The sequence below is a fragment of the Neophocaena asiaeorientalis genome, unplaced genomic scaffold (genome assembly GCF_003031525.2).
Source record: "Neophocaena asiaeorientalis asiaeorientalis breed wild unplaced genomic scaffold, Neophocaena_asiaeorientalis_V1.1 scaffold78, whole genome shotgun sequence".
NCBI lineage: Eukaryota > Metazoa > Chordata > Mammalia > Artiodactyla > Phocoenidae > Neophocaena > Neophocaena asiaeorientalis.
In genome coordinates this window covers 20023376-20078439 of record NW_020175018.1, presented here as the reverse complement: position 1 = coordinate 20078439, position 55064 = coordinate 20023376, and the positions used below count along the sequence as shown (strand labels likewise).

Sequence of the window (55064 nt, the reverse complement as noted above, 5' to 3'; positions counted from 1 at the left end):
GTGGGGCTTCTCCCAGCAGGACTGCTGAGGTCCGCCTGCGACTTGGAGCAGCCAGAGGGGTGAGAACTGCTTTCCTGTGCTCCTTCTGGGAGCCGCAGATCTCAGGGCTGGGCAGCGTCTGGTACACCTGGCCAAGACACCTGGGGGCCATAAGCTGGGTGGTGCGGCTGGGAACTTGCTGGTCTCCGGGGAGAGTGAAGGCTGACACCCGTCTTGGGTCATCCCTGGCCCCACGTTGGTCCTGCAGGCTCCTGCCACGCCCTCCTTTCTGCAGCGTTTCTGCAATCTCCCAGGACGCCCTGTGTGTGCTCTGCTTCCCTGGCTGGGGCTAGCCCCTTTGTGGCCTTTGGTCTGTGAACTGAGCTGAGCTTAAAAGTAGCTTCTTTTGCAGAACTTGGAGGCCTCCTGGGCAGTGCGTCCTGGAGAACAGGACTGGGGAAATGGGTGATAGCAATATGCGGGGAGCATGAGGGAAGGCTCAGTTCCAACCCCGAGGGAGGGGTTTTCTGCAGGTGAAGGGACTCCACGTGCCCACACGGGTTTTTGCTGAGAAGACCTTGCTACCGTGCAGGTCAGCTGTGGTGCCTCTTCCAGGTTGGGGTTTTTTGTTCTGGGTTCCCCCAGACCCCAGGTTGACCACCAGTCGGGGCTCAGAAAGCTGTCAGAGAAGAGGCTATGTGATCCTGAGAGACTGTCCTACCGACCACAGCTGGCCCGAGCCCTCGGGACGTTCCCAGGGCCAGGATAACTCCCAATTCAGAGGCCAGCTCTGGCCAGGCCCATGGGGGTGGGGAATCCGGTGTAGACCAGCGTGTTGAGGTTTGGGTAGTCTTCCAGGCATGGGGCCCTGAGTGTGCTCAGTCTGCTTTTAAAAACAGGCTCCTGGGATGAGGAGGCCCTGGGCTACAGGCTGTGTGTCTTGCCTGTGTCCTTTGGGGAGTGGCCAGGTCGGCCCTCCAGGCTTTTTACGTTTCCTGACCAGGACTGTCTTGTGATCAGCTATTCCTTGGAAAATTACATTGAAAGGGAAGTGCCAGAGTGTCGGCCGACCCACAGGATGCCACGCTGGGTCCTGATCCCAGGTGCTTGCCGCCGTGGCTCATGGCTCATCTGGAATAGCCTTGACCTGGGGATCGCTGTCCAACGTGGCTGCAGGAGCTGGTGCTGTAGTTGGTGGCTGTCCCCTCCTGATGGTGCTGTGTTTTGTGCTACTTGTTAGAGACTCTGGGCTGGAGCTAAGAGGGTGGTGGCCATGGGGGCCTAGGGTTTGCTCATATCAAGTCTCCTGGAGTGGATGCCCTCGTGAAGCTGCCCCAGGGTCCACACAGTGTTTTTATTCCCCTTTGCTTCCCTTGTTCTTTATTTGATACCCAGCCCCTGTTTTCTTTTCTCTTCTAAAGGCCCCGAACCTCTTAATTTTTGTAGCCACACGTCTGAGAGCGTCTGAAAGTTCAGCATTCATTCATGGTTAAAACGTGGGCCATGTTTCTTACCTGTTTGGAGCGAGGTGTAGGGGGCTGCCTGGCCTGACTGCCTTTTGTACCAGATCAAATCAAGATGTGTGGCTCATCCATTTCAGGCTGTCCTGTGGCTTCCTGACCAACCTTTTCTGCTTCTCTGCTTCAGCTGCCATCTGAGCTGCTAACTGGTATCTGTATTTCTAGCGATAGAAACCACTTTAAAAACCACAGGCTAACTACCCAGGTAGCCATGTGGATTTGTCTTGTCCCATTTCCTGGAGCTGCCATAACAAATTATCTCAAGCTGGTGGCTGAAAACAATGTATGGTCTAGGTCCTAGAAGCCAGAATTCTCAAATCAAGGTGTGGGCAGGGCCATGCTCCCTCTGAAGGCTCTAGGGAAGGTTTGTTCCAGGCTCTCCCAGCTTCCGGCAGCCTCAGGCGGTCCTTGCCTCATAGAGATCTACCAGTCTTTACATTGTCTTGTCTTCCGTTGGTGTTTAACAGACCACACCTCCCCTTCCTAAGGATGCCAGTCATATTGGATTAGGGCCATCCTAATGACCTCATTTTAACTGGATTACTTCTGTTACTAAAGACCCTGTTTCCAAAGGTCACATTCTGTGGTACTGGAGATAAGACTTCAACATATCTTTTTTGCGGACACAATTCAATCCATAACAATATCAGACACTTGCCTTCCCCAAACCTGTTCTGTAGAGTTCACTGACTTTATTGAATGCTGTCGGCACATACCTGGTTTACGAAATCAGATCGTGGCTGTGCTGGGTGTCCTCCCCTTCATCCTAAATCTAACTGGCGCACAGACCCCTGCCGCTGGGGCTTAGACGCTGGCTCTTCTCCATGCCTTCTGTCCACCTTCCCGTCCACCACCCGTGCTCGGGGCCCTGTGGCGGACCCTGTCTCCTTTCTCTGCTGTCCAGTCAGGCACATGTGCGCCCACCGGTGCGCCGCGCTTACTGCCCTATGGGCAGCTCCTTGGGGGTGGACATGACCAGGGAGATGGAGGGCAGCCCAGGCCCAGCCCTTTTGGGTCAGACCCTGGACTCTGCTCCCTGGACGCCCAGGCCCCTTGCACACCCCACCTCCATGCCGCGCTCTCCTCTGCTCCCCCTTCAGAGCCCAGCTCGCCCGTGACTCTGTGCTGGACGCTCGGCCGTCCCCTCCCAGGCCCGCGTCTCGCCGCCACAGCAGAGGGCGCGCCGTGGCACGTGGGGCCAGTCGAGGCTCGCCGGCCGGCAGGGGGCGTGAGATCTCTGCCTCCCGCTGGCGTCCACGGGGGCCGGAAGTCCCTCCCCGGAAGGAGTCATGGGGACGACGGCGGAAGTGGGAGAAGTACCGCCCCTTGGGCTGTGCATCTTCTTGTCGCCGCGGGCCCGGGGACCGTGCTGTCAGCCTGGCTTCCTCACTTCTCCGCCGCCCGCTGTCCGCCACCCCGGTCGCCGCCGCGTCCTTATCCGAATGCTGGGCGGCCGGCAGTCGCGTCCGGCTGTTGCAGGCGGTGGACACGGAGCACACCGTGGACTCGGTGGAGTGGTGCCCGCTGGAGGGCTGCAGGCACTTGCTGGCGTGCGGCACCTACCAGCTGCGGAAGCCGGAGGACCAGCCCGCCGACCCGGAGAGCAAGGTGCGCGGGGCCATCGTGGCCTAGGGAGGTCTTCACCGTGGGTTTGCAGGTCTGCGATCTCAGGTGGCATTTCCCGAGCACCTAAAGCCCCAGCCTCGAACTCCTCTCTCAAGAAGGGCGAGAAAAGGCTCTTGAGAGGCAGAGCCGACCACAGGCTTTGAGATCTCTGTGATCTGCTGCGGGGGAGGCTGAAAGGGAAAAGTCTTGTGTGGAGTCGTTCAGGAGGTGTGGATGCGACCTTGGCCTTGTGGCCAGAATGTAGGTTAGAGACAGGGCATCCTGAAAGCGGGATGTCGTCTCTCTGCAGGCGTCGTCAAGGTTATGGATGAAGTCTAGAGCAAAGAGAAAATGGGATTTCATAGGAGCTGTACGTAATCTGTTGAAGGCATCTAGCTATGCAGATCCAAAGCAGGATACTTTTAAGAGTGAACAGTGGCACCGGAGCAACAGGCCTAAGCCAGGACTCTCCCGGGCAAACTGTGTCCTGTGGGGACCCTAACTGTAGCTCCTGCCTATTGGCCCGTTTAGAAGGAGCATCCCATCCTGGGTCCAGCAGGGTTTATCCACCTACTCACTAATCACGTACAAGAGAAGAGACGTTTCTCCAGCTCAGAAAATCATCATCAATGCTGCTTCCAGGCAGAGGTCCGGAGTCTTGGCAAACCTCTTCTTTCCCTCAGTCCCTTTCCCATCCCTTGGGTTCCTCAGTATTTATTAAGGTAATCAGAGAACACATTTGCATTTTTTGTAGAGTGGACTGGATGTTGATGCGCCTCCAATTCGTTTGGGTCGTCTCTACCTGTATAGTTTCAATGAGGACAGCTCTCCTTGCCCCCTGGTTGAGGTCCAAAGAAGAGATACTTCGGCGATCCTGGACATGAAATGGTACAACTTTGATAACCGTTCCCCTTGTTTGGAATTTGTCATGAGTACCTAATTGTTTGGTCAGAGGAGCCTGATGCCTGACAGCATTCAACAGGACGGGGAAGTGTCTGAAGTTTGGGTTCATTTCTTTACTGCGCTGTCCTGCCTGCCTGTTGGCACTTGGAGGATGCTGTAGACTTGGGGCTCGTTTCCTTTTTCAGTTTCCAAGCCCTACAGGTACTGTCAGTCTGGGAAGTGAGGCTAGTTTTCTGCTTCCTAAGCTGAATGATCTTGTTGGAACAGAACTGTAGGCTCCAACCTGGTTTTGGAGCTGAAATAAATACACTTATTTATTTATGGCCGTGCTACGCGGCTTGTGGGATCTTAGTTCCCCGAACAGGGATCGAACCTGGGCCCTTGGCAGTGAAAGCGCAGAGTTCTAACCACTGGACCGCCAGGGAATTCCCTGGAGCTGCAATGTAAACAATGAGTTACCGGGGCGCATAGTGTTCCCCTGTACTCCGGCACATCCTGTGCTGTGACCGGCACGTGCGTTATCTCCTCAGGTGCCACATCGCGGTGGCCGGCCATGCGCTCTTGGGAGTGGCAGATGCTTCTGGGTCCATAGAGCTACTCCGCCTGGTGCGATCCGAGGTCAGTGACTGGGGCCAGGCTTAGTGGAGGGTGGAAGGAACCTGGATGGAGGGGGTTTGGGAGGGAGGCTGTGCTGATACAAACATTTTTCTAGGATAGTTTCTGTTCAACGGTGAACTTTACCATAAAACATTCCAAGGTATCACACGGTCTATTTTGAGTTATTGGGTTCTGTATCTAACTCCAAGGGGAGGACACCTTGTGTGTCATCAGCAGAGGGGCTGTCGGTGGACCTGAAAGTCCTGTAAGGAAAGCCTGGGCCAGCGTCCTGTGTTGATGATGCTGGGGCTAAGAAGAGCAGCGCATTTACTGGGTAAAAGTGGTGTTTCTCATTGATAATTAGGGGAGCACGTGTTTCCTACATGTATTTTCCCAAGCATCTGACAGTGATCCTGTACCGTGCATTTGTAAAATGACCACTTGTTGGGGGAGGGAGGGGACAGGGAAGGCATATAGTGGGTTGAAGGAAACAGCCCACAAGACCGTGCCCTTTCTGTGGGGGACCCACTCTAATGTAGGTGCTGCAAGTGGGACTGGAGCAGAGGTCCAGCTGGCCTTGCATTCACAGCACCTGAGGGCTTGTATAGCAAGGTCCTTGCTTCAGGCCAGCTGAGAGCAGCAGCCCTGTCTTAGGAAAGAGGGAAGAAATATCTGAGGAGGATATCTAGAACCAGAGCTGGAGGCAGGAACAGGTAAACCCAAGAGAGGATACAGCTGCTGGAACCCTGTTGATGGAGTTGAGCGCTGTCTAGGTTGCTTAGATAGTAAAACTTAGACCTCAGAAAAGAGAAACAGCATTTTAATGGCAAGCTGTGGCTTCTGAAAGAGAATCAGAGGAAAGTTCTCCTTATCTCTGTCCCTGGAGGCCTGGGCAGTGGGGAACCCGCACCAGCAGTGCTCCCTGGAGCCTGCAGTAGTCTCCAGGAGGGCTTGGACAGCGACGGGTCTGAGAAGCAGAGACCTGCTTCCCCTGGGGTCACATGTGTGGGAAAGTCCTCCTTCAGGTATGAGTGCTTCTGGAGGGCCTGGGCCGTCTGCAGTGTCCTCAGGCTCTTTTTCTTTTTTTTTTTTTTAATTTATTTTTTGGCTGCGTTGGGTCTTCGTTGCTGCGAGCACGCTTCTCGTTGCGGTGGCTTGTCTTTATTGCAGAGCGAGGGCTTTAGGTGCGCAGGCTCAGTAGTTGTGGCGCATGGGCTTAGTTGCTCCACGGCATGTGGGATCTTCCCGGACCAGGGCTCGAACCTGTGTCCCTTGCATTGGCAGGTGGATTCTTAACCACTCTGCCACCAGGGAAGTCCCTGTCCTCAGGTTCTGCTGTGAGTGAGTGACTGACACACTTTGTTCACCGAGTAGATGAGGGAAGCATGGCATACCCAAGCCAGGAGAATAGTCTCCTCAGGGTTCCGGGGCTGTTCCTCTCTGATGGCGTTCTTTTCTCTCCAGCAGAACTCTCACACACTACAGCCGTTCTCCCACTTTGCCCTGGAAAAGCAGTGTCTGGCCTTGTCCTTGGACTGGTCCACTGGGAAAGCCGGAAGGTGAGGGCCAGCGGTGACGGGCCTGAGTCTTTCCTCTGAGGGTCCCTTCGTATTTTCATGCAAGAGAGAAGGAAAGCCACCTTGTGCTAGCCTTGATTGCGGCTCCCCAAGCCTGGGAGAATTACTGCCGGTCCTCACCTAAAAAGAGTGTTTTCATCAGGGGAAGCTGACCCTGGTTTATTTTGACAAGCTACTGGCAGCTTCGGTCTCTGCCCAGGCAAGCCTCTTAAGAAGCGTGTCCCCGTACCAGGTCCTGGAGAACCTCTCTGTGACAGGTCTTTGGGCCCTAAAGCGTCACTGGTTGGGAGCCAGAAGAGGCGATGAGTTTGGGTCAGTGGATGTATTTCATCCAGATTTCCCCACTGCTTCCCTGTGTCCAGGGCCAGTGACCAGCCCTTGAAGATCATTGGCAGCGACTCCAGCGGGCAGCTCCATCTCCTGCAGGCGCACCAGGCAGGGCCAGGAATGCAGGCTGTGGGCACGTGGCAGGCCCATCACTTGGAGGCCTGGGTTGCTGCTTTCGATTACTGGCAGACGGAAGTCGTGTATTCAGGTCGGTACTCCTCCGCTGGGCGCCCCTCTCTGGAGATTGGCTGAGGAGGCACGGGCCAGGGGCGTGATTCTGGCCACGTTGGGATCTCAAAGAGCTTTTTGGAGAGTCTGTTTTCTGGGGCAAAAGCTGTAGTTGGTGCTCACTTAGCTGCTCCTCGGAGCGTGAAGTGCAGCTTGCTGCAGGCACTGCAGGGTCTCGGGTGGCAGTGCCCCCGCGTTGGAGCTGCCCCCGGGAGCCGCCGCCCCCGCCCTCGCTCTGAGTGTTGGATGCTTCTCACACTCGGAGATCCAGTCGGAACTCCTTGCTCTCCACCTGGTACTTTGGGTCCAGTAGTGACTCGTCATGCATTTCAGGCTTGTCTGTTCCCTTTTGGAGTAGTTGATCTTCCTAGGGAAGGGGAAGCGTGAGAGAGAGAGGGTTGACTTCCTGGTACTGAGAGCGGTGTGTATGCAGTGGGATGCTGACGTGGGAACGAGGTCGTTCAGGTCAGCTCCTTTCACGCTCACAGCAGGGGAGGGCATGGGTCTCTGAGAGAAGACAGAAGAGGAGCTGCTGAATTTGCAGAGGCAAGAAACCATCTGCACCCGTATCCCTTTCTGCGTCCAGTTGCTGGTATTGTTCTGAGCTCCAGGGCGAGATGGGGAGGCCAGGGCTGCAGGGCTGTGCTGCTGGCCTGTCAGGATGCTGCGCCCCCAGAAGCTCCTGCTGAGGCCCTGAGGGACAGCTGTGGTGCCCAGTCCAGGGAGCACATCAGCCTCGTCTTGGCCTCTCAGCGGTGTTCACATGCCCGACCCCTCGCTCCCCGCACATTCTTTTCCCTGGGTCATCAACGCCATGCCATCTGGACTCTCCCCTTCTTTCTCTGGCTTCTCTTCCTTCTGCTTTGTGGGCTCCTTTCCCTCCTCACCAAAGGGTTCACCGTCCTCTGACCTCTGTGTGGATCTTCCTCTCGCTCCGCATTGCTGCTCTCCTGACTTCAGTTACTGTGTCTCTTCCACAAACACTGTGTTTAACCAGACCTTGTTTCCTGAGCTTTTCTGCATTGTCTTGCCAGCACTGCAGCGCTCGTCACTCCGCGGGTCTCCAGCTGAGCCCCATACTCCCTGTGTTGCCCTGTCACATACCTGCGCCTGCCTGATGTCCCGGCCCCAGGACAAGGTCTGCTCACCCAAATCACACATCTCTGTCCGCTCACTGCTCCTCTGAGTCTGTGTCTTGTTGGTTTTCTCTTCTTCTTTTCAAAAATTAATCAATCAATTGATTAATTTTTTAGGCCACGCTGTGCAGCCTACGGGATCTTAATTCCCTGACCAGGGATCGAACCTGAGCCCGCTGCACTGGAAGCGTAGATTCTTAACCACTGGGCTGCCAGGGAAGTCCCGCTCATCCTGATTATGATTTTGTGTTTAATGCTTCTTTTCCCCTGAGAGAGGATCCTTTCTGGAGTTTTTGCTGTCACACCCTTGAACAGACTCAGGGAGAACGATAAAGATTTAATTTTTTGAGCTCTCATTTGTAGATTAGTTCTTCTATCTTGAGGCTTAGCTAATTCAGAGCAAGGGTGTAGTAGGACGGTGATTTAATAATTTAACACCAATTCATTCATCCAACAAGCATCTACTGAGCACCTACTACGTGCCAAGCACTGTCCTAGGGGTTCAGGAGGCATCCGTGAGCAAGAGACAACAGTCCCTGCTTTCATCGCACTTTCGTCGCTTGTGGGGAGATGGACAGTGAACGCTAGGCATACTATGCGCTGCAGGTGGCAAGGGCTTTGGGAAGAAGAAAGCTAGGACAGGCTGAGGGCATCAGGTGCTGCAAGCAGGTACAGATTGTCGCATTATAGAGACTGGTGTGTTCAGAGTAGCGAGTGGCCAGTACGGCCAGAATGACATGAGTGAGCAGTAGGATAGAGAAGGCAAGGTCAGGAGTCACAGAGACAGGGCACGGGGCCTTGCAGGCCGCAGGGGGGCCTTGGGCTTTTGCTCGGAGTAGAATGAAGCCATTGTAGGATATTGAACAGAGGAATGACATTTTCCGACTTACATTTTAAAATTTAAGAGGATCTGGGACTTCCCTGGTTAAGAACCTGCCTGCCGATGCAGGGGACACGGGTTCGAGCCCTGGTCCGGGAAGATCCCACATGCCGCAGAACAACTAAGCCCGTGTGCCATAACTACTGAGCCCGTGCACCTGGAGCCCCTGCTCCGCAACAAGAGAGGCTACCACAATGAGAAGCCCGCGCACCGCAATGAAGAGTAGCCCCCGCTCGCCGCAACTAGAGAAAGCCTGCACACAGCAACGAAGACCCAACGCAGCCAAAAAAATAATAATAATAATAAATAAATTTTAAAAATAAATTAAAAAAAACATTTAAGAGGCTCCCTTCAGCTAATATGTTGAGTATAGATTGCAAGGGGGTGAGGGTATAGGCTGGAGACCTGCCACGCAGGTGAGGCAGGAGTGACTCAGGCTAAGGTGGGAGCAGTGCAGAGGAGGACAAGTGGGAAGACTGCTTGGTGTGAAGGTCGATCAACAGGATTTCCTGGTGGAGCAAATGTGGAGTGTGAGAGAAAGAGGAGAGACCGCTGTGTAAAGAAGCCACACCGGTTCTCTTCACAGGTTTGCCACAGAATGGCAGCTTGTATTTGAGACTCACACACAGGCTCAGTGCCTGGATGGACTGACTCTGCTGACCCACCTTGTCATAGATCATGTTCATCCCACATCCGTTTTGTCTGATATAGGGATCTGTAGTGTTTTATGGTGGATGGGTGGCTGGGTGGGTGGATGGTGGATGGGTGGGTGGGTGGATGGTAGATGATGGACGGATGGAGTTTCAGGCAGACATGGTTGTTCTTTTGCTCCTTTTTGTCCTCTCTGTAGGTCTTCCTCTTCAGTGTTTCTTCCCTTTTCCCTCGAGATACCATGACATTCTATCTTGATGTTGCTTTTCTTCAAAGACTGGTTGTGGGTCAGGGCACCAGCTCCCGTGTTCTTTCTATCCTTTCAGTTTCCCCCAAACAAGCACAGGGCTCTTTTACTGTAAGGTTACAAAGGGCATTTCTCTTTAAAACACATGGCGGTGTGTCAAAGGTTCCAGAACCTTACAGAGCCTCCCTGTCTGATGCCTCCTGCACGCAGGTCTGTTCGGAGCACTTCGACGGGGCCACTCTGGTTCCTGGCATCAGGAGCCCGAAGGGCTGAGTCTTGTGTGACCTGGTCATTCTGCCCCCATAGGTCTGCCCTTTTCCTACGGGCGTAGCCTTTGTCTTTCCCTTCTTCCCTGCAGGTGTCTGAAGACACGGTTACAGCACAGGGGTGACTGTTTCTGGGGCTCCCCTGCCTGTGGCAGCCTGAAAACCGAGAAAAGCCACCTGTGGGAATTTCCTCACAGACATAAACCCAGTCCCTGAGAAACAGCCATCAGTGCCCTTCCTCATCAGTGGCTGTTTCTGTCTCCATGCAGGTGGGGACGATGGCCTTCTGAAAGGCTGGGACACCAGGACCCCTGGCACATCCGTGTTCACGAGCAGGAGGTACGTCACCGAGGGGCCAGTGCTCGGCTTGGGGGGCCAGCCCTCCCTGCCCGCGGGCGGAGCAGCGCTGCCGGGCTTCTGCTTAGGCTCACCCTTCGCTCTCAGACACTCCATGGGCGTGTGCAGCATCCAGAGCAGCCCCCATTGCGAGAACATCTTGGCCACGGGAAGGTGAGCCCCCTAGGGTCCGTGCACATGGGTTCCTCCTGCACCATCGCTTCCTTCCCTCCTGTTGGCCACTGTGATGCTCGACTGGGCCAACTCTCCACCCAGAGCGCGGGCGTCGGGGTTTGGGAAAGGAACCGGGTCCTGGAGGGGAAGTGGGCCGGGTCTTCCGGGAGGTGACCCCTGCTGCCCCGGGGCCTTGCTTTCCTGCACGCTCTCTGCGGTCGATGGGTTTTAGCTACGACGAGCACGTTCTTCTCTGGGACACTCGGAGCATGAAGGAGCCGTTGGCGGACATGCCCGTGCAGGGCGGGGTGTGGAGGCTCAAGTGGCACCCTTTCCACTCCCACCTGCTCCTGGCAGCGTGTATGCATGGTGGCTTTACGATCTTCAGCTGCCAAAAGGCCATAGGTGAGTGGGGGGCCTGGGGCGGGGCTCCCAGTTTCCTGCCTCCTTTTGCTCCACCAAGCTCTTCTGCAGCCTCCACGCGTCCCCAGGGTCTCCCCCTAGGCCTTGCCATGATTTGTAAGTCTGCCGACTTCAGAATCTCGGTTTCAAGCGTGCTGCTCTCTAACCGTGGTTCTTCCCTGACCATCTCAATTATTTTGGTACCTTCTGCATTCAGCAGTCTGCTGGCCCTATTGGGACCTCTCCACCAGAGGTGTTAACCACTGGTCGCTTTCATAACCATCCTTGTCCCACCTTCTGCCAAGTCTTCCTGCTTGCGGACAGCGTAGGCTCCATGGCCTTGTGTTCCAAACATCGTTAAACTCTTCCCCTTGCTCCTTCATCATACTCTCTGGGCAGAATCCAGCACTGGTAAACCCCAGTCTGCTTATGCCTGAGCCACAGAACGTGGCTGGAGGGAAACAGCCACGCAGCGTGATCTCACCTCAAGTTTATGCTACTGTGGGTCCCTTGTCAGGCAAACCTTGACCTTTCTGTAGCCAGTGATTCTTCACTGTCAGGACTGTTCCACGTTTTCTTTTCTTAAACCCCCACCCCCTGCGCTCCCCGCCTCACGCATCCCTCGTGATCTCCCATCCCCCTCCTCTGTACAAACAAGGGATTATAGGTGCCTCCCATCATGGTTCCAAGGTCAGTGTCCCCTGTACTGGCTGTTCTCAAGGGCTTCGTCTTCTGAATCTTCAGTCCTCCGTCTACTGCATCATTTCTGTTTATCACATGAATGTGCTCTGACAGTTCTCGCTGTTAAACAAGTTGCAAACTTTCTTCTTTCTAAGCATAGGATTTACAGTGATCAGTTGCCCTCTAGGCTCTGCTTTCACTGCATCCCATCAGTTGCTGTTTTTGCTTGCTTGTTTTTGTTTTTTTTTAATTTTTTTTTTTTTTTGGCTGCATTTGTTGCTGCGTGCGGCCTTTCTCTAGTTGCGGCGAGCGGGGGCTACCCTTCGTTGCAGTGCGCGGGCTTCTCATTGCGGTGGCTTCTCTTGTTGCGGAGCACAGGCTCTAGGCATGCAGGCTTCAGTAGCTGCAGCACGCGGGCTCAGTGTTTGTGGCACATGGGCCCTAGGGTGCATGGGCTCAGTAGTTGTGGTGCATGGGCTCAAGAGCGCAGGCTCAGTAGTTGTGGCACATGGGCTTAGCTGCTCCACGGCATGTGGGATCTTCCCGGACCAGGGCTCGAACCCGGGTCCCCTGCACTGGCAGACGGATTCCCAACCACTGCACCACCAGGGAAGCCCTATTCCTGACCTTGATAGGGTCCCTGCTGGTTCCCATTTGGTTTGATGATATATAAGGACTAATGTGTGTGCTTAGTATTCATCAATCCATGTTTTCATGAGTATTTTTTTAAATCAGGAATTGCTGATTTTTTTGTTAAATGCTTTTATAATATCTATTGAACTGTATTATTTTTCTCCTTAGATATCTTAATATGGTAAATTTTGTTTATGGATTTCCTTATATGGAATATATTCCTGGAGTAAATCCCACTTGCTTATGGTTTTGTTTTATTTTAGTTGTCAAAAACTTTTTTTGAGGTATAGTTGATTTACAGTATTTTGTTTTATGTATACAATATACTGGTTAACAGTTTTTAAAGGTTATATTCTGTTTATAGTTATTATAAAATATTGATTATATTCCCTGTGCTGTACAATATACCCTTTTCTTGTTTTTGTTTTGTTTTTTTGGCCACAGCATGTGGGATCTTAGTTCCTCAACCAGGGATCGAACCCATGCCCCCTGCAGTGGAAGCACAGAGTCCTTACCCACTGGACTGCCAGGGAAGTCCCTGTACAATATATCCTTGTAGTGTATTTATTTTATACATAATAGTTTGTACTTTTAAATCCCCTACCTCTATCTTGCCCCTCCCCCCTCCCTCCCCTTACTGGTAACCACTAGTTTGTTCTCTACATCTGTTTCTTTTTTGTTACATTCACTAGTTGTTTTATAGTTTAGATTCTACATATAAGTGATATCATATAGTATTTGTCTTTCTTTGACCTATTTCACTAAGCATAATACCCTTCAGGTCCATCCATGTTGCAGATGGCAAAATTTCATTCCTTTTTATGGCTGAGTAATATTCCGCTGTATATATACATCACATCTTATTTATCCATTCATTTGTTGATGGACTCTTAGGTTGCTTCCATATCTTGGCAGTTGTAAATAATGCTGCTATGAGCATTGGGGTGCATATATCTTTTTGAATTTTTTCATTTTCTTCAGATAGGTACCCAGCAGTGGCATTGCCAGATCATGCAGTAGTTAGTTTTATTTTGTTTCTTGAGGAACCTCCATACTGTTTTCCGCAGTGGCTACAGCAATTTACACTCCCACCAACGGTGTAGGAGGGTTCCCTTTTCTCCACATCCTCACTGACATTTGCTATTTGTGGTCTTTTGATGATGGCCATTCTGACAGGTGTGAGGTTATATGTCATTGGGGTTTTTATTGGCGTTCCTCTGGTGATTGGTTATGTTGAGCGTCCTTCCACGTGCCTTTCAGCCATCTGTGTGTCTTTGGAAGGTGTGTTGTTTTCCAGCGCGGTACGGGGCTCTGGCGGCACCTTATTGGGGACTTGCATTAACGTGCAAAGGAGACACAGACTTTCTTCTGTGCTATTTAGCAGCATTATGTGTGGTTCACGTGAGAATCAAAAGTGTGAAAATTTTTCTTCATTTTCTCTTGAACAATTTATATGCCATTTGGATTATCTTTTCATTCAAGATTTGGTAAAAAAAAAAATCTCCTGTGAGACTATCTGGGCCTGATGTATTTTTGAATGATGGTTCTGTGTTAACTTTCTCTATATTTTTCTATGGAAGTTGGTTGTTTATGCTATATGTCTCTACTGGGGTCAATTTTGTTTTCTTTTTTTTTTTTTTTTTTGGCCACGCCAGGCGGCATGCAGGATCTTCCACGCCCCCTGCAGTGGAAGTGTGAAGTCTTAACCACTGGACCACCAGGGAAGGCCTGGGGTCAATTTTGGTGAACCGTATTTTCCTAGGCAGCTATTCATTTCATCTACATTTTGAAATTTATTTGCCCAAAGATGTGTAAAGTTACTTTGATTTAAAAAAAAAAATTTCTTCTCTAATAGTTATTTCCCCTTTACCATGTTTTACTTTGTATACTTATGCAAGTATACAATATTTTTTATGTCTTTTTCCTTAATTAGGTTAGTTAGTAGCATGTATATTTTACTTCTTTTAAAGAAGCAGGGTTTTACTTTTTTATTATAGTCTGGTGGTTTCTGTTCTCCACCTCATCAACCTCTCCTTTTATCTTTGTTGTTTCTCTCCTTGTGCCTCCTGTGTTCTTTTTCTAGCATTTTGAGTTGGGACTACAATTCACTTATCTTTATTACTTTGTATTGAGTGTTTTTATGTCTGAATTTTTCTCTGATTTAAGCACATTGTTAGGTTCTGATATGTAGTAATTTCACTTTCATTTTTATGAAGAAATTCTATGGCTTGAGTTTGTACTTCCCCTTTTACCCAAGTGTGGTTTAGTAGAAGGTTCTAAAATTTGTAGGTGGAAGCAGTTTTTCGTATTACGACCACATTATTGTTTGTTTTATTGCGCTGTGATCAGAGTGTTGCTTGTACTGTTTCTACTTTATAGTACTTTTCGACTTCTTGTTGCCCAGTGTGGTTGTTCAGTTCATGCTACACACGCACCTGAGTAGTGGATGTGCTGTTGCTGTGTGGTATTACTGTGTGGTAGGAAGGCTGCTGTGTCCACCTGGGCCACGAGCGGGTGCTGCCACTGGTTGGATGTACGGCTACAGTGCGCCTTTATTGTCCCAGTGACCCTCGCCTCCCGGTACCCCAGCGTGCACACCATGGAGCGGGAGGTCTCCTGGAAGCTTCCTTCGGTGGTGATGCCAGGGCGCCTCTCTGCTCTCAGGGTAAGCTTGGTGTCCAGCTTCTCTGCTCTCAGGGTAAGCTTGGTGTCCAGCTCCTCTCTCGAGCCGCCTCTGCTCAGGCAAAGCCCTGGGTTATGGAGAAGGATCTCCAGGGCCCTGGTTGTATCATTGGTGTGTTTCCTGATGCCAGCTGCAGGCTTTCCGCATCACTGCTTATTCTAGTCGTGATTCAGATTCCGATCACAATTCAGAGTGCAGTGGCACTGATCCCTGCACTTGGGAGGTGGCAGTGGCATCCAGGCTAAGTGAAGACTGAATGGCCGGCCACTGGGCCTTCCGGCTGGTGACAGTTTTCTAAGCCCGCATCTCCAGCTCACTGGCCACTAGTTTTCTGAGGCTGCTCTTGCCAGCCTCGGCCTTGCCCTGGACCCTTGACCATCTCAGGTTTGGTGACACCTCATCATTTCTTTTTCTGGTCGCATATTACTTTCACACTTTCTCAGCCATGTTCTGTCCAGAATAAGGCCGGGCCTTTGCCCGTCCTGCCCTCTGTCTTCAGAGTTGCCATAGCAACTCACCATAAGGAAAGCTGCTCACGCTTCAACTCTTCAGTGAGTTACTCCCTGTCCAAGCTCAAGTCCAAACTCTCTAATGCAGCACGCCGAGCTCTGCATCACGGGACCCTTCTGACGTGTCGCCAGTTCCTGATGACACATCAGCCACGTCCACTCGTGTGGTTCCTCACACATGCCAGGGTCTTTCCACCTCTGTACTTTACACGTACTGTTCCCTTTATTTCTTCTCATACACCCCTTTCGCTCCGTTTGGCTCACTCGTTTGTCCTTTGCTTTTAAGTCTTAACGAGAAGCTTCTGCTGAGTCCTAAGGGTTCAGGTTTGGGTTCGGGTTCGGGTTAGCTCTGTAGGGTTATGGCACAGGTTAGGGTTAGGGTACAGGTTAGGGTACGGGTTAGGGTTAGGGTACACGTTAGGGTTAGCTCTGTAGGGTTAGGGTATGGGTTAGCTCTGTAGTGCAGGCTGACTCCTCTCTCAGGAACAGAGTGCATTCCCTGCAGGATGCTGATCTGTGCTTCTCTGCTTGTCTGTCCGCATCTTGATAGTCCTCTGCGTGACACACAGTGGTTGCTCTTGGCACATCGTCTCGCTTTGAGGGTGGGTAGGGCCATCGGGTGGGGATGATGAGATCAACCCTGGGTAAGTTTCCCATGTCCTCCTGTCTCACTCCAGAGGAGAATCAGGAAGTGTTCCCAGTCACTCTGTCCTACACCTTGCCCAACTCGCTGGTGTATGGAGTCGACTGGTCCTGGCTCTACTTCCGCCGCTTGCCGCAGACCCGTCCATCATTCTGCTTGGGGTCCTCTCCTGGCAGCGACCTGGGAGCCAGAACAGCAGACCCAGTCTATACCCTCAAAGTTGCGGCCCAGTCGCCAGCACCCTGTTTTGAGCGTCTAGCTGATGCTGATGGAGAGGGTGGTACCAAACACCAGAGTGGAGGCAAGCTGAAGAGTCCTCTCCAGCCCCTTGCAGAGGAGAAGAGCGGTGGCCGGCTGCATGCCTCGGGGATCGAGATCTGTGACTGTGACCAGCACCTGGAGGCAGCCACCTCTGACGCCAGCCTTCTAGCCACTTGCTCCTTTTATGATCATGTTCTTCACCTCTGGAAGTGGGAGAACAGCTGAGCTAGGGAAGTTACTTGGTTTGACATCATAAAGACCATTTCCACCAATAAAACCAAGAGTATGTCTTTATCTTTTCTGAGAATGAAGTGTCCTCAGACCATCTCACTGAGATTCTGGCTGCACGCAGGTTTTCTGTATAGGGCTCAGTGCATCTCATGGAATCTCCAGGTAGGCAGTCAGAAAAGCTGCTGGCCTCTTAAATAAGCCTTATCTGCTGGGGCCCTTCAAAATGGTGATTCTGTGGCAGCAGGGGGCAGGGTGTGGGTGGGGCATGGTTCCCAGCTCTGTCTTGTCAGTTTCCTGTGTTTCTGACTTTCAGTTCTTCATACTTATTTAAGCAACTGTTTGTATTAACTAAAAGGAGTGGCTTTTTTTTCTTAAGCTACTTTAAAACACCAGAAGTAGTTTTATATGAACATTAAAAAAAGCTCACGTCATGGCACCAGAAGTGCTTGTATAGCCTCCTGTGCAGAGAAGCAAAAGGAAGTGTATACACGTTCTGAGTTGCTTTAGCATGTCATAAACTTGAAATACGTTGTCACATGCTGAATTAGTCATACTTCCTCACTGCGGCTTCAGTAAACCAAGTAGCTTCCAAACCTGGACACGGTTTAAACTCCAGAAACATAACTGGGTTTGTGACTGATCTGACTCCCATAGATCAGTTCCTTCTTGTCTCTCTGGAAGGAACAGATGTTGAAGTATAGGCCACTGTGGAATTTGTCAGCTCCTCAGCATCCACTAATAAATACAACAGATAGGTGTTCCGAGTTAGAAAACACAAACCTCTATCCTTTGCTTTCTTATTTTCTGATGGTACAACACTGTGTGCCAGTACAGGTCAGGATGTGTTAATGTTGAACCCTCCTCCAGAGTTTATTTTAGGGTATTTCACTTAAGGGTCAGTTAAATATGAAACAGAATTAGAATCTGAGGGATTATGCACTGAAACAGGAAAACACAAGGAGGAAGGAGACTATAGATTACTAGGGAAATACGAGTTTGGCATCAACTTCCTGTGTGGTCTTATCTTTAGGTTTACCCCAAGGGGGCTGTCTCACCTGACTCCCCAAAATAAGCTGCTTTGGAACCCATAAGTATTCTCATTGGTGGTTCCTTGGGGTGAATTTTGGGGGATGAATTAACCAGTGCTGTCATGTGGCTGGATCTGCCTTGTGAATTCTCTTTCTCCTGCAAGCTAAGCCACGTGTTCTTGCCTACTTCCCAGAACCTGTTAGTTGGGGTTCTGGTTTGGCTGGAACCTCAGAACGTCGCCTCGGTCACTACGCCCTAGCCTGTTACGTGACACACTTTCCTTTTCAAAATGACCAGCTGCCCCGAACAACACTGTAGGGTAGCCAAGGTCTTTAATAGAAGCGAAACGAGGGCAACGCCTCCCCACCCGCCACCCGGGAGCTAGGCTCAGCGAGGAGGATAGGTCGAAGTCCTCAGTCGCAGGCACACCCGACCGCCGCCGCCGCCGACTGCTCCTAGCGCGGGAAGTTCTTGGGGTACAGCTGGAAGAGCTTGCCTTCCTGCGTGGGCTCAAAGCCGTACTTGTCCAGGCGCTCAGGGTCGAAAGTCCCGGCCTTGAAGTCCTTCTCGATAGCAGGTGCCGCTGTCTCCAGAAAGAGCTGCTTGGCCGTCAGGGGAACGTCTGTGCCCTCCGGGGCGCGGTAGTTCACGTACGGCTTGAGCTTGAAGCCGGCCAGATCGGGGACCACCAGCTCCGGGACCATTTCCTTGACCTGCACGAACTTGCCGTCGCGGCCCCGGAAGCCGATGCCCTTGGCGCCGCGGCTCTTGTAGAAGGTGCGCGGGCCCCGCTTGCTGGTCCACTTGCTCATTCGGTCGGCGCCCCGCACCAGGGCGCGAGCCGCCCCGCTCAGGAGGCCCATGCCGGGGCCCGAACGACGCGAACGCTCTCCGACTCCCGCGCACAGCCACGCGAACCCCGGCACCCCAGCGCTCCGCTTCCGGCGACCACTGCAGCTTCCGACACCCCCTGGCCCCGGCGCCAGAGCAAGAGCAGCTCCGATTGGCTGCGACGCGTCCAATGTGCAGCCTTGGCCCTGGGGGGGGGCGGGACCTGTGGGGGCCTGGCCAATGCTCGGGGAGATCCCGCGTCCGGGCGGGCCGTCAGGAGCGCGGCCGTGCGGGGCGGAGCTTCGAGGCGCAGGGCTGGACGCCGTGAGTGCGGACGTTAGGGGCGGGGCTTCGGGAGGAGCGACGGGAGTGCCGGGTGTCGGGGGCGGGGCGTCAGGGTGGAGTGACGGGAGGGCGGGCGTCGGGAGCGCGCGATCCTGGTGAGTCGCCGCTGAGCGCCCCGAAGTGGCAGGCCTGGGGGTCCGGTTCTGTGAGCAGAGGTAGCCATCCCCTCCCCCATGCATCGTCGGGACGTACACTGCCCCACAGGGCTGTCGCCGGCGACGCACCTCAACCCAACTGCCCCCAACCGGACGCCTCCCAACCCTACTGCCCCCAGCCCCGACTGACCTCAACCCAACGCCCCTCAACTCGACGCCCCCCAACCCGACAGCCCTCAACCCGGACTGCCCCCAACCCCGATGCCCTTGCAGCTGAACGACCCCCAACCTGACTGCCCTCAACCCGACGGCCCCATAATCACTGCTCTCCAGCCCTGTGCCCTAACTTCCATGCCCCCCTAACCACCATCTTCCTAACCTCGATGACCCCAACCGCGCCGCCCCCGGCCCCCCAGTTCTCCTGCGCTCTGTCTCCTTCCCTCCCGTCCCCTGTGCTGTGGAGCACGTGCAGCAGCTGAAGGCGGTTTGGTTGTGTAGCAGGTGCTGGGGGCTTGAGCTCTGTCGCCTGTAAGCCTGGGAGGCGTGGGGAGACCGCCCTGGTCAGGGCTGGGCCGCAGAGCTGGGGTCAAGGCGCTGCTGGTCCTTGAGGAGACATCTGAGAAGAAAGGGTTTCCCACGGGGTCGGCAGGGACCTTTGACCAGTGAGCAGATGCAGGTGACCCTGCACCTACCTTCTGTTACTGTTGCCCTTCCAAGGGACCTGGGAGCCACAGGGTGAAGGCCCTAGACGGGGCTCCTCCCTGTGGCACAGAGGCCAGGTGAGCAGAGCTGGTCCTCAAGTTCACCACACCCCAGACCAACACACCCACCTCCAGGGCTCAGCCGCACTGCGGGGGAAATCCTGTGCACAGGCCACTAGGGAGGGTCTGGCTCACAGCCTGTAGTGGCCACGCAGCCCTCCCCAGGTGCTGGAAATCCCTGCTGCACTAGGCCTTTGCCCGGCTGCCCACACTGGCCCTTGACTGGCTGGGGGAGGAGCCCGGGACTTGGTTGCAGTTCTAGGTTCCTGGGCAGCCACACGAGGGCTATTTACAAGAGGGAAGGGGCTCCGATTGCTTGTGAAAAGAGCTTCTCTCCATGGAGAACACAGTTTTTCATCAGGGTTTTCCTGTCAATGGAAGCATAATTTAACGCGGACAGGAACCTGGGGAAGGGCTGGGAGGCACTGCTTTGCCCGTAAGCATGAGGTGGTGGAACGTGTGCCCTCCTTGGAACCAGTCTCTCTTCTTTTGTTTCACTTTTAGCCATGGAGCAAGAGGGGGACGCCGGCCCAGAGGTGCAGAACCTGAGGATTCCAGTGAGGAATCAGCCTTAAAATCCCCAGTTATGGCCACTTCTGGACAAGGAGAAAGGGTCCTTTAACATCTGCCCCGCAGCAACTCCTTGAAGCCTGCTGCATGTGGGGGTGGTGTGTGGGGCCTGTTTTCCCCTTGTCAGGGCTGAGGCCCTCCCTCCTCTTCCCCAAGGTCACTCTTGTGAGTTCCTGCTTCCCCTTAGGAAGTCTGCTTGCTTTGTCTTAGGGCCTTTTACCCGTGGAACATATATATCCACATTACAAGGGCCTTTATCTCTAAACCAGAAATGTAGATGCATTAAAACAACCGTGAAAAGCTGGAAAGTCTGAGATGCCTAACCACAAGAGACTGTATAAATAGGCCTGGGGCATCCCCGTGACCCTTCCTGTGGACAGCCCTGGCTGCCCCCCAGGGGGTGGCTGAGCTCGGAGAGACACGCTTAGGAGGAGGGTGCTCATCTGCTGCCTGGTGGATGTCGTCTCTAGCCAAGCACGCAGTCTGGGCCAGGGGGGCCTGGATGCCTCACTGAAGCAGAAGCTCCCACTGCTTCCATCTGCCTCCTGAGCTGAGTTCAAAGGGTTGAGCTTTCTGAATCACTTCCTTATTCTGTCTCGATGCGACATTCTGCTTTTGAAATGCTTTTCTGAGCGCGTTGATTTCCTTGGGTTTTCTGGCATCGATGCTGTGTGTGATCCTGGCTCTGAAGGATCAGGCAAGCTGCTTTAGTTCTTGGCACTTGTGTAGAAACTTGAAGGGATTAACAAGTCCCCCCACCACTCCCCCAAACCCATCCTGTTCCTGGCTGCTTGGAAGGAGGTATGTGGGTACCGGGAGGAATGGAGTGTAGCTACTTGTTTGGCTGGTTTCTTCAGCTTTGGGGGGAATCTGCCAGCATCCTGTGTATGGGCGGCCCCAGCCGTCTGCCCACTCACCATTCCACACTCACTGTTCTCTCTTTTTGAAAATTTATTTATTTATTTTTGGCTGCGTTGGGTCTTCATTGCTGTGCCCGGGCTCTCTCTAGTTGCGGCGAGCAGGGGCTACTCTTCGTTGCGGTGCGCGGGATTCTCATCGTGGTGGTTTCTCTTGTTGCAGAGCACGGGCTCTAGGCGTGCGGGCTTCAGTAGTTGTGGCATGTGGGCTAAGTAGTTGTGACTCGCAGGCTTCAGTAGTTGTGACACACGGGCTTAGTAGTTGTGGCTCACGGGCTCTAGAGCACAGGCTCAGTAGCTGTGGTGCACGGGCTTAGTCGCTCTGCAGCATGTAGGATCTTCCTGGACCAGGGCTCAAACCCGTGTCCCCTGCACTGGCAGGCAGATTCTTAACCACTGCACCACCAGGGAAGTCCCTCACTGTTCTCTCTTACCTTCCTTTCTCTCTCCCTGGGGTCTGGGCTTCTGAAGCCCCTTGTTAACTCCCTCCCTGGGAGCCCTTCTCTGCTGTGAGCTGGTATTTAATGCTCTCAAAATCCAGTTGGCTCCTTAGGGTTTCCCAGCACTGCTGCTGTGTGGGCTTCTGTCTGCCCCGAGGCCAGCAGCACGTGGTTCTGTTGGTGACGAGAGGGCACTGAGAGGTGGCCTTTGTACCCACTGTGGCCAGAGGAGCAGGAAAGCTGAGGATTTAGGATTCAGATGCGTTAATGACGCCTGGAGCATTTGTTGTCAACACAGCACGGCTGCTGGCCCTGCCCAGCCATGCCGTGGGTGGCGCTGCTCCAGAGCAAGTGGGCTCAGGGGACCTCAGCGTCCTGGAAGGTCGCTTCTTTCTGGAGGTCTCCAGGGCTGCTGACTTGTCCCTGACCCACAGCTCTGTTGTCACTCCCTGGGGAGCCAGGGCCGTGCCCATCCTGGCCCTTCCTGACTGCAGCCTTCCCCCCTAGGCGTGCTTCTACCTGGCCACCCTTCGGTCCTGGGGTCTGCAGCTGACGGAGCAGCGTTCCCAGTCCACCAGGTGACCACCTCACTGCCCCCGGCTAATGGGCGGGCCCCAGAATCAGTGGCCTATTGCACCCTTGGCTGCCCTGGGTCCTTTGTGTCCAGCCTGTGTCTGGGCTTGGGAGGGGCCTCATGGCACCTTGCTGACGGGTGCTCTATCTGTGACCTCACCCAGCTAGCTGGTGGGTGTTGCAACTGAAATCCTCCTGGCCCTGGCCCTGGACCTTATTGGCATGACCATCTTTTTTTTTTTTTTCTTGCGGTACACGGGTCTCTCACCGTTGTGGCCTCTCCCGTAGAGGAGCACAGGCTCTGGACGCGCAGGCTCAGCGGCCACGGCTCACGGGCCCAGCCGCTCCGCGGCATGTGGGATCTTCCCGGACCAGGGCACGAACCCGTGTCCCCTGCATCGGCAGGCGGACTCTCAACCACTGTGCCACCAGGGAAGCCCGATGACCATTTTTGTGTATAGAAGGGTTAACTGATTCCGTGAGTATCTTGCTTCAGACTTTAGCCCTAGGGGGATGGGGAGGAGGGCTTGAAAGGGTGGGGGAGGCTCGGGTGGTGGCTTTTGTTGGAAACTGCTGGCCTGTCCACGAGGCTGAGCTCGTCGGATCCATGCAATTCGAGTCTGTTCTGAACTTCCTTGGATCACATTTCCAAGAAGAGTGAAGTCCCGCTTCCTCTGCAAGGGTCTGTCGCAGCCCTGGGGCGAGGTGCTGTGTCACTGGGGGCGGGGCGGGGCCGGCAGGGGCAGGACAGCTCAGTGTGTACACGTGGCCGCCTCGCGGGTCCCAGCCGTGCTCAGGCAGCCCCTTGGCTCCCCTTGCAGGACAAGGGCAGCCCACTCCTCAGTACAGGTTCCAGAAGAGAGACAGAGCGATGCTCTATGGCAGGAATATCATGAGGAAGGTAGCCCGTGCTGCAGGCCCAGGCCTCCTCCCCTCAGAGGTGTCGGCACCGCAGACCTGTGCCTGGGGGCTGTGCGGCGGCTCTGGGGCTCGGGGAGGGTCTGGGGAGGGCATGGCTGGGCGGAAGCATTTGGGAAGGAGGCCCCGTCACCCCGTGAGGTGGACGTGAACTGGAAGGGAGGACAGAAGCCCCCCGCCCGGAGCATCCCTGACGTGTGGCGGGCGGAGGGTCCTGGCTCCGGTGCTGAGATCGCTGGTCCAACCAGGATTTGGGGCCAGGCTCCGCGAGGGGGAAACTGCAAGGCCTCGCTTGCCAGCGTCAAGACCCACCTTGGGAGGAGCGGCCGCGTCCAGCCCGTCCAGCAGCCGGGCCCCTGCGCCCTTCTCCCCCTGAGGGCAGGAGGTCTCAGCAGACTGCCTGAGGCTGCCTGTGCTTCAAATGCACGCTTGAAGCATTTGCTGATATTTAAAAATATCTTCTCTTTGTTACTTTCCTCGAGTTACACAGTCGATTCGTGTTCTTCGTGGGTAAGCTTGAGCTGTTGATGGGGAGTCACGTGGGTGTCCTCACGTGGCTCTTCCTCCTCAGTGTCAGGCGCTGTGGGAGGCCGGTCGGTTGGGGCTGCTCTGTCTGGCGGGCGGGCGGGCGCGCAGGGACAGTGGGCGGGCCCCCCGCAGGCTCGTGCAGGGCCACGTGGAGTGACTCCCGGCAGGTCTCAAAGGCACTCAGGCGTGTGTGGTTGGGTGGGGGGCTGTCCACTGGTGACCCTGCCGAGGACTGGGCAGCGGCAAGCTGGACCTGGGCTAAGGACAGGAACGTGGTCCAGTGAGGCCAGGACGCCTGGGAGGGAAGGAGGGGTTGTGGTGACCGCCCACCGACAACCACAGCTGGCACCGTGGGGCAGATGCAGCTCGGGAGCTAGGGGACAGCAGGGGGCAGTGGCTGCCCGGTGCCCGGCTAGGAGCCGGGCCCTCCGCGCTCCCCGGCGCCGCTGTTTGGGGCAGTCCGGTGGGCCTCGACTGTGGGGGAGGGTGAAGAGCCTTCCAGACTGGGAGGACTGTGCAGGCACTCGGGTTGTCGTGTGTGCCAGCGTGACAGGTGTGGGGTGGAGAGCGTCAGCCTTCTAGGCAGAGAGGACGCAGGGCTGAGGACTCAGAGCTCTCAGAGCATGGGCTGTCTGGGGACATGGCCACGCGGTATCGCTATCATCAGCGCCAAGGATGGTTCCCTGTGTCCTGGGCAGGTGAGCAGGGCGGGGCCGGGCCGGGATGCTGGTGTCGGGCTGCGGGCAGGCCAGGTCCTGAGGGCTGGGACCGACCCTGAGGCTGAGAGCTGGATCCACCGGCTGCAGGGTCCAGACGTGGCCTCCCCCTTTCACTCTGCAGGTGACCACACTCCCCCACGTGCTTGTGGGGAACACAGCTGCCCCGCCGCAGTGGGTGAGGAAGAGGACCAAGGTGCTGTCTTTGGCCAAGAGGTACTGGGGGTGCCCTTCAGACTAGTCACATCTCAGCTGCCCTCCCCAGTGGGCGCTGGGGAGGCCGCGGACGTTGTGCCGCCCGTGGCTTCCCTGCCGTGGAGTTCACGGCGCAAACACCGTCTGCGTTTGAACCCCTTTGGGCTTCTGCTCCAGGTGCATGTCTCTCTGCTTTGTAGCATCCTGCGTTTCAAGAAGGAACACCCCACCCTGCAGCCAAAGGAGCCCCCGCCCTCCCTGCTGGAGGCCGACCTCACGGAGTTCGATGTGAAGAATTCTCACCTGCCGTCAGAAGTTTTGTACATGCTGAAAAATGTTCGGTAAGAGAGAAGTGGACACGGGAGGCCCGCCATGTGCCTGCGGCTGTGCCCCGGGGACTGGCTGTCACCTGGCCTCCGAGATGTCCTTTCCCTGTGGCCACCGTTGGTTGTGGCGACAAAAATAATGAATAAACAACCTATAATAGGAATAAGAAGAGTTTTATCTGAGCCAGACTGAGGACTATAGCCTGGAAGACAACCTCTCAGATAACTCTGAGGAACTTCCCCAGAGAAGCATAGTTTTTGGCAGTTTTATGTCTTGTCAGAACAAAGAACATTAAGCTAGTCAGGGATACATTCCTTCAAGGTTTCAAAAAAAACAGATCAGCAGGTACATGGTGAGTCAGTATGGCCTCGGCACCTGGGAAGGGAGTCTTATCGTTGAAGGAGAACGAGCATTGGCACCCTAGAAAGGGAGGCATTTAATCTTTATTTTTTACGTGGACGTTTTGTTGTTCTTGTTGTTGTTTAATATTTATCTATTTAATTTATTTGTTTTTGGCTGCGTTGGGTCTTCGTTGCTGCGCGCGGGCTTTCTCTAGTTGCAGTGAGCGGGGGCTGCTCTTCATTGCAGTGCGCGGGCTTCTCATTGCGGTGGCTTCTCTTGTTGCAGAGCACAGGCTCTAGGCGCACGGGCTTCAGTAGTTGTGGCACACAGGCTCAGTAGTTGTGGCTCGCTGGCTCTAGAGCGCAGGCTCAGTAGTTGTGGCGCACGGGCTTAGTTGCTCCGAGGCATGTGGGATCTTCCCGGACCAGGGCTTGAACCCGAGTCCGTGTCCCCTGCGTCGGCAGGCGGACTCTCAACCACTGTGCCACCAGGGAAGCCCCGGACGTTCTTTACTTCTGGCCAATGTGTCCTTTAATAATTAAGCAGACGTACAATATGTGTTTGATCAGCCACAACAGGCTATTCTATCTAGTGAGCATGAAGTGGGAGTTAACTCATGTGTAAGCCAGAATGCCCGCCCCAGACCCCAACATGTGAACACTGCTTTCATCAGTTGGGAAGTCTTCTTGCCATCGGTGCCCTCCCAGTGGTGAGTGGAGCCTCCTCGCCGGTTCTTTCGTGTGTCTGTCTGCTTATCAGAGTGTTCACCTTCAGGGCGACATGGAGCGAGTATGGGAAGCGTGTGGCTGGATGGAAAATTGCAAGTCTGGTTCCCCATTTCTCCCTGGAAGCCCCGACTCCTCTTTCCAGCGCTTCACTACCTGCCCTCGTTTATGCATCTGGTTCAAATTCATGCTCATGGCCTGGGAGTTCTCTGAGCTCATGGAACAGTAGCTGATGGAAATTCCTGAAGCTTAAGCTTCTGTCCTGCTGGTGCTTGTGCTATGGGCTCTGCAGCTCTTGAAAGCTCGCTCTGTGGTCTGGCCGGCAGGGACTGTGGCCTGTGTCCCTTCTCCCCTCCTTCCTGTAGGTGTCCCATGTGCACTGTTTCTTATAGGGTCCTGGGTCACTTTGAGAAGCCACTTTTCCTGGAACTTTGCAAACACGGAAGCTTCTGGAAGGGGAGTACGTCTTCCGGCCAGGGGAGCCAGATACCAGCATCTGTGTGGTGCAGGACGGGTGGCTGGAGGTCTGCATCCAGGATTCGGTGAGAGCCCTTGGGTGGGGCAGGGCTGGGGTCTGTTGTGTTTTCACTTAGAGGTCTGCCCCCTTTAACGTTTGTTAAGTTTTCCATTGAAAAGTTAGTACCAATTTTTATTTTATTATATTTTATTTTATGTAGATAGGAGATTCATATTTTATTTCTCCAGTGGCATTTTTACGGTTGAATATAAATTAAAGGCCTGCTTGCCCACCAAAGCCAGGTTCTTTAGGTGGTTCAGTCAAAGAGGTAAGACCTCTGGCTGTGGCTCCCATGAGAAGCGTCCACTCCTTAGCCCAGGTTTTGGGATTTTGCCCGCCTTGAGTTCATCAATAATTTCTTCAGTATCCTCAGGTGTCAGATCCTCATAGTAGCTGTCATTTCTTTGAACCATTGGCGCATTTACACAGGCCCCTAAATATTCCATTTCTATAAGAGTGAAAAGTTTGTCAAGTGTAGTCTCCCTGACCTTTATTCCAAGCTTTTTCTGAGTGGCCTCCAGTATGCTGTCAGAGTTTCAAAGCATGCAAGGATGGTAGTGCAAACTTGAATATGATTCTTTCCAACCGGTTTTTGATTATACATTGTATAAAAAGCTGCTTCTTCATATATTCTCATTGGCGGTACTTGTAACCTTCTGCAGCCTTGTTCATAGCAGAGATGGGCAGCCATCCATTCTGCCTTTGGGCTGAATCCAGGACTGGAAGTACAGCTGCTGCTTTGTGCCCTTATGGGTAGTTTTTTTACAGTTGCCTCTATCCTCTTGTACTCTTCCAGTGCGAAATCAAGTGGAGTATCTGGATTATTCTCAGGAGCGTCTCTGTGCACAGATAAGCCTCCTCCAGCTCCATTTTGCACCACTGTCTTATGCAAATTTCCTTGTATGTCTTCCCCCCTGAGCGGCGAGGCCACCTGTGTAGGCCAGCACACCGCGGAGAGAAACATGGTGAGCCAAACTATGGGCCTTCGGAGTGAAAAATTTTAATTTTTTGTTCTTTGGAGGAAAAGGCACATTGGACCACAGCTGCCCTTGACGCAGGTGTGTCAGCTTCTGCTGCACAGGGGCTGTGCATGGTGGCTCACCTCTGCATTTCCCCAGACACATTGCAAGCACTTTTTAAAAATTAATTAATTAATTAATTAATTTATTTATTTTTGGCTGTGTTGGATCTTTGTTGCGGTGCGCGGGCTTCTCACTGCTGTGGCTTCTCTTGTTGCAGAGCGTGGGCTCTAGGTGCGCAGGGTTCAGTAGTTGTGGCTCGCGGACTCTAGAGCGGAGGCTCAGTAGTTGTGGCGCACGGGCTTCGTTGCTCCGTGGCATGTGGGATCTTCCCGGACCAGGGCTCGAACCCGTGTCCCCTGCGTTGGCAGGCGGACTCTCAACCACTGCGCCACCAGGGAAGGCCACATCACAAGCATCTTGCCGAGTCTCTCCCACTGCCTTGGAACCCCTCAGTGGTTGGGTATTGATCTATGGTGATCAGTAGCACCCTTGCCTTATTTTTGGGTTTCAGGCTGTAAATAGCTTTAACTCTAAGAAAATAATTCAGCTGGAAGCTACCTCTTTGTTTCCTGCCTTTGTTGACTTATATGCTTGAGTCACAGTTGCCAGGGGCACCTATAGACCCGGACTCCTGAGGGCTTGTGGGTTTATTTGCCTGCTGGTGGGTGACGCAGCCTCCCGCCGCAGACACAGTGAACCCTGGACTGCACGAGGTCGCCCCCACCCCGGCCACGTGAAGTTCCCGCCTGCCGGGCCCTGGGTGGGCCCTGACCTCGCACAGCTCCTGCATGGTCTTTGGGCTGCTAGACCACAGTGTCGTCAGGGTACAGGTCTCACGTGTGTCGCTTTGTCTGCGGGTGACCTGGTGGGACAATTAGAAAAGGCGTGGCTTTCGTCCAGTCTCCTGGGGCGGGGCCTCCATGTCATCCACCTGGCAGGCCTTCACCAAGAGGGCCGGAGCCTTTGGGCCAGATGGAAGGGCTCCTGGACAGTGAGACCAGTGCCAGGTTTGAAGAAGTTCACAGCGGTTCCCTGGGTCACACTGAGGTGAAGTTCCCATACTAAATCACCAGCATCACATGGTTTTCTTTTTCTTTTAATCCAGTGGAAAAATATGTCAAAGTGCTATTATTTATACTGGTGGCTAGGGTTTGCATTTCCCTAATGACTAAAGATGTTGAGCACCTTTTCATGTGTTCATTGGCCTGTTGTGAACCTTTTTCATTTGATGTAGAAATGATCACTTTCAAAAGCTTTGATTTAGAGCTATTGTTAATTTGTAATTGTGATAATTGTATCGTTGTGATATTTTCGAGATACGAGTTCAACTATTAATGGATAAAATGCTATGTTTGGGATTGTCTTCAAAATTTTGGGGGTATGTGTGTGAAATAAGATGGGTGGAGCTGGGTGATGGGAAGGGGGGGTCCACTGTGCTCTTCTCTCTACTTTCGTGTATCTTTGAAATTTTCCATAATAAAATGTGGTTTGTAAAATTAGCTCCTGTTGGGCTTCCCTGGTGGCGCAGTGGTTGAGAGTCCACCTGCCGATGCAGGGGACACGGGTTCGTGCCCCAGTCCGGGAAGGTCCCACATGCCGCAGAGCGGCTGGGCCCTTGAGCCATGGCCGCTGGGCCTGCGCGTCCGGAGCCTGTTGCTCCGCCACGGGAGAGGCCACAGCAGTGAGAGGCCCGCGTACCGCAAAAAACAAACAAACAAACAAAATTTGCTCCAGTTAATAGTTTGATGCTAGATTAGTTGTATATAAACCAGACTTCTTTTCAGCTTCTGTTTTGGACCACTCTGCTCAAACTACGTCTTGTCTCACGTCCTAAAATTTGGACAGTTTCACTTGCATATTCCATGGGTCTTTGACACCAGAGTCCTGGGGGTAAGAGAGGGTCTCCAAGTTAGCTTGCAGGTGGAGGGCTGGCTGGCAGGGGCTGGGGACACCGGTTGCTGTAGCATGAGGTCTCAGGGCCTGCTCTTTGCGTAGTCAGCCCAGAGCTGTCGGCTGTAGATGGCCAGGAAGTAGCCGGCAGCTGAGGCTTGCAGAGGCAGCGCCTGGTGTCGGAATCACATCACTGCTTTCACCTTGCTCTCCGAGATACTTAGGGTCACTGAAGCTGACAGCGGCTTCTCTTTTCGAAAGTGATCCGTACTGCATGCAAGAGCCACAGAAGCAGGCTTCCTGTACAGTACATCCTCTCCCATCTTGCAAACTTTAGCAAATTAAAAAACTTTTAACTCACTTTACTCGCGCAAAAGCCCTTAAAAGTAAATTACAGGTATTTTGACATTCCAACCTTAGATACTTGAGTCTGCAACTCTAAAAATTTAGAATATAACCAAAATAGCGTTATTATATTTAAAAGGTAATTCTTCCTGGATATCATGTAAAGCAGCCCATGTCCAGCGGGCCAGGCACTCAGCATCACGTGATGACCCTCGGCTCTGGGGAAGGCCCTCGTGGCCTGCCTGCGGGCAGTCGTGGCTTCCCGGTGCTGCCCCGTGTTTCCCGCCTGGGGGTGAGAGGAGATGCCGTCCCGGGCAAGGTCCCAGGCCACGTGCCCCGCACCTGCCTGCAACCAGACAGCAGCCGCATCACCTTCCACTGCCTAGAGTGGTTTACAGCCGCGGCAGTCTTGACACCGTGGGTCTGAGGCAGCGGCCCCCAACCTTTCTGGTACCAGGGACTGGTTTCGTGGAAGGCAATTTTTCCATGGACTGGGGAGCTTTGGGGGGATGGTTCAGGCGGTAATGCGAGCACAGGGAGCGGCAGATGAAGCCTCACTTGCGCTAGCCCGCCGCTCACCTGCTGCTGTGTGGCCTGGCTCCTAACAGGCTGCGGACCGCTACTGGTCCGGGGGCTGGGGACCCCTGGTCTAAGGTGCTTGCTTGGCGTCATGGTTTAAAGTGTGTGGTTGAGGTCTCTGTTCTTTCTCTGCCCCCAGGTTGTGACTCGCTGATTCACCTCTTGGGCGAGAAGATCCTGGGCAGCCTCCAGCAGGGAACTGCGACAGCTGGGTGCCTGGGCCTGCAACCTGGGAGCCCCGCCCACCCCGCTCAGAGCCCCGCCCAGAGCCTCTACTTAGGTTGAAACCCCCCTCACAGTGTTAGAACTTTTGCTTTCAGCCGTCAAACACGTTTAAAACTATTCCCTCATCCTGGTGTTCCAAGCTTCCTCCTGGTATCATTTCCCTTCTGTCTGAAGACGTTCCTTTAATAATAGTCCTTTTAGCGCAGGTCTGCTGGCTACAGATTCTCTTAATTTTCCTTCATCTAAGACTGTCTTTACTTCACCTTCGTCCTGAAGGATACTTTTTGCTGGATGTGCAATTCTGGCTTGACAGTCCTTTTATTTCAGCACTTTAAACATTGTGTACCACTTCCTTCTGGTCTTCGTTGCTTCTAATGAGAAATCCAGACATTCAGATTGTTCCCAAGTAGGTAGTGCATCATTTCTGTCTGGCTGTATTCGGGATTTTCCTTTGCCTTTACTGTTTGGAAATTTGATTTTGGAGTGCTTGGCATGAATTTCTTTGGGTTTATCTTGTTTGGGGTTCGCTCATCTTGAATCCGTAGGTATATATATATTTTTTAACTAAATTTGGAGAGGTTTCATCCTTTATTTCTTCAGATAGTCTCTCAGCCCTGTATTCTTTCTCCTCTTCTGGAAATTCACAGAAGCAAATGTTAGACCTTTTGTTATTGTCCCAGTGTCTCTGGGACACTGTTTGTTTTTTAATCTTTTTTCTCCATCTGATGTTCAGATTGAGTACTTTCTTTTTTTTTTTTGCGGTACGCGGGCCTCTCAGTGTTGTGGCCTCTCCCATTGCGGAGCAACAGGCTCCGGAAGCGCAGGCTCAGCGGCCATGGCTCATGGGCCCAGCCACTCCGTGGCATGTGGGATCTTCCTGGACTGGGGCAGGAACCCGTGTCCCCTGCATCGGCAGGCAGACGCTCAACCACTGCGCCACCAGGGAAGCCCGAGTACTCTGTTTTGATATGTCTTCAAGCTCACTGGCTCTTTCCTCTGTCTTCTTGATTCTGCTCCTAAGGCCACCCAGAGAATTTTTAATTTCAGTTATTATATTTCTGCATTTGCTTCAAGACAGTCCATGACGGCTGTCTCTGTCTGGTTATGAGCACTGCTTTATTGCCTCATCAAGGACTTCCAAATTCTGTGGCATGTTGTCTTTTTTTTTTTTTTTTTAATTTCTTTTTGGCCGCGTTGGGTCTTTGTTGCTGTGCGCGGGCTTTCTCTAGTTGAGGCAAGCGGGGGCTACTCTTCGTAGTGGTGTGCGGGCTTCTCATTGCAGTGGCTTCTTTTGTTGAGGAGCACGGGCTCTAGGTGCGCAGCTTCAGTAGTTGTGGCCCGTGGGCTCAGTAGTTGTGGCACACAGGCTCTAGAGCACAGGGTCAGTAGTTGTGGTGCACAGGCTTAGTTGCTCCACAGCACGTGGGATCTTCCTGGACCAGGGCTCGAACCCATGTCCCCTGAGTTGGCACACGGATTCTTAACCACTGCGCCACCAGGGAAGCCCACATGTTGTCGTTTTTGTCTGTTAATTGTCTTCTCCTGTTCAAGTTGAGATTTTCCTGGCTCTTGGTATGCCTGGTAATTTTGGATTGCATCCTGTATTTCGAGTATTATGTTATGAGAGCCTGGTTCCCATTTAAATCTTCTATTTTTGCAGACTGTCAATGTGCTTATATTCACAGAGCATGTCCTGGCCCTCTTCCTTGGGCTGTGTTTGAATGTTAATCTAATTCTCAAGGCCTTTGCAGTACTGCTGTGGTCTGCTGTGCTTGTGTGCTACCCAGAGCCAGTGTGCAGCCTGGGTGGTATGCCACACTGGATTCTGTTCTCAGAGCCTCTGCTGTGCGATCCTGGCCAGTTTCATGTATGGGCTGCTTGGGGGTGAAGCCAGGACTTCATACTAGATCTAGAGGACTCCCTTCTCCATCTCCCCTCTCTAGTGCAGGGAATGGAGAGCTGGGGGCTCCACCCCACTGTGTCTATCGCCCCATGCAGGAACTTGGGGCCCTGGAAAGCCTCCCTGGAGGCAGCACCCAGTGCGGAGGGGGAGGCATGGACCCCACTTGGCCGTAGCTGGGACGGGGCAGTGGCACTGCTACCCTTGTGGCATTAGTAGCGTGGTCTTCCCACAAGTCCTGGCTTGTCTGCAGTCCTCTTCACGCCCCTCTGGGTCTCCTGAGAACTGTGTCCGGAGCCTCCGTGTAACTGGTGGCAGCGGTTAGGTGCGTGATGCCGGCTCCACCTCCTTCTTGGTCAGAACCAGAACCTTCCACGTGCCTTTCTTAAAGGCTAAAAGAAAACTGTCAGAAGCTGGCAATAGAATCCCCCTCTAGTTCTACCTCAGACGGAGGGTTCTAACGTCAGAGGTCACTGGGAAAGAGCGAGAGGAAGGGGATTCCCCACAGAGAAGCTGCCAGAAAACCGGTGAAAAGGGGCCCCCTGCTGCCTCGCATGCAGCTGCCAACTGGCTCACAGCCCTCACTTTCTTGCCCTGCCCCCAGGTTAGCTCTTAGGGGCCCCTCTCTCTGCCTTCTGCAGCCCCCGCTCTGGCTTCTGGGTCAGGCCTTGCAGGAACCCACGCTCTATGTCTCAGGACCCACCGCTCCTCCCCAGGGACGAGACCAGCAGACTCAGAAATGGATGGATGCCCTTTCGGCGGAGCTGGACCCTCCTGCATGGCCGGTGCCTGCACCTGGCACCTGGCCGTGCCCTTCCTGGTCGGGAAGGTCTGTGCAGGAGCTGGGCTGGCACAGCGGCCAGCCAGGGGGGCCAGGAAGAGAGCCCTCAATGTGTTGGGGCCCCAGAAGACTGGGGTCTGGCTGGGATGTGGGCGGCAGGAGGGGTGAGGCTGCCCGTTCAGCCACGTCCATGAAAACAGGAGGTGCCACTTGCCAAGCAGTAACTTTGTGTTGGGAATGAACTTCAGCCGGGGACGCTCGGACCGAGGCTGATGAGCTCGTGGGTCCACGTGCCCGCTGCCTCCATCCCTGCTGCTGTGGGGCTTCCTGGCCTCACGTCTAGAGAAGGGGAAGCCTGTGGCCTCAGGGACAGGCACCCCAGGACCCAGCCCTGACCAACCCTGGGTTGTTTTGTGCCTCACCCCGGGGTCTGGAAACCCCACGCAGACGAGGTGGTAGAAGGATGTCGATCTCCTAAACCTCAGACTGTTTACTGTCTCTGGAGCAGTCAGTGGAAGAACTCCAGGAAGGGGGGCAGGTCAGAGGATGGGCTCTCCCCTGGCCAATCCTTTCGACTCTTTGCGTTTTCTCTGGGCCTCACGGCCTTCTCTGCATCTGTGCGTCCGTCTCCCCTTCAGCGGGCCCGGTCCTGGTGTGTATGAAACGCAAGGGCGCCACAGTGTGGTTGGTAATTTCAGCGGGAAAGGCGGGGCTCTGGCTGTGGGGACTCGGGGCCGACCCCGGTGCCTGTTCCATCTGCCGAGGCCTCTGGTGCCGTGGTGTCACCTAGAAACATCCAGGGACACCGAGACTGTGCGAGTGGCAGCCCGATTCCTCAGGCCAACGCACGCCCCTGTGCTCTGCAGGTCACCAGTTTGGGCTACATGCTGTAGGGAGCAAGTGGGACTCGGGGAACCCTGCCAGCAACCTCTCCACGGTGGCAGTCATGCCCGTGTCAGAGGATGTGCCCCTCACCGCCTTCACCCTGGAGCTCAAGCACGCCCTTAGCGCCATCGGTAAGCCCTGCCCAAAGGCACCTGAGGTCCGGTTGGACCCCCTCCTCCTGCCTCTCATCCTTCCAGGTTCTCCTGAAAGAGCACTTAGTGTTGCTCGCAAGACTAAACCCCGGGCAGGGGGTGGAGAGGGGTGCAGTGCTGGGGAGAGGACCGTCGCAGTGAGACGGGCGCCTCTGGACAGTCTTGATGGGCAAACCCATCTCACAGGAGCTGGTGTGAGTCACACCGCACTGCTCCTCCCAGCTGAACTCTGGGGCCTCCAGGGGCACAGAGACCCCTGAACCGCTCCCCGCCAGCGGGAGCCCATCTTGGGGTGTGAGCCTGGGGTGGGTGCATGCAGCTGCTCCACTACTCGGAGGGGACACCGCAATGGCTGGGGCAGCTGACTGGCCACGTGGAGAACACCCGCAGCTGGGGTCAGGCAGCTTAGGTCATGTTCCCAAGTTCCACGGCTGTTAAGTTTGGGGGCTCAAGAACAAGAAACTGAAATTCCTGAGAACCCTTAGAAATTCCCCAAATCATGAAGTATTCCATATTGTTAACACTTTATGTATATGTTTTTATATTGTGAGCGACCATAGTAAGAGACAATAAGTCAATTTTCTGAGATAGGGCTATCCTAAAGGTTTCAGGGGTGTCTTCAAAAATGATATAACAATAGGTGCAATGAATGTTACATTACTATTATGGAACAATACGTTGTGACAAGAGTATGTATCTTAATATGGCGAAAACGTCCGCTATCTGAAACAGACACTTGATAGTAGAAGGCATTAAATAAATGCCAAATGAAAATGATTTATGAAATTGAAGATACTACTATAAATATTTAATATGTAAAAGTTATTCTCCAAGGGAAAATTTAAATCACAGAAAGCATTAATTTGGATTCATCTTGGTCTTTGTTTTATAACAAATATTCTGGATGTAGAAAACATCATACATTTTTCAGTGACGTCGGTCAGACTGTCCAGGGCACACCCAAAAGATCTGCAGTTGCACCGTGGAGATGTGTTGATTCATAAAAGCTTATTCCCTTTTTTAAAAAAACAAACCTTTTATTTTGAAATAATTACAGATTCACAGGAAGTTGTAAAGATAGTAAAGCGAGAGCCACACACCACCCCCTGCCCCAGGTTGCAGCGCAGCATCCAGACCAGGAAGTTAGCGTCCGCGTGGTGCGCTGATGTGACATTCATGTGTGTCCACGCGAATTTCTATTTCTTCGAGGAACTGGGGATCTTGACAGGGATTGCACTGAACTGTTGGTGGCTTTGGGTGGCACTGACATCCTAGCAGTGTTAAGTGAAAGCAGGCATCCTGCCTCGTTCCTGATCTTAGGGGGAAGCTTTCAGTCCTTCGCCTTCAAGTAGGATGTTAGCGGTCAGTTCTTCATGTATGGCCTTCAATATGTTGAGGAGGTTTCTTTCTGTTCATAATTTGTTGAGTGTTTACATCATAAAAAGATGTTGAATTTTGTCAGTGCTTTTTCTGCATCAGTTGAGATGATCACACTTCCCCCCCTTTGTTCTGTTAATGTGATTTATACACTGATTGATATTCATATGCTGAGTCATTCTTGCATTCCAGGAGTAAATCCCACTTGGTGTGGTATGTAATCCTCTTAATACCCTGCTGAGTTTGGTCAGCTCCTGTTTCCTGAGGATTTTGCATTGTCAAAGGTGCTCGTCTGTAGTTTCTCCTGGCGTCTTGGTCCCACGCAGACTTTGGTACTGGTGGGGCGGGGCGGTGCTGGCCCCATGGAATGAGTTAGGAAGTGTTCCCTCCGAGTCAATATTTTTGGAAGAGTTTGAGGGGGATTGGTGTTAATTTTTCTTTAAGTATTTGGTAAAATTCCCTAGTGAAGCCACCTCATGCAGGGCTTTTTTTTTTAAACTGGTTCAGTTTTCTTACTGGTTATAGGTCTATTCAGATTTCCTGTTTCTTCATGGTTCAGTCATGGTAGGTTGTGCGTTTCTAGGAATTTGTCCATTTCATCCAGATGATCCAGTTCGTTAGTATGCAATTGCTCACTGTACTCTCTTGTATTACTTTTTATTTCTGTAAAATAGCTAATGTCCACTGTTATTTCTGCATTTAGTAAGTTGAGTCTTTTCTCTTTTTTTCTTTATTCCTCTAGCTAAAGGTTTGCCAATTTTATTGATTCTTTCAAAGAACCAACTATTGGTTTCATTGATTTTCTGTTTTCCTATTCTCTATTTTATTTATCTCTGTTCTGATCTTTATTATTTCCTTATTTCTGCTAGCTCTGGGTTTAGTTTGAGATTCTTTTTCCGGTTACTTAAGGTACAAAGCCAGTTGTTGATCAGAGATCTTTCTTTTTCCTCAAAGGAGGCATGTGTAGCTGTAAACTTTCCTCCTAGCTATGCTTTCGCTGTGTCCAGTACATCCAGGAATGTTGTTATTTTTGTTTTCATTTCTTTCAAGATATTTTCTCATTTCTCTTGTGATTTCTTTGACCCATTGGTTGTTTATGCATGTGTTGTTTAATTTCCATATATTTTTGAATTTTCCAGTTTCACACCATTGTGATCAGAAAAGATACTTTGTGTAAATCCAATTTTTAAAAAAATTTTTATCGGAGCATAGTGCTTTACAATGTTGTGTTAGTTTCCACTGTACAGCAAAGTGAATCAGCTTTACAGATACATATATCCGCTCTTTTTTGGATTTCCTTCCCATTTAGGTCACCACAGAGCACTGAATGGCGTTCCCTTGCTATACAGTAGGTTCTCATTAGTTATCTATTTTATTTTATTTTTTTAAAGAAAGATTCCATTTTCTCTCATTTTTTAAAAAATTAATTATATTTTAATTTGGTTGCACCAGATCTTAGTTGTGGCAGGCGGGCTCCTTAGTTGTGGCCCGAGGGCTCCTTAGTTGTGGCGTGCATGTGGGATCTGGTTTCCTGACCAGGGATTGAACCCAGGCCCCCTGCATTGGGAGCGTGGAGTCTTAACCACGGAGTCTAACCACTGCGCCATCAAGGAAGTCCCAGTTATCTATTTTATACACAGTATGAATAGTGTATATATCTCAATCCCAATCTCCCAATTCATCCCACCCCCCACACCCCCGCCTTGGTATCCATATGTTTGTTCTCTACATCTGTAAATCCAATCTTTTTGGGTTTTTTTTAAGTCTTTATTGAATTTATTACAATATTGCTTCTGTTTTATGGTTCTGGCTTTTTAGCCCCAAGACATGTGGGATCTCATCTCCCTGACCAGGGATCGAACCCGCATCCCCTGCATTGCAAGGAGAAGTCTTAACCACTGGACCAGCAGGGAAGTCCCTGTAAATCCAGTCTTTAAAGTTCTTTAGGACTTACCTTGTGGCCTAACATACAGTCTGTCCTGGAGAAAGGGAAGAGTGTGTGTTCTGCAGCTGGGCGGGTGGCCTTTCCTCTTGGTGCATTTTGGTGAGTGTGCAGCGGTATCTTGTTTGGGCCTGAATTTGCATTTCCCAACAACTAAGAAGTTTGTTTGTTTACTGGCCATTGGGAGACCTTCTTCCGCAAGTGCCTGTCAAGTTGCCCGCCCTTTTTATTGGTTTGTTATCTTTTCCTTGTCGATGGGCAATCTGGATACAGTCGCTTTATTGGATGAAAGTGTTGCAGATATCTTTCCCTCTGTGGCTTGTTTTTTTTATTCTTTTAATGATATCTTTTGACAAACATAAGTTGTTAATTCTAATAGAGACCAATTTATTCATCAATTTTTTCCTATATTGTTACTGCTTTTTGTGTTTTATTGAAGAAATTTCATGCTGCCCCCAAATCATGAAGAGGTTCTTCTAAAAACCTTAGGGTTTTACCTTGCAAGTTTACAGTTCATTGGAGATTGATTTTGGTGATGATACGAGGTCGAGTCAGGATTCCTTTTTCTATAGGATCTTCAGCTGCCCCAGAGCCCTCGCTTAGAAGGACTGGACTCTGCCCTGCAGTGCTCTTTTGCTGACAGTCAGGTGACCACATTTGTGAAGCGTGTTTTTAGAGTGAGGATCTAGGCCAATGGTCCTTTTCTTCCACCTGTGAAGGCGTCAGTCCACTTCCTCTGGCTTCCAGAGCTTGGGAGAGAGGCTGTGTGACAGCCAGGCTGGCAGTGACTATCCAGGCCAGATCCGCCCTGGAGCAGCAGCCGTGCCCCACGGAGCTGACACATAAGTGCCTAGGCGTCAGCCTGTGTCCACGCACTGCCCTGGACCTGCCCATGGCCTGGGCCCTAAGCAGACCCTCCCAGGGACGGAATGGTCACCACAGTCCTGACTGCCTGGGGCTGCAGCCCGCACCTCGAGAGCCCAGAGCGCCACCTCCGGGGGGCTCCACACTTTCCCGAGGGCCTCCTCCAAGCCTTCCGAGTCCAGGCAGGCGGGCCCAGAGCAGGAGACGTGCCCTGAGGGCAGATAGAGCCCAGCCTGCGGTCCGCTGAGGACCTCAGGGCTGCGCTCCACTGTGTTCCTGTAGCCAGACACGGCCCGCCTGTCCCGCCTTGTCCTAGACGCCCAAGAGGCGGACGGGGTGAGCCACTGCAGTGCCCAGGAGTGCCAGCCCTCGCAGGCACGTGAGGCATCAGCCCCGAGAGGACGCCCTCTCTCTCTCAGACCCACGGGGGGTGACCAACTCGAGCTTGAAGCTCTTCCCGGCCTGGCCTGACCTGGCCTGACCCCCAGAGCAGGACTGCAGCCCCCAGGGGGACCAGCGCCCTTTGCCCCGAGCCCCCAGAGGAGTTGCTTCCCCGCATCAACGGGCTTCTGCCATTTGAGTCAGAGCTGCACAGACGCACAGGTCAGTCCAGCAGCCACATCACAGGGCACCACCCTGTGAAATGCACCCTTATGCTTGTGCCTCCAAGAAAGCAGATGCTGCCAGTTAAACACAAGGCGGTGATTTCTTGTCTCTCCCCTTCTGATTACAAGCCCTCAGAGAAGCTCAGGTGTAAGCGAGGGTGTAAGAAGGAAGCCATGGGGAAGAGCCCGGCCTCTCCTGCAGCAGCGGGACTTCTGCATCCTCAGGGCGGTCCAGCAGCCTTCCTGACACTGAGGGCCGCTGGCCTCTCAGCTTTTGTCCCTGCCCCTGGCGGCCCTCTCACATATTCTGACGCTGGCCGTCCTGGCTGAGAGCAACTGTGTGTGTGGACAGCAGCTCTAAGACCCTGTAGATGCAGGAAGCACGCTGATCCCTGGTGATAGACACTGGTGAACCGCACCTGACTGGAGCCCAGCCAGCCGGGCTGCCTTGGATTTGGGAGACTGCCTAATCTCACCCCTTACAAGCTTGTGCTTCCCTGCCCCCACGCATACACAGTCTCAGTGCTGCAGAGATTCAACCCCTTCATGTGTAGAGGAGGAGACTGAGGTTCAGAGAGGCCGCCCCTCCCTGTACTTGCTGCAGCCCTTCCACCGCCACACCTGCAGCCTCACCTGCCCAGAGGGTCTGCTTCAGGGCCACAGGCACTTCCTCATGAGTGGTGAAAGGCTTATTGCTTTCCAGAAGAGCAAACTTCCAGGAGAAGGAAGGGCCTCGCTTGTCCTCCAGTGTGAGCTGCCGGCACAGTTTTCTGTATTTGGTGGTTGTGTTTTCAGGCCCTGCCCTGCTGCTGACCAGCGGCAACGTAAAACAGTGCCTTGGCTCTGCTGCTCTGGACAGGTACGCCGGCCTCCGTGTCGGAACAGCCTGGCCGAGCTTGGCTTCCTGCTCTCAGTGGGTCCCAGCCCGGCCTTGAAATGTGCCCCGGCGTCTGCGCCCCTCTGTCTGTGCCTTCCAGTATCCACGAGCACCGGCTGTCCAGCTGGCTGAGGCAGCAGGAGGACATCCACCGGATCGTGCTCTACCAGGCGGACAGCACGCTCACACCCGGGACCCAGCGGTGTATCCGGCAGCCCGACTTCATCTTTATCGTGGGCCTGGGCGAGGTGAGCCGGCCTGCGTGAGTGGGGCAGTGGGCGGGGCCTCAGCAGGTGGGGTCCGTGGCCAGGGCTTGAGGGGAGGGGCCGGCCGGCTGCTGGGTTGGGCCAGGCAGTGGGCGTGGTCAAAGGGCTGCAGGCTGGGCAGGTCTTGGCGGGAGGGGGGCCCCACTCTCTCCTCCGACCCCTTGTTTCTCTCTTGTCCTCTGAATGAAGTATTTCAACAACTCAGGAAGGGATGGATAATAAGAGCAGACACCCAGGTATTTGCTCTACACATTTTGGAAACATTTCGTCGTGTTTACCTGTGATGGTGGTTTTAGCAGGGGCAGGCAGGTACCCCGAAGTGGCCAGTGGCCACTTTACGAGGCAGAGGCTCTTGTAAAGTCAGAGCCTCTGTCCGTGTTTCACGTTTTTACTATGTGTGTATATGGCACTGGTTTTTTTATATAAATAGTGCTCGAGTTTATACCATCTTGAAATTTCCTTTTTACTCAACACTTACACTTTTGAATTTTATCCATATTGTTTCACTCGTCTTATGGCTGTTTAGTTTCTATTTGTGAATGCCCCACCATCTGTCTCTTCTCAGCCAACGGACTGTGAAGTTACTTCACTACGCTCGTGTGCAGGGGTGTCTTCAGGGCACCACTGGCATTGCTGCCGAGCGGCAGAGGCTGTGTGTCTTCAGGTTCAGAGAGCTGCCAGACTGCACTCCTGTTGTGTACGTGATGTGGGCGAGGGCTGGGGCTCTGTGCTCCCTGCTCTGCACTGTCAGTCCCCTGTGTTCCCAACGTCCTGGGTGTGAAGTGGAGTCTCGTTGTCCCTTCGCTTTGTGTTCCCCACCTCCTTCCTCTGCCCCGTCGTCTGTTCTCATTTCACGCTTCCACCCCGGTCCTGGGACAGCTACAAACTCGTCATCCCCGATGTGGGTTCCTGTTCTTACCAGGAGTGATGCTCCCTTGTGGGGCAGTGTTTGCAAAAGAAGGTTGTAGTGTGTGCGCCGCCTCCCTTCCTGCAGGCCCCCGGAGCTCCCTCATGCCCCCCGCACCCCCTGGGTCACAGCTTCACAGAGGAAGGGCCAAGCACGCCACAGCCGGGTCGGTCTTCAGAACCAGGGTACCACCCGCCAAGGCCAAGACCTGTGTTGGGCTGGGGCGTGAGGCGTGGTCCCGTCCAGCCTGGGACGTCTGTGGACAGTCCCGCGCTGGCCTTTGGCTCTGTCCTGCTTGAGCCTGTGGCCTCTGCTGGGCTGCCTGACGCGGGGCTCCGCTCTCCCTTATCTGGAGCGGGTGCTGGAGAGCGCGGCTGTGCGTGCCCAGAAGCGCCGGGAGGACGGTCCTGTGCCGGCCCGCACTGCGCAGCGGCTCAACGTGGGGGCTGCTGCTCCGGCCACCTGCGCCCCTGCTGCCCTCGCCGTGTCTTCCCAGGAGGAGCCTGCCCAAGCTGGTGAGGCCCGGGGCGGCTGGGGGCCCCGCCGACCTGCTTCGGGCCCTTTCGCTCTGACTCTGCTCTGAGCCCGCTGGCTCTGATGAGGGCGCTGGCTCTCCACGAGCTCTCCCGCTCCTGTGAACTCACATCTGCTTGAGCTTGGTCTTCGGATTTCCCGGGGCCACAGGGTGACACGCCCCCCGGATGGGGGAGCACCTACGGGGGGCCAGAACCCCAGAGCGAGGGGCCTGAGGTTCCCACCTCCAGCTGAGGCCTCGGAGAGCCCGGTGGCCTCAGGTTGGCACTGCTTCCTCCTTTGGACAGAAAAGCACACAAATCCTGGCGCCTCCTCCTCAGGGGTCCCCAGCCCTGGCGGCTGCGTGCGGGCCGTGGTGGGAGCGCAGGGGCCGCCGGCTGGCCACAGCCCACCCAGCCCCGCAGCTTGGTGGAGGCACCCTGCCAGCGGCGTCAGTGACCAGGTGTCCAAGCGCCGAGCGCCCTCCGCCTCGGGGCTGTGGGCTTCGGCTGGGCCCGTCGGTATGTGGCCCAGCTGCCCGCACTGCCCGCCCCACCCCAAGAGCCCTCCCAGGTGAGCCCGGGCGCCGAGGTGACGACTGGGTCGGGATCAGACCCACCGGCCGTGTCCAGGAGGAGCTTTGGGTCAGGAGTGGGGTAGAACAGCCAGGCCACGTCGGGTGTGCGAACTCGGCCCGGCGCCCCGCGTCTGCCGGCCTCTCTCGCAGGTGGAGCCGTCCGAGCGGGTCTGCCAGAGGCCCCCGGACCGGCGCTCGGACTTCTCCGGCCTGGCGCGGGTGCTGACCGGCAACGCTGTCGCCTTGGTACCCGGGGAAGGGGAGCCAGGTGAGTCCCGCCCCTTCCCGCGGGCCACGAGTCGGTACGTGTGCGCCTGCGCTGATCCTCCCCGGGCTGCGCTGGCGCACGTGTCCGGCAGTGTCTCCCACGGGCCGGTGTCCCTTCCCTCCACAAAGACAGTGGAAGAGAATGTATTTCTCGTTCCGATTGCCTCCTCTTCTGAAAACTACATTCTGACCCTTTGCCAGTCTTTCCACTGGGCTGCGGGAGAGTTCCTTTCCGTTTTAATGCACACTTTAAGGGACAGTGATCTGCTCTGCTCACGACCGTCGTGAAGCAGCCTTTCGTTTCTTGGGCTGGTGGGTTCCTTTAAGGACTTTTAACCCAAAGCACTTGTACCCCAAGTTGTCCTGACGCTCGCTGCCGTTCTCCTGACCTTGGTTAAAGAGAAAAATACACGTGGGGGCAGAAACGGAGGGGCAGGTGTGTGGTGAGGGTGTGACAGGCCAAGGGCCCCGGGTGAACCGGTCGGTGCGAGGAGGGGCAAGGCTGCACCTCCTGCAGCATCTGTGCTGGACCCCCGCCCCTCTGAGGGCCAGGTCCCAGGGCCCCCAGGGGAGCCCTGTGGGGTGGATACCCTCACACCCCTGGCCTCGGAGGACGTCAGGCCAGTCGCTGGGCTGGCGGGCTTGTGCCGCTTCCCCAGCTCTGCAGCGAGGCTCCCTGAGTGCCAGGCCTGGGTGCCAGCCCTGCTTACCGTGCTGGCTACCTGTCCCCAGGGCCTGACGGAGGAGCCTGGCTCGCCACCTGCCTTGGCCCGAGGATGTCCCTTCCAGAGGGAGCTGGAGTCACTGTGTGTGCACCCTGCAGAGTCGGGGCTGTGCTCGCACCCGGCCCCTCCACTCCTCGGCTAATTGTAGCTGGAGAGGGTCAGAGAAATGATGCAGGTGAGCCTCAAAACTGCTTGTCTGGCCGGATTCACGCTCCTTACTTCCCCACTGTCGGAGACTCGGAGGCTCCAAGTTCTGGCCTGAGACCCTTACAGCCAGGAAAGTGGGGTGGGCACGGGAGGGGCTGCCCTTCTGGAGACCCCGCCTCCTCACCCCCAGCCTCCTCACTGGCCTCCTGTGCCTTCAGCGCACGTTGTGGCCTCTCTCCGAGGGCTGCGCTGCAGGGGAGGGATCCCGCGGTCCGCAGGCAGCGGGCCGGGGTGGAACGCCTGCACGTGTTGACCCTGGCACCCTGAGTGCGGCCTGGCCTGGGTGGTAAAGTAATGAGTATCCTGCTCGTTTATTTTGGGTGATTTGGGGGCATCGTGTAGTGCCATGTTTTTACCTGAAAGCTGAGCCAGTGGGCCTAGAAAATCAGGTGATTTACCCAAAGTTGCCAGGATGGGGGTAGCACTCAGGCTGCTTTCTGCAGGGCTGGGACAGTGAGGTGCCCTGGAGCAGCTGGCTTGCAGCAGCGTTTTTAATGAAAATTTAGTTAAAGTAATACTTAGTTTAAAAGCCATGTGGCCATTCTGTAAGGCCGTATGGTATTTGCACAACACACAGCAGTCCTCTGCCCCACTAACAAATCCAGAGATATCCCACAGACAATATCCCATAGACAGTCCCTTCCAACTTTTCTTCAGCTGTTTCCTCATTTACGTTTCTTTTTTTTTTTATTGAAGCATAGTTGATTTACAATGTTGTATTGGTTTTAGGTGCACGGGAAAGTGATTCCGTTTTTTGTGTGTGTGTGCGTGCGTGCGTGTGTGTGTGTGTGTATGTGTCTGTCTGTGTAGATAGTGTACATATGTTGTTTTTCATATTCTTTTCCATTATGGATTATTACAGGGTATTGAATATAGTGCCCTGTGCTACGCAGTAGGACCCTGTTGTTTATCTGTTTTTTCATTTTTAGATGATTAAGTTCCTAACCGCCCCCATATATGCACAGGGTCAAAGTCTGTTTGTCTGTCTCTGTCTCGTATCCTCCGTCTGTCCTCTTCCTCAGCACAGGATCCCAGTGTGGTCCCCTCCCTAGTCAGCCATTGCTCGCTGTTTGCCTTACAGCCAGGTGGGTCTTCTTTGGAGCTAAGCCTTACCCTACTGTATATACGGCAGTATCTCCCTCCTCAGAGTAATAATTGCTCAGTAGTCCACCGCAGATGCTGCTGGAGACGCAGCCCCCTCAGTGTGCTCAGACCACCAAGTCATCTCTGCTGAACTCACTCTGGAGCGGCCTCCTCTCAGCTCTGCTGGTTGCTCCCCAGTCATGCTGCTGGGATGTTGCCTTGGAGTTTCCCTTCACCGTGATCCTGGGAACTGCCTTTGTCTCTCTCCTGTGTCCAGCTCCACTTCTGGATACCATGTCTTCCTCTTTCTTGATACATTCCTGATTTTGGTAGAGTTCATACTCTAGAAGTTTCCTTAAGAGAAGCTGCATGGGAGGGAAGAGTTTCAACACCACGCTTAGCAGAAAGTTCCCTCATTCTGCTCTCACACTCGCATGACAGTTTGGTTACGAACTCTAGATGGAAGTACTTTTCCCTGAGAACTTTACGGTGTTGTTCCATCACCTTTTTAGCTTCCAGTATTGCTGCTCTGAAGTTCAGTGTCATGTTCTTCACGAAGCCTGTTCCTTCTGGATCCTGTAGGAGACTCTCTTCACTCTTGTGTTTCTGGAGGTACTTGAGGATGTGCCTGGGTGTCTTTTCCCCCGTTAGGCTGGGCAGACTCCCAGTGGGCCCTTTCAAACTCGGAAATTCATCACCTTCAACCCTGGGAGTGTTGGATAAGGCCCACAACCACTGCTCCCTGCTCCCTCTTCTGGATCACAATGCAGATGACCCCTCATCCTCTCGTGCTCCCATCTTTTCTTTTCTCTCCCAGGTTTCCATCTTTGTCTTTTTGTTCTACTTCCTGGGTGATTTTTCTCAGGTGTATCTTCTAATCGATCTTTTTCTGCTAAGATGTTTCTAACGTCTGAGTGCTTTCCGCAGTTTTTTCTGTTTGTTCTAGAAGCGCAGTTTGAATTTCTCTGAGAATAATAATGCTTGCTCGCTCGGTTTTCCGTTCCATTCCGTGCCGGCCTGTGTCGGCTTGGTCCCGTGAACTCCGTGTCTCTGAGGCTGTCTGTGTGCGCTGACCGCACCCGTGGCGTCGCCGCGTGGGCCCCTGTGGGCCCCCGTGTTCCTCCTCCTATCAACAGACGCTTGGGTCATTTTCTGGGTTTGGTTGCTGAGCACAAAACGGCTACAAGCGTTCTTGTGCAGATCTTTCCTGTGCACATATGTGCTCTTGTCTTGGGCTAATACCTACGAGTGGAATTACCTGTCCACGGGGTAGTTGAACAGTTTTACAGCCCCACTGGCAGTTTTGAGAGTTCGGGCTGCCCACGTCTCTGTCGCCCTTGGTATCGTCCGGGATGTAAGTTGTGGCCACACCCCTGGTGGGAGGCCGTGCCTCGCTGCGAGTCTGATCTGCATCCCTGGACTCAGGTTCCAGGTGCCTCTTGGTCATCAAGTTCCACGCGCCTCTCTCACAGGTGGCTTGCCCTCTACTATTTAGTTAGAGGAGTTATTTATATACTCTGAATACGAGTCTTTTTTTTTAACTTTCTTTTTTTAAATTAATTAATTAATTTTATTTTTGGCCGCGTTGGGTCTTCGTTGCTGCGTACAGGCTTTTCTCTAGTTGTGGTGGGCGGGGGCTACTCTTCGTTGTGGTGCGCGGGCTTCTCATTGCGGTGGCTTCTCTTGTTGCGGAGCACGGGCTCTAGGCGCGCGGGTTTCAGTAGTTGTGGCACGCGGGCTCAGTAGTTGTGGTGCACGGGCTTAGTTGCTCCACGGCATGTGGGATCTTCCCGGACCAGGACTCGAACTCGTGTCCCCTGCATTGGCAGGCGGATTCTTAACCACTGTGCCACCAGGGAAGTCCCTGAATACAAGTCTTTTGCCAGATATATTTATTACTAATATTGTCTTCAGTCTTTGACTTTTGTTTTTGTTGTAATGGCATGTAATGGCGTTTTTTTTTTTTTTTGTAATGGCGTTTTTTGATGAGCATGTTTTAACTCTGATGAAGTGTGATTTCCCAGTTTTTTAATTTCTGGTGCTCTGGGGGCTCTTGCCTAGGCTACATCTTCTCGAAGCTTGTACATCTGGGCCTGCAGTCCACCCACACTTGTTTGCTGGGAGTGGCGGGGTGTGAGGTGAGGGTATTCTACGTGGTTACCTAGTTGAAGACTTTCCCTCCCTGCTGAGCTGCTGAGGCGTCCGAGTCAAGCACCAGACCCCTGCCCAGGTGGGAGCTGCACGGAGGCACGTGTTCTGTCCTAGCCACACCACTGCACTGTCTTTGTTACTCCAGCTTTATGGGAAAGCATCAGGCAGTGTAATTCCTTCAAATTCTTTTTCTTGAAGTTGTTTGGATTGTCCTAGGTCCTCTGCATTTCTGTGTAAATTTTAGAGTCAGCTAAGTATTTTATGGGTTTTTTTGCTATTGTAAATGGTATGTTTTTTTTTAAAATAAATTTATTTATTTTGGCTGCGTTGGGTCTTCATTGCTGGGCACGGGCTTTCTCTAGTTGTGGCGAGCGGGGGCCACTCTTCATTGCGGTGTGCGGGCTTCTCATTGTGGTGGCCTCTCTTGTGGCAGAGCACGGGCTCTAGGCACACGGGCTTCAGTAGTTGTGGCACGCGGGCTCAGTAGTTGTGGATCGTGGGCTCAGTAGTTGTGGCTCGTGGGCTCTAGAGTGCAGGCTCAGTAGTTGTGGCGCACGGGCTTAGTTGCTCCGCGGCGTGTGGGATCTTCCCGGACCAGGGCTCGAACCAGTATCCCCTGCATTGGCAGGTGGATTCTTAACCACTGCGCCACCAGGGAAGCCCTAAATGGTATGTTTTAAATTTCATTTTAAATTGTTTGTTGCCAGTATGTAGAAATACAAATGATATTTGTAAATTGATGTCATGACTTACAACCTTGCTAAATTCACTTCTTCCAGTACCTTTTTTTGTAGTTTTTTTACATTTTGTTCTCCTGAGAATAAAGACAGTATTTCCTCTTTCTTTCCAAAATACATAAATGCCTTTGTTTCTTTTTCTCGCCTGTTGCACTGGTTAGAGCTTCCAGCACAGAGCTGGGCAGAGGTGGTGAGTGTTGGGGAAAGCATTCCCTTTAAGCGTTAAGTGCCATCTCTGCCATCTCGGCTCTTGGGTTTTGTAGATGCCCTTTAGCAGACTGAGGAAGTTTCCTTCTATTCTTAGTTTGCTGAGTTTTTATCACGGGTGTTTGTTTTTATGGGTCTGTCGGATTGTGTGATTCTGCTCCTTTATCCTGTTAATAGGGTGAATCACACTGAGTGATTTTAAGGTAACATCAAACATCACCTTCTTGGGATGGACTCATCTGCCTGTGGCATGTGGCCCTGTTTCTGTGTCACCTGACCCCTTGGGTCTGAGCAAGGTGGGCCATGCTCGTCCTTTCTGGAAATGTAGGCAGGTTTGTTTGCCGCCCTCAAAACTGAATTGGAAGGTGCTCCTGCTTTCCCTGTTCTCTGGAAGGTTCCAGGTGGCTTGTGTTGTTTTCCTTCTGCCTCCCTCCTCCTCCCTCTCCCTCTCCGTCTCCGTCTCTTTCTCCCTCCCCCTCCACTCCCCAGCCCTGTCCGCCTCTCTCTGGCCCCCGCTTTTTGCTTTCATGGCCCAGTCTTACCTGAATTCGTCCTTTCAAGGATCCTCTCTATAGTGTGTTTGTCTTCTGGTTCATTAATTTCTGCTCTTTATTATTTCCTTAATTTTACTCTTTTGATTTAAACTGTCCTTTGTTTCCTAACTTACGGGCCAGCAGACATTGTCTGTGAAGGGCCAGATGGTAAGTCCGTGACCTCGGCAGCCAGCGCGGGGCAGGGGAGGTCAGCTCTGTGTGTGCTGACCCTTTGGAGGCAACGTGCCTTTTTGTTCTCAGTCTGGGCTAAAGTTTTCTTCATCTTGAGTTTTCAACAATGTAGGAATTTTTTTTTTTTTTTTTAATTTATGCTCAGCATTTAGAACGCTCCTTGAACCCGAGGCTCAGTGTCAATCATCAGTTCTAGAACTTGGGTGTTGCTTCTGTCCACTTCCACTGTCTGTCCCTCCTCCCGGCTACAGTCACACGCTCTCTTCCGCTCATACATGCGATTTCTGGTTGTGTGGCGGACATCACACACGAACAGTGGCCAGAGTGGTCTCAGCCCGCGCTGCTTTCCGGTGGTGGCTCGTCCGGCCCTGGGGGCTGCGCTGGGGGCCTCCACCTGCCTCCCCACCCGCCCAAGTCTGTTCAAAGCCTGTTGTTTCGGCTTCACAGCCTCCCAGACGCCAGCGGGTGGAGGAGGCTGAGTGCTGGCTGCCTCTCGAGAGCGTCCCACTCCCTCTCTGAGTTGGCATCTTTGCCCCTCTCTCCGTGGCGTGTGCACTGAGGGGTGGGGTGGAACGGGACGGCCGTCCCCGGGGTCCTGGCGGCCCGGTGGCGCTGACTGCCTGCTCCATCCTCCTGTTGGCGTAGAGGCTGTGCCCAGGTGGGCATCATCCAGGCCCTGACAGAGGGCGGCATCCCTGCGCACGTGCTCGGACGTCCACCAGGGCCTTCACAGGCGCCCTGTGCTCTGAGGAGTGGAACTACAGCCATATACGGATCCGGGCCAAGCAGTGGGCTGAGGTGAGGGGCCCTGCAGGGCCGGGGACGCAGGAGGGCATCGAGACGGACGTGGCTCTGCAGGGCTCTGGCCTCAGAGCGTGGCTTGTTGGGGCAGGGAGGGCACAGAGAAGCAAGGGCGTCAGTGTTGTGGGATGGGCTCTGGTTCATGCCTGGTCTTGAGTTGTAAAGGTGACTGAGGAGAAGTTAGTGCACCCACAGTTCCCCGCATTTCCACGCCCACCCCACCGGGCCATGGGGGCACCAGTGCCGGTAGGCAGGCAGGGGGCAAGGCCTAGGTCGGGGCCCTTATTGGGGTTTCTGTGGGAAGGGCAAGGCGGGGCAGGGCACACAGCTTAAGATCTGCCCGTTCGAATAATTCCGGCGGGTTTCTGGGCATAGCTGCCTGGCACCTGGCCCTGGGTGATTCAGGCTTGGGGTGTGCGTTAGACACAGGTAGTCGGGTGTGGGCTGTGGAAGGGCTGGGTGAGCCCAGGTCTGTCTCTCTCCCCCGGTGTGCGGGACCGCAAATGCCAGAGCATCAGGGACACAGAAAGTAAGAAATATATGTCGTTGGTACAGTTGGCCCTGCGGTGAACGGACGCCAGGGGACAGTCCAGGATCTGGGGACCCACCCGGGGCAGGCGGGCTGCAGTCTGCCCTTCTCAGGGCTCTGCTCGTTTTTTGTGGAGCAGAATGGAGCCCTGGCTGAAACCGAGAGTGGGCTCAGAAGTGTTGGCATTCTCATTTTTAAAAGAAAAGATGGGCCTCCTCTGAGCAGAAGCTCTCAGAGCAGGCCATCTGCCCGATCCACAGATCCCCAAGGCGCCCAGTCTCCCTGGGGGCTGCGGGCTGCTCGGCTCCGGTCACTAAGGACAGCCTCCGAGGGCAGTGGCCGCGGGGGACGGTGCTCTAGCTTCAGCAAGGGTCTGCGTGCAGGTCGGGCAGAGCTCTCCCACGGGTGTGGGAACAGCCAGGGGGCTTCGGGCGTCATGTCCTGCCACCCTGAGTTTGCGCTGGGCCAAGGGAGCCCACTGGGCAGCCACCCTGTGGGCCATGGGGGATGGACCTCCCAGGCTGCTCTGTGGTCCCACCTGTTGGCACGTGGAGGGGGCACGGTGGGGTGGCTGCGGTGCTGGGCAAGGGCCTCCTCGGGAGTGAGGGCCTTGCTGCCCGCAGAGGACACCGGGGATGTCCCAGGCTGTCCTGGTTCCCTGTCCTCCAGGGGCACGTGTGTGCCTTCTGCTCGTCCACAAGTCTCAGTGAGAGCGGCTGGGGGCGCGTGACTCACCCCCAGCTGGGGGCCCACGCCCACTTACAGCCCATCCCAGCGTCTGTCCACACAGAGGCAAGGAGGACCCTTCCTCTCCATCCCTGACCCCTGAGGAGTCAGGCATTCTTGGTCCTGTGCCCTGTGCTCACAGGTCTCACTGGCCCCCATCCTCACTGAGGAAGGATGGGCCTCGGTCCTACCAGAGATCACGGGGCTTCGGCAGTGAGGGCCCGTGGTAGGGCTGCTGCCTCCCAGGATCAGAGGGGTGGAGCGTCTGCCGCGGTGGAGTGTGAAGGCCAAGCCCAGGCCAGCCGGAGGGGCAGTGGTGGACGCTCAGCTGGCCCTGGTCCTGGATGGGCCTTGTCCCAGTGAGCCTTGAGCCATCCCCGCTGAGCGGGCGGTGAGGGCCCAGCTGGCCAGCCCTGCCCGGGGTCAGCAGGCGTTCCTCTGGGACCTCCAGGCCCTGCCATTCAGGCCACAGTGTTTGCTCCCCACAGGCTTCTATTCGCAGAAAGCGCACGTGAGTGCCCAGGTCCCTGCTCCCTTCTCCTGACGCAGGCTCTTGGTGGTCCCTCGGGGTCGCCTGCTGCCGGTGCCCGGAGAGGGAGGCGGGGGGTGAGCCCCTTCTCCTCTGCAGAGGCCTCACACGTGCCCCCGTGTGCCACCCCCCAGGATGTGATGTCGATGGTAAAGACCATGCTGGACCTGACCTACCCCATCCCCTCCGTGTTCGTGTTCCCGGGGGCTGGCTTCAGCAGAAGCAGAAGCATCGGCAGTGTCTTCAAGGACAGGCAGATCGAGGTGCAGCCCCTGGCAGGGACCACCTGGGGAGCCCCAGCAGAGCCCACGGCCTCAGCCTGCCTGGGTCTGGACACCCTGGGCCCACAGGGTCGAGGGCTGGCAGCCGGGGGTGGTCCCTCTGAGTCCCGTTCCCCTCACAGGACCTGTGGGTCCCCTACTTCACCATCACCACGGACATCACAGCCTCTGCCATGCGAGTCCACACAGACGGTGAGCACCTCCTCCCCGGGGTGCAGGCTCCCCAGCAGGGAGGGGCGTTAAGGGGCCAGTTCCAGGCCAGGCCCAGGGAAGCCCCAGGATCTCCCAGAGGAGGCAAGAGGCTCGGGGAGATGTGAACAGAGATGACTGCTCTGGGCCCGAAGGCTGAAGAGTGCACAGGGAGAGGTAGAGATGGGACGGGGGCAGAGGGGCAGGCTGAGGGCCCACATGGGTCACAGCTGCGTGTGGGTCGGAGCAGAATGCTGAGGAGAGAGCCCATCTGTGGGTGGGCGGCTGAGGCCCTTCTCCAGGCCAGAGTGTTTTGGGAGCCCCTTGAAAATGTGTCTGCTTAGAAGTGAGTGGGGTGGCAGGGCTGGCAGAAGCTCACGGCAAGGGGAGATGTGGGCAGGCCCAGAGCAAGCCCGGCCCCCCTGGGCTCCGTCTGAGGGGGAGGATGTCCAGGAAGGGTGTCATCTGCCCGGGCCTGGTGCTCTCCGCCGGAGGCCAGACGTGCAGGGCTGAGGACCCATGTCGGCGAGGCTCTGAGCCGAGGGTCCAGGGCAGGAACTCACCCTGGGCAGCGAAAGGCTCCTTTCCTCTCCCCCGATCCCTCTGGACCCCCTCCCAGGCTCACTGTGGAGGTACGTGCGTGCCAGCATGTCCCTGTCGGGCTACATGCCCCCGCTCTGCGACCCCAAAGATGGACACCTGCTGATGGACGGGGGCTACATCAACAACCTCCCAGGTACTGTGGCGGATGGGGGGCGGCCGCCCAGCCCCGCCTCAGCCCCACCGCTCCTGCGCGCTGGGGGTTATAGGCGTGCGCACACTCGGCGCTGCGTGCTCCCAGCAGATGGCTCTATTTGTCGGCTCAGCAGTGCTCAGAACCAGGCCAGGTAGAGGGGCCGGCCGCAATTAGGGCCCGTCTGTGCCCACAGTCAGAACTAACAGCCTGCAGGTGTCGGGTCTGCTGTGGGCAAGGCCCCTCCTGGGGCACACCTGTCACCTGTTGGACAGCTCTGTGCGCTTGGCCGACCCCCTCCGCAGGCCCAGGTGTGAGGGTGGAGAGGAGGCCCTCCCCACCTTCCAAACCCTCACCCCCGTCCCCCCACTCTCAGCGCCTCTCAGGCAGCTCTGCCCCCAGCCCTGGCTCCACCCCAACTTCCCCCAGCTCTGACCCGTCACCCCAGCCAGGCTCCCACCTGGGGCTCTGTATACCTGTCCCCATTGGTGACCAGGCCACCTCCTCCCCAGCAGATGTGGCCAGGTCAATGGGGGCAAAGGTGGTGATTGCCATCGACATGGGCAGCTGGGATGAGACAGACCTCACCAACTACGGGGATGCGCTCTCCAGGTGGTGGCTGCTGTAGAAGCGCTGGAATCCCTTGGCCACGAAGGTCAAGGTGGGGGCCCAGCCCTGCCTACCCCAGCTGCTCCTCCCCACATCCTGGCGCCTGTGTCCCTGAGACCCTGAGATGGGCAGGGAGGGGGTGCACCTTCCAGGCTCTGGGTCCAGGAGGGTGGTGGTCGGTCACTCACCATCCCTGCCCGCCTGGGACCAGCTCTGGGAAAGGAGCCAGGCCTAAAGGCTCCACACACCCCAGGACCCCTGGCTGGGGCCCAGCCTCCCCCCAGGCCTAGCAGAAATTACCTCCCCTTGGGGGGAGGGAAGGGGAAGGAAGGGCCAGGGCAGGAGACTCAGTGGTTGTGCCCAGATGGAGGCCAGGGGCCACGCAGGGACAGGAGAGCCACACTCAGGGGCTGTGACACGGCAGGTGTTGAACATAGTGGAGATCCAGACGCGCCTGGCCTACGTGTGCTGCGTCCAGCAGCTGGAGATGAAGAGCAGCGACTACTGCGAGGACCTGCGCTCCCCCCCGCCCAACAGCTACGGCACCCTGGACTTCAGCAAGTTCGACAAGATCTGCGTGAGTGTCCAGGCCGGCTGCCCCTCCCAGGCCTCCCTGCTCTCGCGTCCCAGTCACGGGGTTCCCGGTGTTTGTGCAGGAGGTGGGGTACCAGCACGGCCGGACAGTGTTTGACATCTGGGGTCACAGTGGCGTGCTGGAGAACATGCTGCAGGATCGGTAGGGGACGAGCAAGGTGAAGGCGTGCGATGTGAGTGCCTGAGTTGGCACCCCTCCTTCCTCTCCCACTCCTGTGACCCGTCCTCTGCTGTCCAGTCCAAAAGAGAGGCAGGGCTCCCTGCAGCCAGCAGCACGTTGGCACACCCTCTCAACTGCTCAGGCCTGCAGGTTCCCCTGCCCCGCCCCAGGGGCCAGAAGACAAGGGCAAGGGCAGTGGCCCTGGGGGCTGTCTTTTGGCCTCTGCCCCCCTTTGACTCTCCACCCTTGAAGTGCTCACATGGGAGAGGATGTCACTGTGGGTGGGGGGCTGCTCAGGACTCTGCCTGTCATCCGTGCCCCACCCGCACTCCAGGGCTAGGACCACAGAGGGTCATAGAGAGGGTGGGGCTGGCTGCGGTCAGGGGCTTCGCCAGATGTCTCCTTCGCCTCTGCCCCCAACGTGCTCACCTGCCCCAACGCCTCCTTCATGGACCTCGCTGAGATCGTATCACGTATCGAGCCTGCCAAGGGGGCTGCAGCACATGGTGAGTTGGACCCCGGGCCATATGCCCACACAGCTGAGGATGGTAGTGGCAATGTCCCCTCCTGACCCTTGACACTCTCAATAAGCCACCCTGGCCACCAGGCTCCCTCTAGCAGCCCCTGGCCCCGGTAGGCTGCATATGGGGACCCATGCCGGCCCCTGCCCCTGCTCTCAAGGGGATACCTGCATGGCCCTGCTCTCTGCCCAGATGAGTCTGACCACCAGACCGAATACAAGGAGGTGCTGCTGGGCGGCCCCAGCCGACCTGGGCTCCGACTCAGTGAGCTGCCCGGACACCCTGTGCTCCCCAGCTGAGCTGCCAGCTCCAAGGGCTCCAAAGCAGGCCAGCTGCTCCCTCCCTGCTGCCCTCCTGGCTTGCCCCCACCTTGACCTTGACCGTGTGTGCGGTTTGCTTCCAGGAGGACAAGCCCTCGCTTTGGCATCGGCACTCCCGTCTGGCTTCCCCTGAACCATCCCAGGACTCCTCTTCCCCCCGGCCCTCTGACCAAGATGGGTAGAGGTCTCTGCTTTGATGCACCCTGCAGCCAGCATCTCCTGTGGGTGGGTTTCAGAGAACCAGCTGGCGCAGCTCCTGCAGCTCTTCCCCAGCCTGCCAGGGAGACCCTGCTGGGGCCCAGGGCCCTGCCAGCCGGTGTTGGAGCGTCTGGGGCCTCTCTGCGCTGGCCGCTCCTGGTGGGGCACTGGGTCCTGGCATCCCCTGCACACACAGCAGTCCTGGGGGGCTGTGCCGGCCCCTGCGGGCCCCCTGAGGCCTCTGAGATGTCAGAGCCCCTGATGCTTCTGCTTAGCCTGTCAATAAAGGTAGATCTGATTGTGTGGGACATGTGGTCCCTGTGCCGAGGTCCCCCGGGCAGGGGGGCAGCACCAAGATGGGCAGCCCCACAGTCCTGAGGCTGCAGGGCGGAGTGGTCACCATGCGGGGACCCCAGGACCCCAAGCCAGGCAGGCAGGACACCCAAGGTCTGGGGTGCAGCTGGGATCCCCCCAAACCAAGGATGAGGCCCTCCCGAGCTCTCAGGCATTGTTTCCATTCTGTACACACAAGAGTCTTCCCTAAGATGATGCCCACACCTTACTTTTCAGATCATTAAATAGCGCCAGGGGGGTCCTTTTGTAAAAAAAGGAGACCTGTCAGCTCTATGACTTTGGAGTCCACGATCCCTGCAGGTCTCGGAGCAGGGCACATGGGTCTGCGAGAGCAGGGAGACCCTTGACCGGAAGGCCCAGGACCCTGAGGTCGGGGGACCGCAGGCCTCAGTTTCCCAGCTCCAGAGGCAGTT

The 55064-nt window shown here is 54.7% G+C and overlaps 4 protein-coding genes and 1 pseudogene across 5 annotated transcripts; 3 read left to right on the top strand and 2 right to left on the bottom strand.

Annotated features, from left to right (window-relative positions):
- The first annotated feature begins 2799 nt into the window (after positions 1-2799).
- DPH7 (diphthamide biosynthesis 7) lies at positions 2800-16545 on the top strand. 2 transcript variants are annotated; one of them, XM_024762497.1, is made up of 9 exons: positions 3863-3992; positions 4538-4625; positions 6069-6163; positions 6544-6716; positions 10186-10255; positions 10361-10426; positions 10659-10831; positions 14707-14807; positions 16012-16385. In XM_024762497.1, exons 1-9 carry the CDS (start codon positions 3985-3987, stop codon positions 16234-16236), a joined length of 999 nt encoding a protein of 332 aa, XP_024618265.1. In that variant the 5' UTR covers positions 3863-3984; the 3' UTR covers positions 16237-16385. The 2 variants fall into 2 exon arrangements, with proteins under 2 accessions (XP_024618264.1, XP_024618265.1); XM_024762496.1 differs by lacking the exon at positions 14707-14807 and adding an exon at positions 2800-3107 and having other exon boundaries at positions 3859-3992; positions 10186-10426; positions 16012-16545.
- Positions 16546-17813: 1268 nt separating this feature from the next.
- Positions 17814-18484, bottom strand: MRPL41 (mitochondrial ribosomal protein L41). The gene has a single exon (XM_024762558.1). It carries the CDS (start codon positions 18359-18361, stop codon positions 17954-17956), a length of 408 nt encoding a protein of 135 aa, XP_024618326.1. The 5' UTR covers positions 18362-18484; the 3' UTR covers positions 17814-17953.
- Positions 18485-20695: 2211 nt separating this feature from the next.
- Positions 20696-31008, top strand: LOC112411432 (patatin-like phospholipase domain-containing protein 7). Its single transcript, XM_024762544.1, has 8 exons — positions 20696-20901; positions 21965-22035; positions 22319-22508; positions 24022-24174; positions 24317-24408; positions 24588-24728; positions 26174-26323; positions 30274-31008. The coding sequence occupies exons 4-8, from the start codon at positions 24100-24102 to the stop codon at positions 30278-30280; spliced, it is 465 nt and encodes a 154-aa protein (XP_024618312.1). The 5' UTR covers positions 20696-20901; positions 21965-22035; positions 22319-22508; positions 24022-24099; the 3' UTR covers positions 30281-31008.
- Positions 26378-27492, bottom strand: LOC112411431 (NADH dehydrogenase [ubiquinone] flavoprotein 2, mitochondrial pseudogene; annotated as a pseudogene).
- A 2898-nt stretch (positions 31009-33906) lies between the features above and the next one.
- Positions 33907-54590, top strand: PNPLA7 (patatin like domain 7, lysophospholipase). The gene is given in 19 exon segments (XM_024762545.1): positions 33907-34056; positions 39661-39724; positions 39843-39997; positions 41251-41355; positions 41358-41405; positions 41408-41430; positions 42156-42267; positions 48746-48817; positions 48820-48905; positions 50827-50955; positions 51096-51165; positions 51782-51898; positions 52408-52556; positions 52929-53081; positions 53161-53266; positions 53675-53764; positions 53972-54020; positions 54022-54043; positions 54183-54590. Coding segments are annotated over 19 exon segments (1719 nt in total). The 5' UTR covers positions 33907-33986; the 3' UTR covers positions 54282-54590.
- Positions 54591-55064: the final 474 nt, after the last annotated feature.

Coding starts and splice junctions, on each gene's coding strand:
- LOC112411432 (XM_024762544.1), top strand. CDS start 24,100: ATGGGCTGTCTGGGGACATGGCCACGCGGTATCGCTATCATCAGCGCC. Junction 24,175..24,316: donor GTTCCCTGTGTCCTGGGCAG/GTGAGCAGGGCG, acceptor TTCACTCTGCAG/GTGACCACACTCCCCCACGT. Junction 24,409..24,587: donor GTGCTGTCTTTGGCCAAGAG/GTACTGGGGGTG, acceptor TCTGCTTTGTAG/CATCCTGCGTTTCAAGAAGG.
- DPH7 (XM_024762496.1), top strand. Junction 6,717..10,185: donor GACGGAAGTCGTGTATTCAG/GTCGGTACTCCT, acceptor GTCTCCATGCAG/GTGGGGACGATGGCCTTCTG. Junction 10,832..16,011: donor CAGCTGCCAAAAGGCCATAG/GTGAGTGGGGGG, acceptor GTCTCACTCCAG/AGGAGAATCAGGAAGTGTTC.
- MRPL41 (XM_024762558.1), bottom strand. CDS start 18,361: ATGGGCCTCCTGAGCGGGGCGGCTCGCGCCCTGGTGCGGGGCGCCGAC.